General features: G+C 48.1%; 4 protein-coding genes and 2 long non-coding RNA genes across 11 annotated transcripts; 3 read left to right on the top strand and 3 right to left on the bottom strand.

Annotated features, from left to right (window-relative positions):
- Positions 1–11,959: 11,959 nt before the first annotated feature.
- Positions 11,960–15,745, bottom strand: mrpl22 (mitochondrial ribosomal protein L22). The gene is made up of 7 exons (XM_060057618.1): positions 15,629–15,745; positions 15,487–15,523; positions 14,505–14,637; positions 13,970–14,035; positions 13,796–13,873; positions 13,294–13,363; positions 11,960–12,265 (listed from the first exon to the last, which is right to left on the bottom strand). Exons 1-7 carry the CDS (start codon positions 15,651–15,653, stop codon positions 12,057–12,059), a joined length of 618 nt encoding a protein of 205 aa, XP_059913601.1. The 5' UTR covers positions 15,654–15,745; the 3' UTR covers positions 11,960–12,056.
- Positions 12,855–13,377, top strand: LOC132462058 (uncharacterized). Its single transcript, XR_009526716.1, has 3 exons — positions 12,855–12,985; positions 13,063–13,182; positions 13,261–13,377. It is a non-coding gene; the product is annotated as an uncharacterized LOC132462058 (long non-coding RNA).
- A 120-nt stretch (positions 15,746–15,865) lies between the features above and the next one.
- gemin5 (gem (nuclear organelle) associated protein 5) lies at positions 15,866–36,095 on the top strand. The gene is made up of 28 exons (XM_060057617.1): positions 15,866–16,171; positions 16,629–16,783; positions 17,046–17,227; positions 17,598–17,761; positions 17,938–18,021; positions 18,453–18,600; positions 18,751–18,910; positions 19,364–19,576; positions 20,911–20,996; positions 21,127–21,209; positions 21,398–21,534; positions 21,909–21,982; positions 22,083–22,264; positions 23,072–23,211; positions 23,503–23,674; positions 24,385–24,762; positions 24,875–24,928; positions 25,155–25,274; positions 25,673–25,768; positions 27,042–27,179; positions 29,296–29,443; positions 30,170–30,289; positions 31,344–31,878; positions 32,033–32,287; positions 33,110–33,275; positions 33,416–33,905; positions 34,448–34,535; positions 35,254–36,095. Exons 1-28 carry the CDS (start codon positions 16,030–16,032, stop codon positions 35,416–35,418), a joined length of 4,875 nt encoding a protein of 1,624 aa, XP_059913600.1. The 5' UTR covers positions 15,866–16,029; the 3' UTR covers positions 35,419–36,095.
- Positions 35,280–36,638, bottom strand: LOC132462057 (uncharacterized). Its single transcript, XR_009526715.1, has 3 exons — positions 35,854–36,638; positions 35,548–35,588; positions 35,280–35,422 (listed from the first exon to the last, which is right to left on the bottom strand). It is a non-coding gene; the product is annotated as an uncharacterized LOC132462057 (long non-coding RNA).
- A 1,174-nt stretch (positions 36,639–37,812) lies between these two features.
- LOC132462068 (dipeptidyl peptidase 3-like) lies at positions 37,813–51,201 on the top strand. Of its 6 annotated transcripts, none has more exons than XM_060057634.1 (19): positions 37,813–37,922; positions 39,308–39,466; positions 39,662–39,806; positions 40,520–40,609; positions 40,797–40,901; positions 41,258–41,332; positions 41,740–41,830; positions 42,005–42,135; positions 42,537–42,667; positions 42,902–42,960; positions 43,521–43,715; positions 44,854–44,966; positions 45,162–45,254; positions 45,358–45,420; positions 45,618–45,742; positions 46,346–46,466; positions 47,393–47,572; positions 48,048–48,210; positions 50,120–51,201. In XM_060057634.1, the coding sequence occupies exons 2-19, from the start codon at positions 39,342–39,344 to the stop codon at positions 50,263–50,265; spliced, it is 2,151 nt and encodes a 716-aa protein (XP_059913617.1). In that variant the 5' UTR covers positions 37,813–37,922; positions 39,308–39,341; the 3' UTR covers positions 50,266–51,201. The 6 variants fall into 6 exon arrangements, with proteins under 6 accessions (XP_059913617.1, XP_059913618.1, XP_059913615.1 ...); XM_060057635.1 differs by having other exon boundaries at positions 37,814–37,922; positions 40,793–40,901; XM_060057632.1 differs by having other exon boundaries at positions 37,814–37,922; positions 40,764–40,901.
- Positions 51,202–51,327: 126 nt separating this feature from the next.
- Positions 51,328–53,970, bottom strand: LOC132462071 (trace amine-associated receptor 13c-like). Its single transcript, XM_060057641.1, has one exon. The coding sequence runs from the start codon at positions 53,894–53,896 to the stop codon at positions 52,883–52,885; it is 1,014 nt and encodes a 337-aa protein (XP_059913624.1). The 5' UTR covers positions 53,897–53,970; the 3' UTR covers positions 51,328–52,882.
- Between the last annotated feature and the right edge of the window lie 16,455 nt (positions 53,971–70,425).

Below are 70,425 nucleotides of genomic sequence, written 5' to 3'. Positions count from 1 at the left end.
TCAAAAGCCATCACACATGCACACATACACACAGCATGCACAAACACACAAAGCATGCACACACACACACACACACACACACACACACACACACACACACACACACACACACACACACACACACACACACACACACACACACACACACACACACACACACACAGCATGCACACGCCGCAGGCTCACACACAGCATGCAAACACAGAAAGAGAAACGGATTTTCATCCACAACGGATACAGGAAATGAAAGCCAAAGAGCAAGGCACTAACACTGCACGGTCGGTTAGGGGTGATATTCCCACTGGTCCAGCGAGGCATTATCACTGCAGGGTTAGGGGTTATATTCCCACTGGTCGAGCAAGGCAGTAACAGTGCAGGGTTGGGCGTTTGACTCCAGTTATCTGATTAGTGCGGGAGGTGAAGAGACTCCCTTTCCATTCACCGCCCCTTCAACACAGTTAGTTGACGTTGTGTTCCAAAGCACTGGCGCAGCTAATTAGTGCGAAGCTAAGTTAACACAGAAGTCAAGGACGAGCCAACTAGAGGAGGAGGAAGAGGAGTAGGAGGAAGAGCTCCGCAGTACAGATAGAAATATCAAGATACTTTAGAAAGCGCTGGTCATGGAAACAGTTAAGTGAAGACATCAACTCTGATGTTCTCTCTCCCCCTCCCTCCCTCTCTCCCTCCCCTCTCTCTTTCTCTTCATGTATGGTCTATCTCTCATGTTTTCTAATCGTATTAATTTTCTTCAGCCTTAGACCAGCCTAATTACTGCTCACACACACACACACGCACACGCACACGCACACGCACACACACACACACAGTAGGGGAGATTAGACAGTTGTACAAAGAGAGAGAGCAGAAGTTTTTCTACCTTTGAAAAGTGTTGATTTCAAACTTTTTGATTGACAGGCAAAATGGATTCCCCAAACGAATCAGCGAAGAGATGCCCCAAGTCATCTCTGCCAGAGATGAGTTGGCTCCTACAGAGGCGGGCCGCTCAACTGGAACACATCTTCTCACAGCGCATTTCACTCACTTAAAGCTGACCGCTGGCTTGGCCATTTGTAATGTTTAACACTAAAATGATAGCTCTTAAAGCGTACAGATACCGGTTGCTAAGGAGCGGGCAGGGGTTTGACAGTACAGAGAAAGGTCAATAAGGAGAAGGCAGGGGTTAGACAGTATATAGACAGGTCATTAAGGAGCAGGTAGGGGTTAGACAGTACAGAGACAGGTCATTAAGGAGCAGGTAGGGGTTAGACAGTACAGAGACAGGTCATTAAGGAGCAGGTAGGGGTTAGACAGTACAGAGACAGGTGAGGGAGGGAACAGTAATCAACACAGGAGGGAAACACAGGGAAACACACACACCCTGACAGTACCCCCCCCTTAAGGGTCGACTCCCAGGCGACCCATGACAAGCAAAAAAAAACAAAGAAAGTCAAACCCAAAACGGGTGGGTGGAGGGGCGCCAGGAGGGGGGAATCAAAAAAAAATAAATGGACTGGGGCAGAGCCGAGGGACGTCAGGCGGGCGGCCAGAAAACTGCCCCAGGGCATGGCAGGGAGCCTCAGGCGGACGGCCTGGGGGGCAAGCAGAGGCAGAGTGAAGGCGGAACCCTTCAGGAGGCCGGCGGCAAGGACGATGAGGGCTCAGTCCCTCAGGAGGCCTGCAGTGGCAAAGAACCCCCTCAGAAGGCCGGCAGCGGTGAAGGCGGAACCCTTCAGGAGGCCGGCGAAGGCGAGGTAGAGGGCGGGTCCCCTCAGGAGGCAGGCCAGGTAGAGGGCGGGTCCCCTCAGGAGGAAGGCCAGGTAGAGGGCGGGTCCCCACTGGAAGGCAAGGTAGAGGGCGGGTACCCACAGGAGGAAGGCCAGGTAGAGGGCGGGTCCCCTCAGGAGGCAGGCCAGGTAGAGGGCGGGTACCCTCAGGAGGAAGGCCAGGTAGAGGGCGGACCCCCTCAGGAGGAAGGCCAGGTAGAGGGCGGGTCCCCTCAGGAGGAAGGCCAGGTAGAGGGCGGACCCCCTCAGGAGGAAGGCCAGGTAGAGGGCGGGTCCCCTCAGGAGGAAGGCCTTGAAGGGGAACCCCCCTCGGGAAGGAGTGGAGGAGGGCCCCCACCGGCAGGAGCGGAGGGCGTGCCTCCCCTGGACGGTCTGGAGGGCGGGCCACCTCCGGCAGGAGCAGAGGCTGGTAGCTAGGGACCGGGGGCAGAGGCTGGTAGCTAGGGACCGGGGGCAGAGGCTGGTAGCTAGGGACCGGGGGCAGAGGCTGGTAGCTAGGGACCGGGGGCAGAGGCTGGTAGCTAGGGACCGGGGGCAGAGGCTGGTAGCTAGGGACCGGGGGCAGAGGCCGGTAGCTGGGGGCCGGGGACAGAGGCTGGTAGCTAGGGACCGGGGGCAGAGGCCGGTAGCTGGGGATCAGAGGCTGAGAGCAGGAGCGTGGAGGCTTAGGCCGGTCACCAAAGTCCGGTGGCAGTGGCATGTAGCTCTCCGGCCAAAAGGTTGTGGGGTTGAGCAGCTCGACTGCCCACTCGGGTAAGGCGTCCTCCAACTCTGGCCTTGACGCAACAGCCTTGCACATACGCCCCAACACAGCCTCCTGCTCCTTCCTGCTAGGAATGTTCTCCCAGCCATCCATAGACAGGATTATCGTCACCAACAAATCCTCCAACTCACGGAAAAACAGAGCGTCCACTGGGTCCAAACGGGGTGCTGTCATTCTGTTAAGGGTTGAGGGTGCGGGTGCAGGTAGGACCCAGATGCAGACGGGTAAAGGAAACGGCACTTTATTTCTGCCAAAAGGCTAAGGCAAGGAGCAAGGAGTAAGGGAACACAGGTAGCCACAGAGAGCACGCAGGACCAACAAACTATAATGACAGCACCAGGAACAAAGGAAAGACAAGGGCTTAAATAACAAACACAACGAGGAACAGCTGAGACACATTAGGGGAGGGAACAGTAATCAACACAGGAGGGAAACACAGGGAAACACACACACCCTGACAGGTAGGGGTTAGACAGTACAGAGACAGGTCATTAAGGAGCAGGTAGGGGTTAGACAGTACAGAGACAGGTCATTAAGGAGCAGGTAGGGGTTAGACAGTACAGAGACAGGTCATTAAGGAGCAGGTAGGGGTTAGACAGTACAGAGACAGGTCATTAAGGAGCAGGTAGGGGTTAGACAGTACAGAGACAGGTCATTAAGGTGCAGGTAGGGGTTAGACAGTACAGAGACAGGTCATTAAGGAGCAGGTAGGGGTTAGACAGTACAGAGACGGGTCATTAAGGTGCAGGTAGGGGTTAGACAGTACAGAGACGGGTCATTAAGGAGCAGGTAGGGGTTAGACAGTACAGAGACAGGTCATTAAGGAGCAGGTAGGGGTTAGACAGTACAGAGACAGGTCATTGAGGAGCAGGTAGGGGTTAGACAGTACAGAGACAGGTCATTAAGGAGCAGGTAGGGGTTAGACAGTACAGAGACAGGTCATTAAGGAGCAGGTAGGGGTTAGACAGTACAGAGACAGGTCATGAAGGAGCAGGTAGGGGTTAGACAGTACAGAGACAGGTCATTAAGGAGCAGGTAGGGGTTAGACAGTACAGAGACAGGTCGTTAAGGAGCAGGTAGGGGTTAGACAGTACAGAGACAGGTCATTAAGGATCAGGTGGGGGTTAGACAGTAGAGACAGGTCATTAAGGAGCAGTTAGGGGTTAGACAGTACAGAGACAGGTCATTAAGGATCAGGTAGGGGTTAGACAGTACAGAGACAGGTCATTAAGGATCAGGTAGGGGTTAGACAGTACAGAGACAGGTCATTAAGGAGCAGGTAGGGGTTAGACAGTACAGAGACAGGTCATTAAGGAGCAGGTAGGGGTTAGACAGTACAGAGACAGGTCATTAAGGATCAGGTAGGGGTTAGACAGTACAGAGACAGGTCATTAAGGATCAGGTAGGGGTTAGACAGTACAGAGACAGGTCATTAAGGAGCAGGTAGGGGTTAGACAGTACAGAGACAGGTCATTAAGGATCAGGTAGGGGTTAGACAGTACAGAGACAGGTCATTAAGGATCAGGTGGGGGTTAGACAGTACAGAGACAGGTCATTAAGGAGCAGGTAGGGGTTAGACAGTACAGAGACAGGTCATTAAGGATCAGGTGGGGGTTAGACAGTACAGAGACAGGTCATTAAGGAGCAGGTAGGGGTTAGACAGTACAGAGACAGGTCATTAAGGATCAGGTGGGGGTTAGACAGTACAGAGACAGGTCATTAAGGAGCAGGTAGGGGTTAGACAGTACAGAGACAGGTCATTAAGGATCAGGTGGGGGTTGGACAGTACAGAGACAGGTCATTAAGGAGCAGGTAGGGGTTAGACAGTACAGAGACAGGTCATTAAGGAGCAGGTAGGGGTTAGACAGTACAGAGACAGGTCATTAAGGATCAGGTGGGGGTTGGACAGTACAGAGACAGGTCATTAAGGAGCAGGTAGGGGTTAGACAGTACAGAGACAGGTCATTAAGGAGCAGGTAGGGGTTAGACAGTACAGAGACAGGTCATTAAGGATCAGGTGGGGGTTGGACAGTACAGAGACAGGTCATTAAGGAGCAGGTAGGGGTTAGACAGTACAGAGACAGGTCATTAAGGAGCAGGTAGGGGTTAGACAGTACAGTGACAGGTCATTAAGGTGCAGGTAGGGGTTAGACAGTACAGAGACAGGTTATTAAGGAGCAGGTAGGGGTTAGACAGTACAGAGACGGGTCATTAAGGTGCAGGTAGGGGTTAGACAGTACAGAGACGGGTCATTAAGGAGCAGGTAGGGGTTAGACAGTACAGAGACAGGTCATTAAGGTGCAGGTAGGGGTTAGACAGTACAGAGACGGGTCATTAAGGAGCAGGTAGGGGTTAGACAGTACAGAGACAGGTCATTAAGGAGCAGGTAGGGGTTAGACAGTACAGAGACAGGTCATTGAGGAGCAGGTAGGGGTTAGACAGTACAGAGACAGGTCATTAAGGAGCAGGTAGGGGTTAGACAGTACAGAGACAGGTCATTAAGGAGCAGGTAGGGGTTAGACAGTACAGAGACAGGTCATGAAGGAGCAGGTAGGGGTTAGACAGTACAGAGACAGGTCATTAAGGAGCAGGTAGGGGTTAGACAGTACAGAGACAGGTCGTTAAGGAGCAGGTAGGGGTTAGACAGTACAGAGACAGGTCATTAAGGATCAGGTGGGGGTTAGACAGTAGAGACAGGTCATTAAGGAGCAGTTAGGGGTTAGACAGTACAGAGACAGGTCATTAAGGATCAGGTAGGGGTTAGACAGTACAGAGACAGGTCATTAAGGATCAGGTAGGGGTTAGACAGTACAGAGACAGGTCATTAAGGAGCAGGTAGGGGTTAGACAGTACAGAGACAGGTCATTAAGGAGCAGGTAGGGGTTAGACAGTACAGAGACAGGTCATTAAGGATCAGGTAGGGGTTAGACAGTACAGAGACAGGTCATTAAGGATCAGGTAGGGGTTAGACAGTACAGAGACAGGTCATTAAGGAGCAGGTAGGGGTTAGACAGTACAGAGACAGGTCATTACGGATCAGGTAAGGGTTAGACAGTACAGAGACAGGTCATTAAGGATCAGGTGGGGGTTAGACAGTACAGAGACAGGTCATTAAGGAGCAGGTAGGGGTTAGACAGTACAGAGACAGGTCATTAAGGATCAGGTGGGGGTTAGACAGTACAGAGACAGGTCATTAAGGAGCAGGTAGGGGTTAGACAGTACAGAGACAGGTCATTAAGGATCAGGTGGGGGTTGGACAGTACAGAGACAGGTCATTAAGGAGCAGGTAGGGGTTAGACAGTACAGAGACAGGTCATTAAGGAGCAGGTAGGGGTTAGACAGTACAGAGACAGGTCATTAAGGATCAGGTGGGGGTTGGACAGTACAGAGACAGGTCATTAAGGAGCAGGTAGGGGTTAGACAGTACAGAGACAGGTCATTAAGGAGCAGGTAGGGGTTAGACAGTACAGAGACAGGTCATTAAGGATCAGGTGGGGGTTGGACAGTACAGAGACAGGTCATTAAGGAGCAGGTAGGGGTTAGACAGTACAGAGACAGGTCATTAAGGAGCAGGTAGGGGTTAGACAGTACAGAGACAGGTCATTAAGGAGCAGGTAGGGGTTAGACAGTACAGAGACAGGTCGTTAAGGATCAGGTGGGGGTTAGTACCGGTCTTTAAGGAGCTGGGATGGACAGCGGAGACGGAGGCCAGTGCAATATGCTTCAGAGCCCTGCGGTGTAATGCGGTGCTCTGTCATTCTCTAGCCAAACAGTGCTATTGGTTTCATGTTGATCTCTCGTTGCGTCAGCGGAGCAGAGAGTGAGAAGAGAGACGTGGAATGATAATTCCACGTTCGTTGGAGCTCACGGCTCCAGTGGGACTCGGATGGAATGGGAATCTTGTTGTTCTTTGATGATTACATGTACATACGGGCTCACGACTCCAAAGGGAGTCCGATGGAATGACATGCAAACAGCCGAATCAATATCTACAGATCGCTTCTGGTATTCCCAATACAACCCCACCGTTTGCTACTGTTTCTACTGGGAACTGCCCAGTAAAACAAGATTCTATAGCTGGGCCTACTGGGACCTGCCCAGTAAAACAAGATTCTCCAACTGGGTCTACTGGGAACTGCCCAGTAAAACAAGATTCTGCTACTGGTTATACTGGGAGCTGCCCAGTACAACCACAGTCTGCTACTGGTTATACTGGGAGCTGCCCAGTACAACCACCGTCTGCTACTGGTTATACTGGGAGCTGCCCAGTACAACCACAGTCTGCTACTGGTTATACTGGGAGATGCCCAGCACAACCACCATCTGCTACTGGTTATACTGGGAGCTGCCCAGTACAACCACAGTCTGCTACTGGTTATACTGGGAGATGCCCAGCACAACCACCATCTGCTACTGGTTATACTGGGAGCTGCCCAGTACAACCACAGTCTGCTACTGGTTATACTGGGAGATGCCCAGCACAACCACCATCTGCTACTGGTTATACTGGGAGCTGCCCAGTACAACCACCGTCTGCTTCTGGTTATACTGGGAGCTGCCCAGCACAACAAGATCCTACAACTGGTTCTACTTGGAGCTGCCCAATACAACCAGTCTGCTACTCGATATAGTAGCAGAGCCTTCCATTACAACAACAGTGTGTTCAATGAAAGGGCAGATGGTTGTAGACCTGGTTAGGTTTCTGATCTGCCCCCAGCTTGAGGTTCACATTAAGGTATCATTTATTCAGAGGTTGATCTCAAACCGAGTACGGTTCACCGTGGACAAATGCAGGCCTGTTACCCCAAAATTGCAGATCAATATATAATGTGAGAGGGAATCTATGTGTTTGTATGTTTATGAGTGTGAGTGTGAGTGTGAGTGTGAGCGAGTGTGTGTGTGTGTGTGTGTGTGTGTGTGTGTGTGTGTGTGTGTGTGTGTGTGTGTGTGTGTGTGTGTGTGTGTGTGTGTGTGCGTGCGTGCGTGCGTGCGTGCGTGCGTGCGTGCGTGCGTGCGTGCGCGTGCGTGCGTGCGTGCGTGTGTGTGAGTGTGTGCCTGTCTGACGCAGAGGCGGACCTGACTGATGGTGGGGGTTAGGATCGACCCGTTGCCCACTGTACATCTCTCTCTGGTTCAGGGCCTTCCTCGTCCGCACCGAGGTTCCTCCGCTCGGAATGGTTTTCTTTTGTCCTGACGGAGAGCGATGTCTGGAAGAAGAGAGGCCGAGGACGGAACGCAGGCCGAGAGCGAGGAGGAGGAGGAGGGGGAGGGAGGAGGAGGAGGGGGAGGAGGAGGAGGAGGGGGAGGAGGAGGAGGGGGAGGGAGGAGGAGGAGGGGGAGGAGGAGGAGGAGGAGGAGGAGGGGGAGGGGGAGGGAGGAGGAGGAGGGGGAGGGAGGAGGAGGAGGGGGAGGGAAGGTGTATGAGCATTGTACTGTGAATGGCAATGAAGAGAAGAAGGCTTCTCCGGGGACTGGACGCGGCGCCGTCACGTCGGCGGGACGGCAGACGTGACGTAGAGTGGCCTCCACACCACCCGAAGACGCCCAGAGATGAGGAGAAGTCTGCTGGAGAGATATGAAAACAGCTTGTGATGGAAGGGCCCGAAGGCCGCTGGAAACAAACACCGAGAAGAAACAGCTGCTCCCCCCCCCCCCTGAGACGGGAGACCACAGCCCTGGACTGACTGACTGACTGACTGACTGACTGACTGACTGACTGACTGACTGAGTAGCTCCCTGGCTGACTGACTGACTGACAAGCACACTCCTTGAAAAATAAGGAGTGTGCTTTAGTTGGATAAACAACACACACACATACACAAACACACACACACGCACACACACACACAAACACACACACACACAACATAACAACCCACCAAAATTATTCTCACACACACATAAACACACACACATAGTACTTTAGTATCACAGAGTAGTGCTACAGTAATAGAGTAGCAGTACTACTACGGTATTACATAGTACAGCAATACAGAGTAGTAGTACCATAGTATTGTAGAGTAGTAGTATTACAGTATTATAGAGCAGTACAGTACCACAGAGTGGTAGTACTACAATATTATAGAGTAGTTTTAAAGTTCATTAAGAAGCTTATGAATATTTCCTAAATGATTAGTCCATGGTCATAGAGCTCCATTAGTGATTAGTGATGTAAGAACTTGGTTTTCAATCTAAAGGGCGCTTTCTGTTTCCAGATTGCTTCATGGTGATGCATGATGGGACATTTTAATCAGCAGGTCCTCAGATACAAAGCAACCGTCGGATCCACTCATTCGCTACGCATCGCGTCCGTGTTCCTGCGAGCGGATTTAATGACGGCTACGCCAGCCCGGAAGGTTCTGTGTCTGAAGAACCCCCATGTTCTCTCTCAGGAACCGGGGAGCGGCTGGTCTGTCTGTCTCTCTGTCTCTCTGTCTCTCTCTCTGTCTCTCTCTCTGTCTGTCTGTCTGTCTGTCTGTCTGTCTGTCTGTCTCTCTCTCTGTCTCTCTGTCTGTCTGTCTGTCTGTCTGTCTGTCTGTCTGTCTGTCTGTCTGTCTGTCTGTCTGTCTGTCTGTCTGTCTGTCTGTCTGTGCGTGTGTGTGTGCGTGTGTGCGTGTGTGTGTGTGTGTGTGTGTGTGCGTGTGTGTGCGTGTGTGTCTGTCAGGATACTGAGATAAAGCAATTATTTAATAAGAGAGATATGAAGCCCCTCAACGGCTTTTCATCCTCATCAACATCCAGAGGGGAGAGGGAAGTTGGAAGGAAACAAGGAGTGAAATTAACAATGTTCAGGAATAATCAGACAATGTCGTATTTGTAGGGAGATATTCCTAGTGCTAGATATTTCTGCTTGTAGTATTTTACTCCAAGAAAGTAAAGAGACAGGTCACTAAGGACCAGGTAGGGGTTAGACAGTGCAGAGACAGGTCATGAAGGAGCAGTTAGGGGTTAGACAGTACAGAGGCAGATTATTAAGGAGCAGGTAGGGGTTAGACGGTACAGAGACAGGTCATTAAGGAGCAGGTATGGGTTAGACAGTACAGAGACAGGTCATTAAGGAGCAGGTAGGGGTTAGACAGTACAGAGACAGGTCATCAAGGAGCAGGTAGGGGTTAGACAGTACAGAGACAGGTCATTAAGGAGCAGGTAGGGGTTAGACAGTACAGAGGCAGATTATTAAGGAGCAGGTAGGGGTTAGACGGTACAGAGACAGGTCATTAAGGAGCAGGTAGGGGTTAGACAGTACAGAGACAGGTCATTAAGGAGCAGGTAGGGGTTAGACAGTACAGAGACAGGTCATTAAGGAGCAGGTAGGGGTTAGACAGTACAGAGACAGGTCATGAAGGAGCAGGTGTTAGACACTACAGAGACAGGTCATTAAGGAGCAGGTAGGGGTTAGACAGTACAGACAAAGGTCAGAGTTTCCGACATTTTGAGAAGGATTGTCTAACTTGTGTTGGTGTTCTACAGGTCTGCAGTCTGCCTCACACCATTTGAAGAACAGCCGGGCAGAACAAAGAAACTATTTTATGTTTCAGCTACTTAAGGATTTGACTTCCAAATCCCCTTTTAATATTTCCATTTCCCCAAACAATCTTTATAAATAGTGTTTAAAACCACAGACAAGCCGCTGGTTAACTATTTTTAATCCCTTCTCCGAATGCACTGCGTCTCACTCTGCAAGTGGGTCACAGTGGAGACGCGTTGTGGAGCAAAATCCTCTGCGTTCAAGTCTTCTGATGTCTGCCCCTTCTCGGAGAGAACTGTACTTCAGGAGGGTTCCTCAATCAATCATTCTGCTATCAGAGCTCTTAACTTACGACGGAACATCTCCTGTCAAACCCTCTGGAGTCACGGAGCGTCATCTGACTAAGCGTGAGTGACAGGCGCTCCGCGTGAACCAAAAGGGACGAGAGCGACCAGCCTCGCTGCTGTCCTCAAGCCTTCAAGCGGAGGAACGCTCTAAACAAACTCCCGCTCACTTCTACAAACCAATTACTAAATAATTAATGAGAAAACACACCTGAGCCACACACGCCAGAGCGGGGACAGTGAAAAATGTAGCAATCAGAAGAATGAAGCAAAAGCCATGCAGTCCAATTACCGCTGAAGCGTTGCTGTGCAGAGCAGAGATGCAGGACAGCTGATTGTTATCCATATATTAGAGATCAGCTGGGAGCACACCGCGCGCACGCGCGCACACACACACACACACACACACACACACACACACACACACACACACACACACACACACACACACACACACACACACACACACACACACACCACACACACACACACACACACACACACACACACACACACACACACACACACACACACCTCGAAGTGCAGAAGACCCGTTGAGGCCAGAGAAGTAAACTAAATGGACCACAACCTGAACGAACAAGGACTACTAAGACTTGTAAAAGACAAACATGGGATTACATCGACTCCTGCTGTCGTTGTTATTATGAAGCTCAGCGTGAAGTATTCTCCCTACCAATACCAAACCACTTACAAATCAATAGAGATGATTGACAGAGAGAGAGAGAGAGAGAGAGAGAGAGAGAGAGAGAGAGAGAGAGAGAGAGAGAGAGAGAGAGAGAGAGAGAGAGACAGTCAGAGAAAGAGAGAGAGAGACAGAGAGACAGAACTGTTACATGAGAGGAGAAGCATAAAAGAGTGCAGCAACTCATCTGGGTGTGAATTCAAAGACATGCTCGACGCCTAATACAGGCCAGCCCTCATACTGTATGAAGGGTTTAACGCGACCACCTCAGATGACTTAATGAGAGATGGTGTTCTGGCTAAAGTCAAACCCTGTTTAATTCACACATGGTGCCACAGCGCCACCTGGTGCCTCAGACTCGAGACAAACACTGTGGGACAACTTCGCTCGATACATTTGTTTGACAAAAGTTGTGCGTTTTACCTCTTGGACATTATTTTGTTTTAGTGATTTTCTTTACGTTTTTAATGGATTCTTGCCGATGAAAAAATGCCGTAAAGCAGCTCACATCAGCAGGAGGCTTTTAACTTGGAAACGCTCTCGAAAGTAAGGCGCAGGCCGGAACGCTGACAGCTGAAGGGTTGAAACGGATCACCCACAACTAGCGGCCAATTAAAAGCTTTCACCAATTAAGATATGAGGACACCGTTTGTTACCACACTTGTTAACTTTTCTAACTATTCATTTAAAACGACATGAAGAAGATTGAAGAGAAGATAAGAGGATATGGAGAAGGATGCACAGGAAGACAGAGGCTATACGATAAAGGAGAGACATAGGGGGAGAGGGAGATGAGGAGGGAGAGAGAAAGAGGCAGGTGGGTGGAGAGGATGGGGGGGGGGGGAGATGGCAAGACAGATAGGAGGACTCATAATAAAAGAAGGAACCAGACTCATCCACGGTCATCATTTATGTATTGTTTTTATGTACAAATCAAAGCTACAAACACACGATCAGGAGGGGTAGTGTTGGGGTTGGGGGTGGGGTTGGGGGTCTACAGGCTGTGTCGGACGGTGCGGCTGCGGAGGCCGAGCAGGTACTCCTGGGCCTGGTCCAGCCCGGTGCGGGGCTCCACCGCGGGCGGGGGGCCCTCCACCAGCTTCACGAAGTAGTGGCAGTACACCTTGTCCATGATGCCGAACATGCCCCGCCCGTGGTACCGGATCCTCTTCAGGTACTTGCCCTTCCCGGAGTGGGACTCCGCTGGGGGGGGGGGGGGGGGGGGTCAAAGGTCACAACGTGGAGAAGCAATAACCACGCCCATTTATTCTGTTTTTGACTGAATGTTGATTTAATTTTTCCCAGTGAAAACAACATGTTGTGTTTAGATCAATAAACAAAATGCTATATTTAGTTAAAAAAACAACATGCTGCATTTTACATGAATTAACATGAGACTTGGATACATTTAGTTTAATTTCCCTAACCCATGTTCACCAACCCCTATACCTAACCCATGTTTACCAACCCCTATACCTAACCCATGTTTGCTAACCCTTATACCTAACCCATGAGTTCTCACTGATTATATTTATGATGATGGTGACGGTGTAGTAGAGCTGCTCGATTAGGGGAAAAATCATAATCCCGATTATTTTGGTCAATATTGAAATCACGATTATTCCAACGATTATTTTTGAGTTTGAAAAACTTGTAACTGAGAACTATGAAATTTCGCCTTAAAAAAATAACAATGGTCAAAAAGAAAATGTTCCAATCTAAAATAATATACATATATGTATCCAGTTGTTCTGCCCTTTCTATAAAAAAATATTTTTAAAAATAAATAAAATAAAATCCCAAAACTCGATTATTTAAATTTTTGGATCGTTTGACGCTAAAATCGATATTGCGATCAAAATTCGATTAATCGCCCAGCCCTACGGTGTGGTCACAGGCTGTGGGTTAAAGCCTGACTTATAGGTGTAGTCAGGTTGTGGCCTTGAAGCCTGACGTGTAGGTGTAGTCAAAGGTTGTGGTGTTAAAGCCTGATGGTGTAGGTGTCGTCACAGGTTGTGGTGTTGAGGCCTGATGGTGTAGGTGTAGTCACAGGTTGTGGTGTTGAGGCCTGATGGTGTAGGTGTAGTCACAGGTTGTGGTGTTGAGGCCTGATGGTGTAGGTGTAGTCACAGGTTGTGGTGTTAAAGCTGATGGTGCAGGTGTAGTCACAGGTTGTGGTGTTAAAGCTGATGGTGTAGGGGTATCCACAGGCTGTGGTGTTTAAGGCTCACCGATGTACAGGTTGGACTTGTATTCCACGTTATGGTTCTTAACAGCCATGTCCTGAGCTTCTAGAAGCACCTAGAGATGAAGACAGGAAGTAGATCAGAAAACATAGGAAGTAGTAATGCCCCAGTCAGCGTCCACCAGTAGAATACTGTGGTTTTACTGTGCAGCTTCCACTAGAACCAGTAGAAGACTGTGGTTGTACTGGGCCGATCCTCGTAGAATCAGCAGAAGAATGTCATTGTACTGGGCAGCTGTTAACAATACAGACTATTTAAACAATGTCAACTTTATTTACTTTATAAACTATTATACTATACTACTATAGACTACTAACGTGTAGACTCCGCCTCTTTCGCTATCTTGAAGCTAGCGTCTAGACTCCGCCTCCTTAACTATCTTGAAGCTAGCGTCTAGACTCCGCCTCCTTCACTATCTTGATGCTAGTGTTTAGACTCCGCCTCCTTCCCTATCTTGACGCTAGCGTCTAGACTCCGCCTCCTTCACCTCTTTCACTATCTTGGCTCCTTTCTTATCGTTGAACTCCAGCTGGGTGATGGCCTGGTCAATGCTCAGGCCTCTGATCTGTTCAAAGGGTCAGAGGTTAAAGGTCAGTCAGCCATAGATCATCAGTTGTGTGTAGAGCCCCCCCCATCTACTGAGAACACTGTGGCCTCTCACCATCTTAGCGAGGTACCACATCTTATCTTTGCTGTACTTGATCTGTCTTCTACAGTGGTGGACCTCCTGTAGAGCGGGAGGACAACAGATGAATAGACGGACAGACAGACAAATTCAAACCACGGATAAGATTCACACGACCGACAGACAGATAAACATGACAGACAAGAACTTTCTGTTTCCTTTAATGACTGCACTGCCCTCGGCCCAGAATAACTTCCTGTTTCTCTGATAACATGCATCGATTGACCTCCAGATGAAGTGATAAATGACTCCCTGATCAGATGAATAAACGGATATTGATCTGTATTATAAATGACCAAACCGAGGAATGAACTGATATTGATCTGTATTTATAAATGACTCTAAACAGGTGAATGTACTGATATTGATCCGTATTTATAATTGACCGAACAGATTAATGTTCTGATATTGATCTGGATTGATAAAATCCCCCCCCCCCCCCTTTGACCCATCTACATGACGAGCGCACGGCAGCAGGACGGGGTCCCAGCCGCCTGACCCCGTGACTCACGGCTGCTCTGCGAGGCTCCCCCGGGAGCTGAGGGGGGTACAGCTGCAGGTTCCTCCTCTCCCAGTTCTTGTTGACCTCCAGAGCGGCGCTGGTGTGGAGGCCGGCCGGGGGTCTGCCGGAGAGGGCCGTCCCCCTAACAGAGGGACAGAGCAGGGGGGGGGGGCTGAGCTCACGGCTCCTCCTCTGGTCGGACCATCACATTGGATGTTGACGTCGGAGCTGCATCTCTCAGATGGAACGATTACGTCGGGGCTAATGTGCTTTATTCTGCTTGAATTATTTACCAACCGTGCGCTGGATATTATGTAATCTAGAGCGTCATTGGTTTTATATCGACTGAATCGGCTGAAATCAAACACCATTAAACGCCTGCTGCAGTGCAGTGAGCATATTGTTTCTGCGTTGTCAAAGAAACATGTGGTCAACATCTGTCAAGTGGACCTTTGTTGAAAATAAAAAATAGAAGGCCCACCCTTAGAACTTCATTGTCCAATCAGGATTAAGTATTTCACAAAACTTAGGTAGAATCACTTCTATATACAAGCACATGATAGACCTTCTACTGCGTCTGACTCAAAGAGCTTCTCTGTCCAGCTAGTCATACGTCGTACGTGCCCGGTGTTGATTGCATGCTCTATTCTCAACCTCATTTTACGGTACTTTTATATATAATATGTACATTAAATGTAGACCAAAGGATGAATGGTAAATGGACTGCATTAATGCAGCACTTTTCTAACCAGTGGCCACTCAAAGCGCTTTGCAATGCTGCCTAACATTCACACATCCTTACACACATTCACACATCCTTACACACATTCACACATCAACGGCGAAGTCAGCCATGCAAGGAGAACGTTAGCAGTCAGGTTTCTTGCTCAGGGACACCTGAAGGAGTTCTACGTCTGTCTGCTCCAAAGAAATAGAGGAAACATGAAGCTGTGGTGTGTCCTCTGTCTCCCTGCTGTCTCCAGCCTCTTACCTCACATGACGAGTCAGACTCCGCAGGAAAGAAAGCCCTGAGAGAAGACACGCGAAAACACATTCAACAGCAAGTAGTGATATAATGTCAGTGTTGTTTAATAAGATATATAGTTAATAATAATAAGGAAACAGATGCTCACCGCGACCTGTGCAGGCAGTCGCCATGTTGAAACAGTTTACGACAATAGGTCGATCAGGTTTACGTTAATAGACTGCGAAATCATTAGAAAGTTAAGTTGACCGTGGTTAATCGTTGTATTCATTTTAAAAGTCTAAGTCTTCAATTAAACGCCATCTTAAATGTAAATATAGCACTTAAATGTTTGTTCGGGGGGGATATTTTAATTTGGACCCTTGTAGGGATCCGTAGTCCGTCAACCGGTATTTACGACAGCTCGTTGACAACACGGTAGACGCCGTGATTACGAACAAGCATGGATGCTACAGTAGGAGTGTGTTAACCTGGCCTGTGTGTTTTCACTTGGGTTGACATCTCTGGATTTCATCGATTTATATAAAAAGCATTCACTTTCAAGGCATCATGCATGAAAGAGTGATTCCCGCGTCTCCCAACTGGTACTGCGGCCGCTGCAGCGACACCAACCAGAGAGGCGTGATGGGCTTCGGAGCCCGGAACACAGTCTATCTGCTGGACGTGTCTGCAGAGTCCTGCTCGGTCCTGGGTGAGTAGATGGTGCAACACTCTGATCCACAGTCCTTAAAAGTCCTGGGTCAGTAGATATGTCACTCTGACCCACAGTCGTGGGTGAGTAGATGGTGCAACACTCTGATCCACAGTCCTGGATGAGTATCACTCAGATCCAGAGTTCTGGGTGAGAAGATGCATCACTCTGATCCAGAGGACTTTAATAACAACTAGGCAATTCAAATGATAGATTCATGCCACAGATGAGGAGGACTTAAAGATTCTTTGACTCCAACACCGTCCTCATGAAACAATATCTCCTTTCACCTTGGGAGATTAATATCCTACATATCTCTCCATCCCTAGATACCTCTCTATCCCTAGATCTCTATATCTATCTAGGACCTTACTGGGCCGTTTTAACAAGGTCTGACTCCAGACCAGCTCTGTATAACTGTATAGCTCTGTTGACCGCGTCCTCCGTCTCCCTGCAGGGAGTCTGTCCGGACACAAGGAGCGAGTGTCAGGCTTCTCCTTCTGTCGCCAGGCCGGTCAGGACCAGCTGTGTGCCAGCAGCTCTGACGACGGCACTGTCAAATTCTGGGACGCGGACGACAGAGTTCTGCTCAAAGAACACAGCGGGCATCAGGTGGGTACCCCCATATGCCCGACAGCAGGATGGTACCTGGTGCCAACACAACAAAGGAAGTCTAGATCTGAATCTGACGCATTTGAGCAAAGAACAGTACTATGCCTTTAATGCACCTTGTTTGCATGTAAACATAAATATGTATGTCATCGCATGTCAAACCTCCAGTCTCTTTACTAAGCTAGCAAGCATCTGTGTTGACATACTGTGTGTGTGTGTGTGTGTGTGTGTGTGTGTGTGTGCGTGTGCGTGTGTGTTGCAGGGCACCATTGTGGCGCTCCACTGGTCTCCAGCTGATAAGAACCTGGTGGTGTCCGGGGACGACAAGGGGGTGGTGGTCTGCTACTGGTTCAACACGGGTGACTGCAGCAGCTTCTTCCCCCTCCCCAAGGCCCTGTTCTCCCTCTCGTGCTCCCCCCACTCCTGGAAGCTCCTGGCCCTGGGGTGAGGAGCTCAGATGTTCTTCACATCATGTTCTGCTCACACAATCAGACCCTAGAGTGGTGGTCTAGAGAATGAGATTGAGAAGAGCTGTAGGGCGTGGTCACCCTCCTGACAGAGGCTCCTAACACAAAGCCCCCACTTTAGCCCTGATGGTTAACCTCCAGGAGACCCTGGAGGACCAAGTGAGCCACTGCATAACAAGTGTCTCCTCCTCCTCCTCCTCCTGCTCTTCCTCCTCCTGCTCTTCCTCCTCCTCCTCCTCCTGCTCTTCCTCCTCCTCCTCCTGCTCCTCCTCCTGCTCCCCCTCCTCCTCCTCCTGCTCCACCTCCTCCTCCTGCTCCTCCTCCTGCTCTTCCTCCTCCTCCTCCAGGTACAAGCAGGGGATAATCCTCCTGGTAGACGTGTCTAAGAAGGGGGAGGTGCTGCATCGGCTGCGAGGCCACGAGGATGAGATCCACTCCCTCTCCTGGTCCCCCAGCACCCCCGCCCTGGACCAGGGAGACGCCCCCCAGGACCCCCCAGGGGAGGAGGAGGGTAGGGTGCAACCAGACGCTGGTTCTGTACGGCCCGTGGGCCTTCTGCAACACAAAGGGTTCCAGGGTTCTGCTGGACCTCTAGAAACCAGAGCCTGTTGAAGCAGGACCGGGTTGGGTTCTGGGGTCAGCTGATTGGACCATATCCTCCAACACGTGATTCTGTTTCCTGTGTAGATTTCGCGAGAGGGAGCGGCGGGTATCTGGCCTCCGGGAGCCGAGACCAGACCATCCGGGTCTGGAGCACCGACACCGGGAGGGGTGAGATCCTCCGCACCCCGGCCACGCCTTTCAAATACTTACTGCTGCACTACTACACCTTTAAATACTTACTGCTGCACTACTACACCTTTAAATACTTACTGCTTCACTACTACACCTTTAAATACTTCACCACTAGTTCACTACTACACCTTTTTAAATACCTACTACTTAACTGCTACACATTTTAAATACTTACTACCTAACAACTACACATTTTAAATACTTACTGCTCAACTACTATATATTTTAAATACTTACTACTTAACTACTACACATTTTAAGTACCAACTACCTAACAACTACACCTTTTAAATACTTAGTACCTAACAACTGCACCTCTAAACACTAGGCGGGTGGGGATGGAACCCAGAACCTCACCACTAGACCCCACGAGGTAAATGACTCTTCTTCTCTGGTGGTGAATGCAGGCATCACGACGTTAAAGCTGCCCTACCTGAAGAAGAGAGGGGGCGGAGTCGGCGGTGGGGGCGGAGCCGGTGGGGGGAAAGACCGCCTCTGGCTCAGTGTTCATTGGCCGGACGACCGCCCCTCCCAGCTGCTGTCCAGCTGTTTCAGGTGACCAGGAACATCTGCCTCTTCTCCTATAGTGACGGAGCTAACGTGCTAGTTATGCTATAAAGTTAGCCTGGTGATTACAGTATAGAGCTAACCTGCTGGTTATGCTATAGAACTAACATGTGTGTGTGTGTGTGCGCCTGTGTATAGTGGAGAGCTGGTTCTGTGGGACCTGGGTGCGAGTGGGAAACAGAAGTGGAGTGTTCTGGGCTCAGGAGATCAGAACCACAGCCGCATCGTGTTCAACATGAGCTCCGTCCGTCTGGCCAGCGGGCGCCAGCTCCTCCTCACCACCTCCATGGACCGAGAGGTACCGTAATCCAGATTAACTCATCATGTTAATCCAGTGTCACTCATGTTAATCCAGAGTCACTCATGTTAATCCAGATTAACTCATCATGTAAATCCAGATTAACTCATCATGTTACTCCTTATTAACTCATTTTGTTAATCCAGATTAACTCATGTTAATCCAGATTAACTCATGACGTTAATCCAGATTAACTCATCATGTTACTCCTTATTAACTCATCATGATACTCCTTATTAACTCATCATGTTGCTCCTTATTAACAAATTGTGTTAGTCCAGATTAACTCATGTTAATCCAGATTAACTCATGATGTTAATCCAGAATATCTCATCATGGTTATGGAGAAGTGTTCATCTATTTGGATCGGTAATCCAGATGACATGATTGAATCTATATCGATCCATTAATCCCGACTACACGGTGTTGACCTAAATCTGCCTGTTAATCCAGATTAAGTGCTGGGACCTGGCGTCCCTGGAGTGCGTGTGGACGCTGCCCACCCTGGGGGGCTCGGTGTACGCCCTCAGCTTCTCCCCGGTGGCCACGGGCCTGCTGGCCCTGGGCGGGGCCGACCAGATGATCCGGTCCTGGGACACGCTGTCCCTGCAGAACCCCTACCTCACCAAGACCTTCTGGCAGGGCATCCGCTCCAAGATCACCGCGGTACGGCTCGCCTTGGATATAGGAGATCTAGGACTAGGACTCGGTGGCGTCACTTGGGGGAAACATAAGTTTAATGCTGGGTACAGTTGTTTTGTCCACTAGGTGGAGGTTTGGCTCCATCCAGTGGTCTAAACAGACAGAATCAGTAGTACACTAATACACGCCGTCGTAGTGCCGTCCAAACTGTACCGTTTGGTTCTGTGCTGACGTGGTTCTGTGTGGTGACGTGGTTCTCTGCGGTGACGGGGTTCTATGCGGTGATGTGGTTCTATGCGGTGACGTGGTTCTATGCGGTGACGTGGTTCTCTGGTGACGTGGTTCTCTGTGGTGACGTGGTTCTCTGTGGTGACGTGGTTCTCTGTGGTGACGTGGTTCTCTGTGGTGACGTGGTTCTCTGTGGTGACGTGGTTCTCTGTGGTGACGTGGTTCTGTGTGGTGACGTGGTTCTCTGTGGTGACGTGGTGATGTGGTTCTCTGTGGTGACGTGGTTCTCTGCGGTGTCGTAGTTCTCTGTGGTGACGTGGTTCTCTGTGGTGACGTGGTTCTCTGTGGTGACGTGGTTCTCTGTGGTGACGTGGTTCTCTGGTGACGTGGTTCTCTGGTGACGTGGTTCTCTCTGGTGACGTGGTTCTGTGTGGTGACGTGGTTCTGTGTGGTGATGTGGTTCTCTGCGGTGACGTGGTTCTCTCTGGTGACGTGGTTCTGTGTGGTGACGTGGTTCTGTGTGGTGACGTGGTTCTGTGCGGTGACGTGGTTCTCTGTGGTGACGTGGTTCTCTGCGGTGATGTGGTTCTCTGCGGTGACGTGGTTCTCTGTGGTGACGTGGTTCTCTGTGGTGACGTGGTTCTGTGTGGTGACGTGGTTCTGTGTGGTGACGTGGTTCTGTGTGGTGACGTGGTTCTGTGTGGTGACGTGGTTCTGTGTGGTGACGTGGTTCTGTGTGGTGACGTGGTTCTCTGCGGTGACGTGGTTCTCTGTGGTGACGTGGTTCTCTGTGGTGACGTGGTTCTCTGCGGTGATGTGGTTCTCTGCGGTGACGTGGTTCTCTCTGGTGACGTGGTTCTGTGTGGTGACGTGGTTCTGTGTGGTGACGTGGTTCTGTGTGGTGACGTGGTTCTCTGTGGTGACGTGGTTCTGTGTGGTGACGTGGTTCTCTCTGGTGACGTGGTTCTCTCTGGTGACGTGGTTCTGTGTGGTGACGTGGTTCTGTGTGGTGACGTGGTTCTGTGTGGTGACGTGGTTCTGTGTGGTGACGTGGTTCTGTGTGGTGACGTGGTTCTGTGCGGTGACGTGGTTCTCTGTGGTGACGTGGTTCTGTGTTGTGTTCTGCCCAGCTGGTCTGGCACCCCAGCCGGGAGGGCTCGCTGGCGTTCGGGACGGACGACGGGAAAGTGGGAATCTACGACGCTTTCTCCAACAAGTGAGAGGAACCAGTTAACCCCGACTAAAGGACCCCTTAGGGAGTAGAGTACCTCTCTCAGATTGAACGAGGTCGTCGTGATCCCCTTCAGCTGACCGTCCTCCTCTTCCTCCTCTTCCTCCTCCTGCAGGCCTCCTCAAATCTCCTCCTCCTACCACCATAAGACCATCTACAGGCTGGCCTGGGGCCCCCCCCTGCCCCCCCTCTCCTTTGGTGAGAGACACACACACACACACACACACACACACACACACACACACACACACACACACACACACACACACACACACACACACACACACACACACACACACACACACACACACACACACACACACACACACACACACACACCTCTACAGAGATACTAAGGGGGGTGGTGTTCTCTGTTCTCCCTGCAGGGGGTGCTGGTGAGCGCCCGTCCTGCAGCCTCTACAGCTGTGGGGGGGAGGGCGCCATCCTGCAGCACGACCCCCGCAACCTGGCCTCAGACGCCTGCAACATCAACAAGCTCATCAGAGACACCAACGGCATCAAGGTACCGTAGCCTAGCGCCGACTAGCCTATGACAGCCTGGGGTAGCTTAGCACGGCGCTAGCAGAGCACCGAGTAGCCTAGCCTAGCACAAAGTAGCCTAGCACCGCAAAGAACTAGCAGAGGACCGTGTAGCCTAGCATTGCACAGAACTAGCAGAGCACCGTGTAGCCTAGCCTAGCACCGTCACCTAGTAGCCTAGCACCGGACAGAAGTAGCAGAGCACTGTGTAGCCTAGCACTGCACAGAACTAGCAGAACACACCTTGTAGCCTAGCCTAGCAGAGAGAATTAGCCGGACTTGAACGAAAGTGTAACCCATGGCAACCGTCTTAACTCCCCCCCCCCCCCCCCCCCCCCCCCCCCCCCCCCCCCCCAGCACAAGCTGTCCCCTCACTCGGACTTCAGCTGGAAACCCGACGGAACCGTGGTCGCCGTCGGCAACGAGGACGGGTCAGTTACCTATTCCGCAATGAGCAGCCCACTACGAGTGTGTGTTGCCGTGCCGTACCCATGACCTCGTGCGCTGACCTCGTGCCCCCCCCCCCCCCAGGTCTGTGGACGTGTACGCGGCCCCCGCCCTGAAGCAGCTGTGCAGCGTGCAGCAGCACAATAAGATCATCAACACGCTGCAGTGGTACCACCCCCTGGCGCCGCAGCCCGAGCTGCAGTACCTGCTGGCGTCCGGCTCCAGCAGCGCCAAGGTCTACGTGCACGACCTGCGCTCCGCGTGCGGTAGGAAGGAACACGTGACCGCTAGCCTCAGGTTGAATCAGAGGGCACGGTGTTTACATGAGGAGCTCTAAGACACATGTTTACATGAGGAGCTCTAAGACACATGTTTACATGAGGAGCTCTAAGACACATGTTTACATGTAAAGCTCTCGAACACATGTTAACATGCCAAGCTCAGAAAAACATGGTGTTTACATGTGAAGCTCTAAAACACGTGTTTACATGTGGAGCTCTAAAACACATGGTGTACATGTCAAGCTCTAAAGCACATGTTGTTTACATGTGAAGCTCTAAAATGCATGTTTATATGTAAAGCTCTAAAACACATGTTTACATGTATAGGTCTAAAACCCTATGTTTACATGTAAAGCTCTAAAACACATGGTGTTTACATGTGAAGCTCAAAAGCACATGTTTACATGTGAAGCTCTAAAACGCATTGTTTACATGTGAAGCTATAAAACACATGTTTACATCTGACGCTCTAAAACACATTGTTTACATGTGAATCTCTAAAACGCATTGTTTACATGTGAATCTCTAAAACGCATTGTTTACATGTGAATCTCTAAAACGCATTGTTTACATGTGAAGCTCTAAAACGCATTGTTTACATGTGAAGCTCTAAAACGCATTGTTTACTTGTGACGCTCTAAAAGCGTATAAACAAGCGGTTGTAATCAGCAGTATCTGACCCACAGTGCAGCTGTTGTCGGGGTTTGTTTACTTGTGAGACGCGGGAGCATCAGGAGTTAGCTTAGCTTGGCTGACCTTATCCCCCCCTGTTGGACCCCATGTTGTCTCCAGAGGCGCCGGCGGACCCCCCTGCTGTGATCTCGGAGGCCTTCCGCACCCTGGGGGCCCACACGGGCAAGATCACCGGCCTCTCCTGGAGCCCCCACCACCCGGCACGCCTGGCCACCGTCAGCTACGACCACACCGCGCAGGTCAGGGGTCACACAGACAGGTCGAAGGTCAGGGGTCACACAGACAAGGTCGAAGGTCAGGGGTCACACAGATAAGGTCGAAGGTCAGGGGTCATACAGATAAGGTTGAGGTCAGGGGGCACACAGAGCAGGTTGAAGGTCAGGGGTCACACAGAGCAGGTTAAAGGGCAAGGGTCATGTGTGAAATTAGCAAATGGATCCAGGTTTACATCTGAATTAGCATAGATATTTTTGTTGAGATTTCTCCAGATTTTGCTACATATTCCACATTGTGTGTGTCTGTTTGTGCAGGTCTGGGATGTGCTGAAGGGGGAGGGGCTAGTGAACTATCGTGGTCATGGTAACCGGGTCATGTGTGTGGAGTGGTCCCCCGTGGACCCAGACGTGGTCTGGACCGGAGCGGATGACTTCACCGTTCACGAGTGGAAGCCGTCCAAACAGGAGTTCACAGCGCCCCCCAAAGGTGAGGAGCAGGACTACAGCCTGGTCCTAGTAGGACTACAGCCTGGGCCCATAGGACTGCATTACCCAGTAGGACTACAGCCTGGTCCCAGTAGGACTACAGCCTGGTCCCAGTAGGACTACAGCCTGGGCCCATAGGACTGCATTACCCAGTAGGACTACAGCCTGGTCCCAGTAGGACTACAGCCTGGTCCCAGTAGGACTACAGCCTGGTCCCATAGGACTGCATTACCCAGTAGGACTACAGCCTGGTCCCAGTAGGACTACAGCCTGGGCCCATAGGACTGCATTACCCAGTAGGACTACAGCCTGGTCCAATAGGACTGTAGCCTGGCAAGCCAGGCCCACATCAAGATGTTGGGTCTGGGAACACTCCATTGGCATGGCTCAATCCAAGGGGAGGGATAAACGGTGGTCTTCCATATTCCTTCTGCACGCAATAGGATAGCGCTACAATCAATCATGTACCAGGGACCAAACAGATTTTACACTGAACCAACGCAACTCAGTCGACGTTATGTTAAGCCCGCCCACGAACTCTATATACGATGTGATTGGCCTGACCAGTTTTCTCCAGCTCGCAAGACTCTAGCTTGTTCCCAATAGGAGAGGAGAGACTGGTCCCAGTAGGACTACCAGTACCGTGTAGGACTACAGTACAGCCTGATCTGAAAGTGTCAACCCTGTTTACCTTAACTTCCTCTTCCTCAGGCAAGAAGCCGGTGGGACTGAGGGAGAAGAACAAGCAGAAGAAGATCAACATGGCCGCCGGCGGGCAGCGAGAGGGAGAGTCGCCGCCTGTTGGAGAGAGAGAAGCTAGTGAGGGAGGGACTAGGAGTGTTGATGGAGAGAGGGAGACCAAGGCCGTGAACGGAGAGACGGAGACTAAGGCAGTGACTGGAGAGAGAGGGTGGCGGGAGAGAGACCCTAAGAGAGTCAACGGCGAGAGAGAGACTGTCGGTGTTAATAGAGAGAGAGAGACTAAGGCAGTGAATGGAGAGAGAGGGTGGAGGGAGAGGGACACGAGGAGTGTCAACGGGGAGCGAGACGAGGACGAACAGAATGGAACCAACGGCTCGTTGTCAACAGGTAACACACGCACGCACGCGCACACACAGGACACTGGTGTTAGCCATGCTACTGTGTGCCATGTTAGCTGCTATTGTTAGCATGCTAAGGTGGTCTTGTGGTGTGTTTCCAGCAGGTGGAGGGATGAAGAAGCCCCCTGCACCCTTGAGGACCAAGGAGAAGCCAGGTGTGTCTCTTACATGCTACTATATTCTCTTACAGTGCTATGATATTATTGCATCATCTGGTTAAATATATTCAACACCAAGTTCCCAACTTCCTCAAAGACGGCGAATGTGTTGACCCTTTTGAAACGTTGTATTTAATACATGACACTTATTACATGATATGACGTATAGGAGAAGTCTCAAACGTGTGTGTGTGTGTGTGTGTGTGTGTGTGTCTGTGCGTAGAGTTGATGAAGAGGAAGAAGGCTCGCTCCATGCTTCCTCTCAGCACTGCCATGGACCACCGCTCCAAAGAGGACCTGCTGGAGGACTGCGTTACCCTGGCAACCATCACACACAGCCCAGGTGAGCCTGTTACCCCGGCAACCGCCACACACAGCCCAGGTGAGCCTGTTACCCCGGCAACCGCCACACACAGCCCAGGTGAGCCTGTTACCCTGGCAACCGTCACACACGGCCCAAGTGAGCCTGTTACCCTGGCAACCGTCACATACAGAGCATGCACGTCTGGGTTACCATAGCAACCGTCAGTCAACCCAGTTGATGCCATCATGACAGGTGGCCTAGATGGACGACCGTTGGTGTGTTAGTTAATATTGAGTGTGTGTATGATTGTGTGAAGCCCTTTTGAAACAAACTCATTATAGCGGTGGAGGGGCGCGGCCAGAGCCCCACCTCCAGCTAATTGGTCTCTTATTCCGATTTAGAAGGTTCATGTGTGCGGTTGTGTGTTGTGTCGTCAGCGCCCCCTGCAGGCTGTGTCCCGGGCAAGGGACCCCACCTCCAGCTGGGGCTGTTCTCAGACCGGCCCGCCCTCCACAGCATGTTCCAGGAGGAAGGTGAGCTCGACACTGGCGGCTAACATCAGTACCGCTCACACTAACAGCAGCAACAAAACCACTGGCGGCTAACATCAGTACCGCTCACACTAACAGCAGCAACAAAACCACTGGCGGCTAACATCAGTACCGCTCACACTAGTAGCAACAAAACCACTGGCGGCTAACATCAGTACCGCTCACACCAACGGTAGCAACAAAACCACTGGCGGCTAACATCAGTACCGCTCACACTAGTAGCAACAAAACCACTGGCGGCTAACATCAGTACCGCTCACACCAACAGTAGCAACAAAACCACTAGCGGCTAACATCAGTACCGCTCACACTAGTAGCAACAAAACCACTGGCGGCTAACATCAGTACCGCTCACACCAACAGTAGCAACAAAACCACTAGCGGCTAACATCAGTACCGCTCACACCAACAGCAGCAACAAAACCACTGGCGGCTAACATCAGTACCGCTCACACTAGTAGCAACAAAACCACTGGCGGCTAACATCAGTACCGCTCACACCAACAGCAGCAACAAAACCACTGGCGGCTAACATCAGTACCGCTCACACTAGTAGCAACAAAACCACTGGCGGCTAACATCAGTACCGCTCACACTAGTAGCAACAAAACCACTGGCGGCTAACATCAGTACCGCTCACACTAGTAGCAACAAAACCACTGGCGGCTAACATCAGTACCGCTCACACCAACAGTAGCAACAAAACCACTGGCGGCTAACATCAGTACCGCTCACACTAATAGTAGCAACAAAACCACTGGCGGCTAACATCAGTACAGCTCACACTAATAGTAGCAACAAAACCACTGGCGGCTAACATCAGTACCGCTCACACTAATAGCAATAAAACCACTAGCGGCTAACATCAGTACCGCTCACACTAGTAGCAACAAAACCACTAGCGGCTAACATCAGTACCGCTCACACCAACAGTAGCAACAAAACCACTAGCGGCTAGCATCAGTACCGCTCACACTAATAGCAATAAAACCACTAGCGGCTAACATCAGTACCGCACAGTATCATTGAGAACACTAGTGGCTAGGACACCTAGCATTGCTAAGGAACGGTGTTGCTAGCAGGAGGAGAAAGATACTGTGTGTGTGTGTGTGTGTGTGTGTGTGTGTGTGTGTGTGTGTGTGTGTGTGTGTGTGTGTGTGTGTGTGTGTGTGTGTGTGTGTGTGTGTGTGTGTGTGTGTGTGTGTGTGTGTGTGTGTGTGTGTGTGTGTGTGTGTGTGTGCGCGCGTGCGCACAGAGGAAGCCCACCTGGCTGCAGGTCACCCTGACTCGGTGGTGTACCTGCGGCTGTGGAGCGGAGACGTGGAGGGAGCCCTGAGGACGGCCACCGAGAGGGGAGAGCTCAACGACCACCTGCTCGCTATCGCCCCCACAGGTGAGACCCGGAACTACACCTGGAGCCGTGATACAGGCCAGACTGTAGCTGTGATGAAGGACAGACTGTGATGAAGGACAGACTGTAGCTGTGATAAAGGACAGACTGTGATAAAGGACAGACTGTGATGAAGGACAGACTGTAGCTGTGATGAAGGACAGACTGTAGCTGTGATAGAGGACAGACTGAAGCTGACAGACTGTATTAAGGTGTTACCTGTGAGGGTGGTGTATTAAGGTGTTACCTGTGAGGGTGGTGTATTAAGGTGTTACCTGTGAGGGTGGTGTATTAAGGTGTTACCTGTGAGGGTGGTGTATGAAGGTGTTACCTGTGAGGGTGGTGTATGAAGGTGTGTTACCTGTGAGGGTGGTGTATTAAGGTGTTACCTGTGAGGGTGGTGTATTAAGGTGTTACCTGTGAGGGTGGTGTATTAAGGTGTTACCTGTGAGGGTGGTGTATTAAGGTGTTACCTGTGAGGGTGGTGTATTAAGGTGTGTTACCTGTGAGGGTGGTGTATTAAGGTGTTACCTGTGAGGGTGGTGTATTAAGGTGTTACCTGTGAGGGTGGTGTATGAAGGTGTGTTACCTGTGAGGGTGGTGTATGAAGGTGTGTTACCTGTGAGGGTGGTGTATGAAGGTGTGTTACCTGTGAGGGTGGTGTATGAAGGTGTTACCTGTGAGGGTGGTGTATGAAGGTGTTACCTGTGAGGGTGGTGTATGAAGGTGTTACCTGTGAGGGTGGTGTATTAAGGTGTGTTACCTGTGAGGGTGGTGTATTAAGGTGTGTTACCTGTGAGGGTGGTGTATTAAGGTGTGTTACCTGTGAGGGTGGTGTATAAAGGTGTGTTACCTGTGAGGGTGGTGTATAAAGGTGTGTTACCTGTGAGGGTGGTGTATAAAGGTGTGTTACCTGTGAGGGTGGTGTATAAAGGTGTGTTACCTGTGAGGGTGGTGTATTAAGGTGTGTTACCTGTGAGGGTGGTGTATTAAGGTGTGTTACCTGTGAGGGTGGTGTATTAAGGTGTGTTACCTGTGAGGGTGGTGTATTAAGGTGTGTTACCTGTGAGGGTGGTGTATTAAGGTGTGTTACCTGTGAGGGTGGTGTATTAAGGTGTGTTACCTGTGAGGGTGGTGTATTAAGGTGTGTTACCTGTGAGGGTGGTGTATTAAGGTGTGTTACCTGTGAGGGTGGTGTATTAAGGTGTGTTACCTGTGAGGGTGGTGTATGAAGGTGTTACCTGTGAGGGTGGTGTATGAAGGTGTGTTACCTGTGAGGGTGGTGTATTAAGGTGTGTTACCTGTGAGGGTGGTGTATTAAGGTGTGTTACCTGTGAGGGTGGTGTATTAAGGTGTGTTACCTGTGAGGGTGGTGTATTAAGGTGTGTTACCTGTGAGGGTGGTGTATTGAGGTGCGTTACCTGTGAGGGTGGTGTATTGAGGTGCGTTACCTGTGAGGGTGGTGTATTGAGGTGCGTTACCTGTGAGGGTGGTGTATTGAGGTGCGTTACCTGTGAGGGTGGTGTATTGAGGTGCGTTACCAGTGAGGGTGGTGTATGAAGGTGCGTTACCTGTGAGGGTGGTGTATGAAGGTGCGTTACCTGTGAGGGTGGTGTATGAAGGTGCGTTACCTGTGAGGGTGGTGTATGAAGGTGCGTTACCTGTGAGGGTGGTGTATGAAGGTGCGTTACCTGTGAGGGTGGTGTATGAAGGTGCGTTACCTGTGAGGGTGGTGTATTAAGGTGCGTTACCTGTGAGGGTGGTGTATTAAGGTGCGTTACCTGTGAGGGTGGTGTATTAAGGTGCGTTACCTGTGAGGGTGGTGTATGAAGGTGCGTTACCTGTGAGGGTGGTGTATTAAGGTGCGTTACCTGTGAGGGTGGTGTATTAAGGTGCGTTACCTGTGAGGGTGGTGTATTAAGGTGCGTTACCTGTGAGGGTGGTGTATAAAGGTGCGTTACCTGTGAGGGTGGTGTATTAAGGTGCGTTACCTGTGAGGGTGGTGTATGAAGGTGCGTTACCTGTGAGGGTGGTGTATTAAGGTGCGTTACCTGTGAGGGTGGTGTATTAAGGTGCGTTACCTGTGAGGGTGGTGTATAAAGGTGTGTTACCTGTGCAGGTGGCTACAAGGTGTGGGTCCGGACGGTGCAGGACTATGTGAAGCAGCTCTGTCTGCAGGATCAGCATTTGAAAGCCGCCTCCTTCCTGCTGTCAATCAACAAGCTGTACGAAGCGATAGAGCTGCTGCACTCACACAAGATGTACAGGTGAGGCTGGAATGGATAGATTATCTCTACGTGTATAATGTATATATTATCTTTTTTTTTAAAGGAAAAATTTTTTTGAACTTCAATATAAAAAACAATATTTAACAAATATTAAAAACAGGTGAAGTAGAACAAGTAGATGAACAATATTTAACAAATATTAAAAACAGGTGAGGTAGAACAAGTAAAAAAAAATAAAATCTGCAAAAATCAGCCGCGTATCGGCCGATACGATACACGTAAAAACCGCGAATTTCGGCTGATGATATCGGCCGACCGATATATCGGTCGATCCCTACTCTAGAGGTGTGTGTAATGTATATCACTGTATGTGTATAATGTATATATTATCTCTAGAGGTGTGTGTAATGTATATCACTGTATGTGTATAATGTATATATTATCTCTAGAGATGTGTGTGTAATCTATATAATATCTCTGTAGAGAAGTATGTGTATAATGTATGTATTATCTCTAGAGGTGTGTGTGTGTGTGTGTGGAATGTATACATTATCTCTCTAGAGAAGTATGTGTATAATTTATATATTATCTCCAGAGGTGTGTCTAATGTATATATTATCTTTGTGTGTGTAACGTATACATTATCTCTAGAGGTGTGTGTAATGTATATATTATCTCTAGAGGTGTGTGTAATTATCTCTAGAGGTGTGTATAATGTATATATTATCTCTAGAGGTGTGTGTAACGTATACATTATCCCTGTAGAGAAGCTATAGCTCTGGCCCGGGCCAGACTGCCGGACCAGGACATGGTTCTGAAGGGGCTCTACGTGTCCTGGGCCGCAGCCCTGGAGAAAGATGGACACCTGTCGGCCGCTGCCAAGTGGTACACACTCCTATACATATACTGCTTTATATACTAATACATATACCATACCTCCTGCCGCTGCCCTTAGTGGTACATACTACTATAGATATACTGCTTTATATACTAATACATATACCATACCTCCTGCCGCTGCCAAGTGGTACACACTCCTATACATATACTGCTTTATATACTAATACATATACCATACCTCCTGCCGCTGCCCTTAGTGGTACATACTACTATAGATATACTGCTTTATATACTAATACATATACCATACCTCCTGCCGCTGCCCTTAGTGGTACATACTACTATAGATATTCTGCTTTATATACTAATACATATACCATACCTCCTGCCGCTGCCAAGTGGTACACACTCCTATAGATATACTGCTTTATATACTAATAAACCTTCAGCTGCTGCCAAGTGGTACACACACTCTTATAGATGCACTGAATTATATACTAATACATATACCGGTCAGCTGCTGTCGAATAGTACATGCACTCTTGTATAGATATACTGCTTTATATATATATATATATATGATCTCATACCTTCTGCTGCTGCCAAGTGGTTCACACACTACTATATAGATATACTGCTTTGTATACTTATACATTAGGGCTTTGACTCCGAACTTCGTTATTCGAATATAATTTGAATATCAAAAAATCAATCAAAATTCGAACGAATATTAGGCAGCCCTTAATATTGGAACCTGTTATGGGCCAAGAGGGAGAGACGTCACGCAGTCTATTCATAATATTGTAATGACCACGGTAGAGGCAGTGAATGAAGTATTGATTAGACACGACTTATTAGAAACCTAATAAACCGTTGGAACACGCAAGACCGGTAAGTCTTACTGAAGTATAAGCAAAATATTATTAATAAATATTTGAATATTAATAAACAAACGAACTTCGAATATGATTTTTGGGCAAAAGTTAAAGCCCTAATATAGATATACTGCTTTGTGTACTTATACATACACTGATGGATGATCAAGTTGTGTACAGATGGATGTGGTCCAATCAGGTGTCTCTGTCTTCTGACCCACCAGTTACGTGGCTGCGGGGGCGGGCTTCGACGCGGCCAAGGTGGTGTCTAAGAAGAGCGACGCCCCCTCGCTGCGGGCCGCCGCGACGATAGCCCGCCTAGCGGGGGAGAGCCAGCTAGCTCACACCATAGCGCTACGCTGTGCTAAGGGACTAGCCGCTAGCCTGGACTGGGTGGGGGCACAGCAAGTACTCAAAGCCCAGGAAGTATCCAGTTCCAAGGGAGTACTCCATACTAATGGAGTAGCCAGTACCCAGGAAGTACCCAGTACCCAGGAAGTACCCAGTACCGAGGGATTACCCCATACCATTGGAGTACCCAGTACCCAGGAAGTACCCAGTACCCAAGAAGTACCCAGTACCCAAGAAGTCACCAGTACCGAGCTGGTACCCAGTACACAGGAAGTACCCAGTACCGAGGGGGTACCCAGTACCCAAGAAGTCACCAGTACCGAGGGGGTACCCAGTACACAGGATGTACCCAGTACCGAGGGGGTACCCAGTACACAGGAAGTACCCACTACCCAAGATGGCATGCTGGTGGGTACACATTTGACTTCTAGTCATATTGTATTATACAGATCATATAATCTCTTATCATCGTATGTATTCTAAATGCCATGGTGTACCTGCTGATCGTGCATGTGTGTGTGTGTATAAATGTGTGTGTTTATGTGTGTGTTGTGGTGTGCAGGTCCACAGGTTGTGTTTCTGCGTGGCTGAGATCCTCAGTGCTGCCTTAACGGAGTGCGAGGCCGTCTCGTCCCACCCCTGGGCCAGACCCGGTCCTCCCCGGGGGGGGTCCGGCCCCGAGCCCCCCCAGGACCGGGTGCGTGCGGTGTGGCAGCAGGAGTTCGGGGTAGCAGGAGGTTCTGGGGTCACGACCCTCCTGAAGGATCTCGCCTCTGTTGAGAAGAGTCAACTGAGCAGCAGCAGCCCCGCACACCAGGTCTGTCTACTACATGTCTGTCTGTCTACTACATGTCTGTCTGTCTACTACATGTCTGTCTACTACATATCTGTCTGTCTACTACATGTCTGTCTGTCTGTCTTCTACATGGCTGTCTGTCTACTACATGTCTGTCTGTCTGTCTTCTACATGGCTGTCTGTCTACTACATGTCTGTCTGTCTACTACATGTCTGTCTGTCTACTACATGTCTGTCTGTCTGTCTTCTACATGGCTGTCTGTCTACTACATGTCTGTCTGTCTACTACATGTCTGTCTGTCTACTACATGTCTGTCTGTCTACTACATGTCTGTCTGTCTACTACATGTCTGTCTGTCTACTTCATGTCTGTCTGTCTACTACATGTCGGTCTGAGTCTGTCTCTCAGTGTGGTGATCTCCTCCATCATTAGGTGGTGCCTCATGTCTCTCTCTGTCTCTTGATGTCCTCCTCCTCCTCCATCATTAGGTGGTGCCTCATGTCTCTCTCTGTCTCTTGATGTCCTCCTCCTCCTTCATCATTAGGTGGTGCCTCATGTCTCTCTCTGTCTCTTGATGTCCTCCTCCATCATTAGGTGGTGCCTCATGTCTCTCTGTCTCTTGATGTCCTCCTCCTCCTTCATCATTAGGTGGTGCCTCATGTCTCTCTGTGTCTCTTGATGTCCTCCTCCTTCATCATTAGGTGGTGCCTCATGTCTCTCAGTGTGTTTCTTAACTTCCTCCTCCTCCATCATCAGGTGTTGTGTCTGTGTGTCTCTTGACCTCCTCCTCCGTCACTAGGTGGTGTGTCTGTGTGTCTCTTGACCTCCTCCTCCGTCACTAGGTGGTGTCCCACGTCGCAGTGTGTCTGTCCACGGCCGTGCTGCTCTGGCTGAGGGGCGTTGACGATGACGAGCTGATGAAGGCGGTCTGGGAGGCGGTGGAGGCTCCGCGGGGGGTCGGCCACGACAGCATGTCCGCCATGCTCTGCTCCCTGATCTTCCCCGATGGTGGGTTCCTTTCCTCCTCCTCCTCCTCCTCCTCCTCCTCCTCCTCCTCCTCCTCCTCCTCCTCCTCCTCCTCCTCCTCCTCCTTCGATGACATCAGACTCTTTAAGAAGTTTAACGTTTTGAATCTTAAATCTCCTCAGGTGACGTCAGCGTGTTTTCCCGGAGGTTCCAGAAGGTTCTGGTTCCCGTGGCGACGGAGGCGTCGGCGGCCCTCACCAGCCTGCAGGCCTTCCTCAACTACCGCTTCCTGTTCGACCTCTGGTGGAGCCACGCCCCCTCAGCCACCTCAGCCAATCAGGAGCTGCCTAATGTGGCCGTGGCCGTGGCCGGGGAGGCGGTTACCGGGGTGACGGTAACTGAGACGGCGGTTACCGAGGCGACGGTTACCGAGGCGACGGCGCTGAGCAGGCGTGCGGCGGTGCTGCTGTCGGAGCCCCACGCGGCGTACCAGGCCACCCAGCGGGACGTGGCCCGCGTCCAGGAGCGGCTGACCGGCCTAGTGCTCCACCACGCCCGGGCCCACCAGCAGGGGAGCCAGGGCCAGGACCAGGACCAGAGCCAGAGCCAGGACCAGGACCAGGGCCAGGGCCAGAGCATGGACCAGAGCCAGGACCAGAGCCAGGACCAGGGGTACGCTGGGGACTAGAACCAGGCTTTAGAGCTAGAGGGGTGACGTGTATCTGGGAGTGTTACTGGTTCTAAACCCAGTATCTATGGTTCTAACAGTGGGATGGTTACTGGTTCTAAACCCAGTATCTATGGTTCTAACAGTGGGATGGTTACTGGTTCTAAACCCAGTATCTATGGTTCTAACAGAGGGATGGTTACTGGTTCTAAACCCAGTATCTATGGTTCTAACAGTGGGATGGTTACTGGTTCTAAACCCAGTATCTATGGTTCTAACAGTGGGATGGTTACTGGTTCTAAACCCAGTATCTATGGTTCTAACAGTGGGATGGTTACTGGTTCTAAACCCAGTATCTATGGTTCTAACAGAGGGATGGTTACTGGTTCTAAACCCAGTATCTATTCTAACAGAGGGATGGTTACTGGTTCTAAACCCAGTATCTATGGTTCTTACAGTGGGATGGTTACTGGTTCTAAACCCAGTATCTATTCTAACAGAGGGAGTGTAACTGGTTCTAACCCCAGTATCTAAACTGTGTCTCTAGGCCGGAGGAGCCGGAGACCCTGATGAGTCTGTCGGCCCAGATGACCCTCTACCAGAAAGACCTGGCTCTGCTGCCCGACACCATCAAGGTCTGACCCCTCACAACTTGACCTAACTCTGAATAATGCTCCAAAGGAAGGACTTTACCAACGATATACTGTATATCATCCTGTTACTAGCTCAACTCGTCACAAACCACCAACTTTAACTAGCTCGATTCATTACAAACTAAGATACTGCAGTACAACTGGGGGTCGGCTTAGCTCGGCTTAGCTCAGGAGGTAGAGCAGTTGCCTTGTAACCGAAAGGTTGCTAGTTCGATCCCCAGCCCCTCCTAGCTGAGTGTTGATGAGTCCCTGAGCAAGACACTTAACCCCAACTGCTCCTGACGAGCTGGCTGTCGCCTTGCATGGTAGACTCTGCCGTCGGTGTGTCAATGTGTTTATTAACCGATGTAGGTCGCTCTGGATAAAAGCGTCTGCTAAATAATAATAATAATATATTTAATTTGTAGAGAATATATTTAATTTAATATGTTTAATTTGTAGAGTCGCTTTGGATAAAAGTGTCTGCTAAATAATAATAATAATTATAATAATAGCCCTTAACATTCAGAAATCTCAAAGTGCTACTGAGTTTAAGAGAGAGAAAAAAATAAAAAGGGGTTGTTAAAACATATAATACATTAACAGGAAAATAAAATTAGCAAAAGGCTTTTTTTGTAATTGTAGTTCAACGTGACCTAGCGTCGCCCTAGCCTCTCCCCTCGTAGGACGGTGCTGATCGGCGCCCCCTCTGTCCCCCCAGACGTACAGCCACCCCGACGTGGTGGAGTGCAGCCTGGTGGTGCTCCACCTGGCCCGGGGCTCCACCCTGGTGACGGAGGCCCTGCAGACGACCGCCAGGGACCTGCTGCGCCGCTACGCCAGCAGTCCCGACACCCAGAGGGCCGCCCGGGCCTTCCTCGTCTGAGGACCTCTGGGAGGACACCCAGGGGGTTCCTCACCTGAGGACCTCTGAGAGGACACCCAGAGGGCGGCCCGGGCCTTCCTCGCCTGAGGACTTCTGGGAGGACACCCATGGGGTTCCTCACCTGAGGACCTCTGGGAGGACACCCAGAGGGCGGCCCGGGCCTTCCTCGCCTGAGGACTTCTGGGAGGACACCCAGGGGGTTTCTTATCTGAGGACCTCTGGGAGGACACCCAGGGGGTTTCTTATCTGAGGACCTCTGGGAGGACACCCAGGGGGTTTCTTATCTGAGGACCTCTGGGAGGACGCCTAGGGGTTTCTTACTTGAGGACCTCTGGGAGGACGCCCAGGGGTTTTCTTATCTGAGGACCTCTGGGAGGACGCCTAGGAGGTTTCTTACCTGAGGACCTCTGGGAGGACACCCATGGGGTTCCTCACCTGAGGACCTCTGGGAGGACACCCAGAGGGCGGCCCGCACGTTCTTCACCTGAGGACCTCTGGGAGGACACCTAGGGGGCTTCTTACCTGAGGACCTCTGGGAGGACACTCCGTCTCCCCTGTTTAGTTGGTTTCGTTTGAGACTGTACGACAACGTTGCGCTTTGTTTACTTTGTGGAAACTCCCAATAGCAGCATTTATACTGTATCACTTTCGGTTTAATAAAATATTTCTGTACTCGATGCTCCCGTCTTTATCTACGGGTTCACTGCTCGACTCCAAAACAAGGCATGGATTCTCCGACCGGACTGGAGCCGTGGCTGCCTGTTGCTGCAGTAACCATGGAGATGGTTGCTATGAGCAGATAACCTCACAATACTGCATTATACACTCTGACCTCACAATACTAACCTCACAATACTGCATTATATACTCTGACCTCACAATACTACAATATATACTTTAACCTCACAATACTGCATTATATACTCTGACCTCACGATACTTTAACCTCACAATACTGCATTATACACTCTGACCTCACAATACTACAATATATACTTTACCCTTACAATACTGCATGATATACTCTGACCTCACAATACTAACCTCACAATACTGCATTATATACTCTGACCTCACAATACTACAATATATACTTTAACCTCACAATACTGCATAATATACTGACCTCACAATACTACAATATATACTTTAACCTCACAATACTGCATTATATACTCTGACCTCACAATACTGCATTATACACTCTGACCTCACAATACTACAATATATACTTTAACCTCACAATACTGTATTATACACTCTGACCTCACAATACTACAATGCATACTTTATCCTCACAATACTGCATACTCTGACCTCACAATACTATAATATATACTTTAACCACACAATACTGCATAATATACTGACCTCACAATGCTACAATGTATACTTTAACCACACAATACTACTGTGAAGGTCGAGCTCCTCCAGCCTCACCACTAGCTCCTCCTCTCCACCACTATACCACACCTTTGCAAACCGAACCGAACCGTACCGCACCCTGCAGTGGAAACGCGGCATAATGATGCATACTGTGGCGACTCCTACGGGGGTCGCGCCGGGGATTCTGGGGATCCGAGATGCCAGTTGGGGAAAAGGGGTTTTATTTCCTTTATGTGTTGGGGTTAACGGGTTTGGGGTGTGTGCTCGGTAGAATTTAGTTGTGTGTTGTTGAGTGTTTACTTGTTGTGTGTAGTGTAGTGTTACTGCCACCGTTACTGAGAATTACATGTCTGTTGGTTGTGTGTGCGGTGCGCTGTGTTTTGTGTGTCCTGTTGAATAACGGCAGTGTCATGCCAAATTTGTACCGGCTGCCAAATTTGTACCGGGCGCGTCATCCATACGTAATCCATTCCAAACCTGCCTGGCAACAGATGATCGCGTCGTCCGTTGCCTGGCAACGGACGATCGCGTCAAATGACGTGAAAGGTTCACGAACATTCGCGAACCTTCAAGCTCGTTCATTCGCACTTGTCCGTTATCTGTATTGTGCTATTTCGTCCTTGACCTGCTTTAAACACTCAGTTTACTTGCTAAATTTGATTAAACAATTAAATACAACACAAATATAAAGTAAAAACAAGTGTTATCCAGCGATATTTAGGCCTGCATACATATTGGAAACATATAAAGATAAACATGTCGGTAGGTCTATAGGCTAATCCATGTGCATTGCATGTTATATCATATTTAACATTATAAGGAGGTATAAGAAGAAGATGTAATTTATTGAGCCCGTGGAGAAATGCACAATTCCGCATGAACATCCGACAGTGTAGCGTTTAGGTACCGACTCCAGCTCTTGCGCACTTGCCTTGTTCATCTACTCTCCAGGGGTGGCAGGAAAGCAGAGCATTTCCTAGAAATGGTGTGACTTCAAATAATGATATACCCCCCCCCCTCCTTGGTGTGGCCCACCCAGATCAGCTTTAAAAAGCGCCGTAGAGGACGGAGCTCTCATCCTGATCCTGCTCTCAGGAGACGCAGCCAGCACACCCAAGGTAGGACAGTACGTTCTTTGATCAGTTATACCTCATACAATAAAGTTGTTGCAGTTGGTACTGATTTTGTGCACCCGTTTTGAACGTTAGCACGGTATTTAAAGTGTGGTATTTAAAGGGGACCTATTATGCTTTTTCGACTTTTATGACCTATAAACGTTGTTATAATGATTGATAGTCATGTTTAACAATACTAAACTGTCAAATAATGACGTACATGCATTTCGACGTGTTCCCTGCTGACAGTATGGGGTGGCTGTGCAGAGCGCTAAACACTCGGGACAACGTTTGCGATTCACTTGTTCACATTTCCGGGAAATCATCTACGTAGAGGCACTCATGCCGCGCCCCCATATGCCTGGTCAAATCTGCCCGCGCGCGCGCTTCAAGGAAGCTAACCAATCACAACGGAGTTGGGTTGGCAGCAGGGGGGTGAGGGGGCGGAGAAGGACGAAACCGAGCGTTGACAGAGAATGCTGAAAGCGCCCAGATGAGAGGAAGAGTTTCCCGAAAAAATTTTGTGTATGGTTAAACATGACTATCAATCATTATAACTCATTTAGGATCATGAAAGTTGGTCCAAGGTGAGCGTATGAGGGTGACTGGACTTGTTGCTCGAGCTTGTGAGGCGCTCTGTGATTGGTCGAAAGGAGGGTCGTGCGTTGAATGAACACAGAGAGCGTGAGGTTGCATTTTGACGTGACGGCTGTGTGAGTGATTCAGGTAGTAATGCATGTTGTTTAAATGTTGTTTATAATGACTTCTGCACCCCGGGAAGCTAATATCAGAATATGTTCACGTTTACACAGAGGCTGTTTTTTGTAGGAATATCATCGATCGACTGAGCTTTCCCCGTTAGGAGCCCAGATACTGGGCATGAGCTAGCATTGCTGAGTTGAACGTTTACTTAAAATATAAAAGTAAGGGGCTGGACACAACAGTGTGGTCGGAAACGAATTGAAATGCTTCACTTTACTCGTGGTGAAATGAGCCGTTGGCCTGCATCTTATTGCTAATTTGTTATTGAGCCTAATTCTAGCTAGCTCTTCTCCTTCTCAGTTGATGGATGGTCGGTGTACCAATAGTGAAGTTGTCATGAGGACAAATCATATACACAAATAGTTATTTTGTAATGATCAGCACATAATCACCACAGGTCAAATACTTCTCCCAGATCGAGTTATGCACTTTTATTGGATGCAAATGAGCATTCTTTCTTACCCAAAGCCTGGTCCAGGCTGGTCTCCTATCTGTCTGTTATTCTTTCACTTTCGGTTTAACCTTGTTCCTTGTTCTAAATCCTAAGCTGCACTTCTCCTTCTTCTAAATCTTCACCATTTGTCTATGAGTTGTTAAATACTTTCCAATATATTTTCTATTTGCAGGTTTTCTTCGCCAGTATTAAATTCCAGTTTGAACATGGTGGACTCCCAGTATTACCTCCCTAATGACATCGGTGTCTCTGCGCTGGACTGCAGAGAGGCGTTCAGCCTGCTGTCACCGCGGGAACAGATGTACTCCCACTACCTCTCCCGGGCAGCCTGGTACGTCGACGTGAAAACAAGCATTACGTTGAATTGTTCATGAACGACGTTCCCAAGTCCAGACTTCTGAGTAAAAGTAAAACCCATTGATAGTATGTAGGAGAAAATACTTTCCATACTTTGTCCCTAGTTAAATGAGATGTACGGCTTATGGTAGCTCTTCATTGACCTCTATATCTAACTCTGTATCTGTAGGTATGGTAGCCTGGCGGTTCTGCTGCAGACCTCCCCAGAGTCTGCAAACATCTTCGTGCTGCTTCAAAAGATCTTCCGTAAACAACCAGCTGCTGAACTGGAGCCAGTCGCCATGGCAGCTGGGCTTACCAGTGAGGAGTACCAGGTGCATCATCACTCTCCTTCACACACTCTCCCTTCCTCTTCCTCCCTTTCCTGGTCGCTCCAACCTCATCCTATCCTGAAAACCAAACAAGTCTGCGAGCTCATGTTTTATTTTCTCTGGCATATGCATCTGGCCAGATTTCCAACTGACCAAACACAACCGTATCTTATAAGTGGCAGTATTTTCATAAACAAACAAGATGGTAGCTGCTGATCTTTTCTCTAATTGGTTGTAGGCCTATCAGATTGAGCCAGAGGTATTTTGGTCTGCAACCTTAAACAAAATCAAAAGATCCCTGAAGTACTAGGAATATTGTACTGTCTGTGTGTCTGCTTGTCTGTCTGGGAACTGATCCCTTGTTTTATTTATTTTATTCCCCTTTTTTCCTCAACGTTGCAGTCCACGTGCTGTGTTTGTTCTCCATGTTTTATTCCATGTGTTATTCCTCCCTTCCCATCTAAAGGACCACAATGGAAACAAGCCTTTGGGCTTTATTGTGTTTTTTAACACCTCTGTTAATTGTTGTTCAATAAAATGTTCAAACAACCGTTGATAAAGCCCCTTGGAAATCAAGAGGTTTCAGACTAATGCATTTACAAATTGGTCTGGCGATGTCAGGATATCCCCATCCCACCTCCTTCCCTCGGCGTCTATGTCCACTCAAAGTTTCCCAACATGAAGAGTAACTGTGTTCTCTAATGTGTCTGTAATAGGCCTTCCTGGTATATGCAGCCGGTCTTTATGCAAACATGGGAAACTACAAATCTTTCGGAGACACCAAGTTCATCCCGAACCTACCAAAGGTGAGAGTGCTTCTCCTTTGAAAACGAACCTCCGTGCTAAAACTTGTGTTTTTCAAACGAGAAGGTCCTTTCGTTGAGGAGATGAGTTCAGATACCAACGGTTAAAGTCCTAAACCTGCTAATCTGGAGTGTGTTTCTGTGTCGGCCCCCCCAGGACAAGCTGAAAGCCCTGGTTTTCGCCAGCCAGTCGTTCACGGAGCAGCCCAGCGAGATGGAGGCCCTGTGGGACAGCTGCTCCTCCGCCCTCTTCTCCCTGGAGGACAAACAGAAACAGCTGGGGCTGGGCAGCAAGGTGGGGCCCCGGGAGAGGCCTTAAAAAAAAAAAATGAAATAAAATAAATATTTGATGCAAACTATAATTACGTTTTGGTACAGCACCTCTTCATTCTATACAAGGATGAGCGAATTTTCTCGTTTTAAATGAAAACAACCTACCTATCATTCGCTCCCGCTGGAAAAAAATAAATAAAAAAAAATAAATAAATTCCCTACCTACCCATGACCTCAACTGACAACCAACAGGAACCAAACTTTTTTTTTTTTTAGGCCCGAGGGGCCCAAGAAGTGCTCTACATGTAGAAGGGGACTTGTAGAAATGACTGACATGGTGCTGGACATTGTGTAACCTTTCCTGTCGTGCATCCACAGGGCATCACCACCTACTTCTCAGGGAACTGTGGTCTGGAGGACGCTGAGCTGGCCCAGAAGTTCCTCGACTCCCAGGTGAGCTGCTGGCTGCCTTTCCGAGCCTTCTGCTCTTCAAAGCCGGATCACTTTCAAATCAGTCACTTTCACATGCCATGATTATCATGATGACGCTCACCCAGTTCCTTCATACAGTATAAATCATGCCAGATTTCCGAATCTGACATTGAATCGCAACAAATTAATGAGCAAGTTAATGAGCGGTTTATTGCATGGGGCAGTGTTCTTTGAGCATGCTCCACCTTGAAAGGCAACCACCTTGTTTGCAGACTGGGGTCATGTTAAACGTGTGTGTGTGTGTGTGTGTGTGTGTGTGTGTGTGTGTGTGTGTGTGTGTGTGTGTGTGTGTGTGTGTGTGTGTGTGTGTGTGTGTGTGTGTGTGTGTGTGTGTGTGTGTGTGTGTGTGTGTGTGTGTGCGCCCATAGAACCTGTCTGCCTACAACACACGCCTGTTCAAAACGGAGAAGGGGGGGAAGATGAGCTACGAGGTGCGCCTGGCGTCGGCAGTGACGTCAGGTACTGTGTGTGTGTGTTAAATGTATAAGGGTTGCATAAGGGTCAACAGCGTTTGTTTTGAATCTTTGATCAATCCCAGTATGGCTACCATACTTGCGTTGTTGAGGCACACGGGTTGGGGTCATTCGTTGTGCGGATTGCCTGAAACAAGGTGTTGACTGTTTGGCCGTGCAGACTGCGCCGTCGACGGAGAGGGGGAGACGCGCTGCGGCAGCTTCAGCTTTGAAGACAAAGAGTTCACAGTGAAGAGGGGGGACTACGCCCAGATCATGGAGAGAGTCAGCCACTACCTCGAAAAGGCCCAGGTGAGGGGGCGGCTGTTTGTGTGAGCATAGTTAGGGTCAGGGTTGGGGGGGGGGGGGGGGTGCGTATTGATCCCAGATTAGCACGATTCCCAGAGCAAACTCTGCATACATTTATTTGTGTAATTTGCAAATGTGTCTTAGGTTTACATTTTTGTAGATGTTAAATGAAAAATAGTATTCCTAAAGGGGTGCAGTTTATAGTGACAACATATTTGGAACAAAGTGCATGGTCATTTGGTCACTTTAGCGCTGTAAAAAATTCCTCAAGTTATTGTTTCAAGAACATGACGTACACGGGCAAAGAACCGGACACAGGCTCTGTCAAAGTCCAACGAAATGTCCTTCCTCAACTCGGAACATTTCTGCCCTCCATCTCCTCATGAACCCTGCCCAATGGACAGGCCCATGCTGCCAGTGAGAACCAGGAGAAGATGCTGGAGGGGTACCGGCGAAGCTTCACCTTCGGCTCCATCGACGCACACAAGGAGGGCTCGCGCTTCTGGATCAAAGACAAGGGGCCAACCGTTGAGAGGTACATGCATCTGAATCACAAGATCTCTTAACTGAATCATCACATTTTTTCCACATCCTGGACCATTTCCCTCGAGGAATAGGCTCATGGAATGTTGAACATCTGCCCCTTTTTAGTACCAACCTACTGAAGCAGTGCTATTATGGCATGTTCTTTGTTGTGGTTAAGACATCGATTCCAGTGAAACTAACCTGGTGTTATATTGACCTTATGTTTCCCTCCTCCTCCTCTCAGTTACATAGGTTTCATAGAGAGCTACAGGGACCCCTATGGCTCCAGGGGAGAGTTTGAAGGTAAGCTCCCTTTTTAATGCGGTAATTAATAGCTGGTTATTAAAAAATATTATCAATTTAGCGGGTCCTTCTCCACCCGAGACCAACACACACTGTAGCCAGGGTGTCCGCGCATCCTTAAAAGTCTTAAAAAGTCTTAAATTCATGTTTCTAAATGTAAGGCCTTGAAAAGTCTTAAATTCGTTCCAAATGTTATATGCTGGTCTTAAATACTGTAACTCAAGGTCTTAAATTTGTCGGGGCATTATTTTTCTCGTTGGACTTTTCAGGAAGGACGTATAGAGAGGGTTCTTTCTTGCTAGCTGCATATACAAATGATTATCTGCGTGCTTGCTTATTAGTCTGCGACAATGTGTAGGTGAATGAGTCTCATTGTGTGACACGCACGCTATGCTTGGGTTATAATACAGCAGGATCCCCCCCACCATTGCGTGTTTTAGGTCTTAAATTTCATTCAAGTTGGTATTAAAAAGTCTTTTGACTTGCTGGAATCTGCAGATACCCTGGTGGTTGAGCTTGTCTTCCCAGCTAGCCGTTGACCCGTGTCCTTGTCCGCCCAGGCTTCGTGGCAGTGGTGAACAAGGCCATGAGCGAGCGCTTCGCCGAGCTGGTGAGCTCGGCCGAGGTGCTGCTGCCCGAGCTGCCGTGGCCCCGGGACTTTGAGAAGGACACCTTCCTCAAGCCGGACTTCACCTCGCTGGACGTGCTCACCTTCGCCAGCAGCGGCGTCCCCGCCGGCATCAACATCCCCAACTGTACGTATCCAGCGCCGCCGCCGACCCACGGGATCGACGCGCGTTGCAAAACCATATATACGTGACCAGCACTGACCCACGGGATCTAGAAGTGGTACATAAACAACTGTACGCAGTAGGGTTGCCGTGGTATATGGTGTTACCGGTGTTGAGGCCAACACCGATTGCACCGATTATTATTATTTATTTTTTTCAGTAATAAAAAACAAATTCAGTAAAAATGAATAATATAATTAAGAAAATTAAAATGTGTAGAATAGGCCACAGTTCTGCTCTGTGCGGAAGAGAATTGGCGCGCCGAGAATTGGCGCGCTTCCTTACAAGAGCGGTAACCATAGCAATGGCGGTAAACAAACCCCGCGAAGCCCAATCCCTACGTGAGCTCCCCGCGTTACGGCCATCCGGAGGCGCACAGAGCTTTTGGCCGTGATATTATGATAGATAAAATTATATTATACTATTATATATAGAACGTTATAAGACGCCGAGAATTGGCGCGCTGCCAGCCGCTGTCACCGGGTGTGAGAGGAGAGTTGACGGAGAAGATGGCGGTTGACCTAGTTTCAAAGTTAATACCGTTTATACTCGGTAATACCGGTGTTGACGCGAGCGTATTACTCGGTGTGAAAATGTCCACACCGCGGCAACCCTTGTACGCAGACAACACGGAATCTAGAAGCGTTACATGACCGTGACATCACAGAGGGATGGATCAACTACACAACGACCCAATATCTTGGGAATTCTTTCTATCAAAGTATATTAGTCTCAAGGTCAGATAATAAACTCGGTCTTGGGTTGCAGGGTTTTCCCCCTTCGCCTCCCCGCTTTTTTGTGTAGTTTGTACTTCCTGAAACGCTAATATGTAAATAGAATCTAGCCATTAATTTGCTTGAAGGAATCAAAGGAAATGTATGGACTGAGATTGCAATGGATTTCATGCAACATTTTTATCTGATGTTAAAGAACACCTTGTTGACCCTCAATAATAATAATAATAATAGTATTTCAGTTGTCCATCACTTTCCGTTAAATGGACTGAAAACAATAGCATGTTTTTCACGCCACCATGTCCGCAGACACACTGGGATAGCTGTTAACTGTGTGTTAACCGTTGGTTGGTGTTGTGTGCTTGTAGATGATGACATCAGACAGTCGGAGGGCTTCAAGAACGTTTCGCTAGGCAACGTTCTGGCTGTAGCCTATGCTACTCAGAAAGAGAAGCTTACCTTCCTGGAGGAGGACGACAAGGTTGGCAAGCAGCACGTGCACTTTCTCCACACCACTTTCAGCAACGTGCACTCCCGAGAATGTGACCCAACCCTTTGTTTGTGTGTGTGTGTGTGTGTGTGTGTGTGTGTGTGTGTGTGTGTGTGTGTGTGTGTGTGTGTGTGTGTGTGTGTGTGTGTGTGTGTGTGTGTGTGTGTGTGTGTGTGTGTGTTGCAGGATGCTTATGTTAAGTGGATGTTGCCGTCCTTCGAGATGCAGGTTGGGCTTCATGAGCTGCTGGGTCACGGCAGTGGCAAGCTGTTTGTTCAGGTCAGTCCCGTCGACTCTATATAGAGCCAGCAAACAGTAGGAGCTCACCTACGTTAGCCTCACAGGCTTCAACCTCAGACTAAACGGATGTGCTTCTCGACAGGACGATCAGGGCAAATTCAACTTCGACCAGAACACTTTGATCAACCCAGTGACCGGAGAGAAGGTGAGCGTATGCACTGAGCAGGTGCCAAGTGACCAACGATATTAAGCTGTTTCTGACATTCACCTGTGTGTGTGTGTGTGTGTGTGTGTGTGTGTGTGTGTGTGTGTGTGTGTGTGTGTGTGTGTGTGTGTGTGTGTGTGTGTGTGTGTGTGTGTGTGTGTGTGTGTGTGTGTGTGTGTGTGTGTGTGTGTCTACAGGTGACCAGTTGGTACCGCGGCAACGAGACGTGGGACAGCAGGTTCTCCACCATCGCCTCGTCCTATGAGGAGTGCCGTGCCGAGTGCGTTGGGCTCTACCTCTGCCTCAACAAGCTCGCCCTCAGGTACTGCAGGGACACCGAGCTCTCCTGACAGCTGGAGCCTCTGGGGCTGCTCCACACATAAACCCTTTGAGAGATGCTTTATGGCGGCACACACTAACAGTTATACTTTTTATACAGTTAAAGTTATACCTGATGTTCATAACAAACCTCATCCTTTTCCATTATGTTTTTCCCCCGCAAGTAATAATAATAATAATACATTACATTTAGAGGCGCCTTTCAAGACACCCAAGGTCACCTTACAGAGCATATAGTCATCATAAATCGTTTAAAAAACAAGACATTGTGGAAAAAAATAATAATAATAAAAAATAATAATAATAAAAAAAAAAAAAGGAGAAAAAAAAAGTAAATATAATAAATTAAACTTTTTTTTTTTTTTTTTTTTTTAATTGGTAAGTACACCTTACTCAAAGAACTACATAACCACTTGCAGAACATTTAGCTTTTACTTTGTTGCTTTAATGCCTAGTCCCGTTCTGTTAGTTAGAATATACTTTGAATCAGTTTCATGCAGTTTACACGGCTTGTGTTCTGTATCTGTCTAACGTACAGTGGGCCATGCTGATGTGTAACCGTGTCTCCTTGGTTTGTGTGTGTCAGTATCTTCGGCCACGAGGGCCAGGACGCCGAGGACGTGGTGTACATCAACTGGCTGTACATGGTGCGCGCCGGCCTGCTGGGCCTGGAGTTCTACACCCCGGAGAGCAGCAGCTGGAGACAGGTAGGGGACGGGCGTCACCTCCTCTATCGTCATGAGGATCAGCTGATGTTTACGCATGCATACAGCGTATACTAGGGACCAACGACATTGGAAAAAATCGTTGAGCGATATTTTCTCCTCTGAGATATGTATCACGATATATATATATATATATATATATATATATATATATATATATATATATATATATATATATATATATATATATTAGGGCTGTCAAGCGATTCATATATTTAATCACGATTAATCGCATTAATGCCAGTTAACTCACGATTAATCGTGATTAATCATATTTTTTTTTCTATGCTAAATATCCCTTGAATTCTTTGTCCCATTAATTGTTCTCATTTTAATGCTCTTATCAACATGGAGAAGTGCATCGGCTTGCCTTGTGCAAATGTTTTTTTATTGATAACAACATTGGCATATACTGATCAAAACAGGACGGTACAAAAAAAAAGCCTATAGTGCAATTAAACGATGAACATACAAAGATATGCCTTGAACATAGCAGTCAGGCTACTGCTTCTTTGTTTTGAGCCCAAAAAAATAAATAAAATAAATAATAATAATTAGCGTTAATCGCGCGATAAAAAAATTAACGTTGTTAAAATTTAACTGACAGCTCTAATATATATATATATATATATATATATATATATATAAAATAAGTCATCATGGGGTTCTGCTGCTTCTTGTATACACTGGGTGTATAAGCACAGCCCAGCTCTCCCATACTCTACTCCTCAGTGTGTCATATTGATGGGATAAAGACATGTAATCGTTTTTTTTACCATGCGACTGTTTAGAGTCGGACGGTTTGGTCTTTTTACGGTCAGCTTTCCGGCCGGTCCAATCAGAACTCTGTGGTCGACCATACATGACTGTAGCCGCGTCCTCAAACCCCTCCGATGGGGGGTCCTCAGGCCCACATGCAGGCCAGCTTCGTGATCCTGCGGGTGCTGCTGGAGGCCGGGGAGGGCCTGGTGCGCCTGGAGGAGGTGGCGGGCGCCGACGGACGGCCCGACGCCAGGATCGCCCTGGACCGCACCAAGATCCGCACCGTGGGCAAGAGCGCCATCCAGAGGTTCCTCTGCAAACTGCAGGTACGAGGCCCCGCCCCCCCCCCCACCCATGAACCATTGGCTTTAGGACCAAAAATTGATTTATGCTAATGTCATGCCGTTAAACGTTGGAGACTTGCTGATTGAATATGCAGAACGGGTACTTTAAATTTTTATTAAAGTGTCATTTTTATTTATTTATTTATTTACTTTATTATTGTGCAGAACATTGTATTTTACACATTTTTCTATTTTGACCTGACTGAAACGTTTTATTTTCGTTATTGTGTGTTTTCTCTCCAGAAGTGGGCTCACTTGGGGCATTACAGCAAGCGAACCGCAACATAACTTAATTTACAATATCGGGGGGCTGTAATGGTGTGTGTGTGTGTGTGTGTGTGTGTGTGTGTGTGTGTGTGTGTGTGTGTGTGTGTGTGTGTGTGTGTGTGTGTGTGTGTGTGTGTGTGTGTGTGTGTGTGTGTGTGTGTGTGTGTGTGTGTGTGCGCGCGCGCGTCAGGTGCTGAAGGCGACGGCGGACGTGGCGGGGGGGCGGGCCCTCTACGCCGGCTACTCCGCCGTGACGGACAGCGGGCCGCACGACTTCCTGCGTCTGCGGGACACGGTGCTGCTGAGGAAGGAGGATCGCAAGATGTTGGTCCAGGCCAACACCAGGGTCCAAGGTACGCTGCCCCGGCCTGGGGAGGGGCGGTGGACTGATGCACGGGGTATCACAGCCTGAGAGGATCCACTGAGGACCACCCCCACACTCCAAACACACGGACAGTGAGCTCATACGGCAGGGGGGGGGGGGGGGGGGGGGGCAGTAATCAACCATCATGCGTCTTGAGTTTAAGGTTGTATCAGCGACGCTGGGCGACGTCACTTCTGTTGGTGTTGGACGCAGATCCCAAACAAACGGAGCCAGCTCGTCCCTCTCTTCCATGGTTCATGCGCCGAATAAAAACGCAGCGCAAAACCCCACAACACCCTAACCCTTGTCGGTGTTTGGTTGGAATGCTATTTATTTTGGCTTGGGAGTGGTTGGTAGTACCATTTGTTTATGTGTACGATCTCGTGGCACAGGCTGCCTACAGCTTGCCTAGAATCGCTGATGCAACCTTTTAAACCAACAGGTGCACCTCCACCTACGCTAACTCAGAACATCCCATTCGGACAATCCCAGAGATTACCTAGGGTCTGCGACAACGATCAAGAGTTTGACCCTAAAAGTAAAGGGATGCACAATCGTTTCAAAGAACGTGATTACTCCTCCAAAGTTCTTGACACGGCTCTGATGAGGGCCAGCTCTATTGACCGTAATTCTCTGCTCTATAGTAAGCCATTAACTGCTAAAAAGGACAGGGTTTTCTTTTCCACATGCTATAGCACTGACGCATACACTATACATAATATAATTAAAAATAATTGGAACCTCCTTCAATGACTCGTTAAATGATGACTCGTTAAATGATGTTTCTAAAGAGCCCCCTGTCTTCTCCTTTAGAATAACACCTCCTTTGGGTGATAGACTGGTGCATAGTCATCTACCAGCAAGAAAACCGACCACATGGCTACCTAAAGTGCCTAACTTACACCCAGTCACACTACATTCACTACTAAACATTTCATAAATTGTAAGACTACATATGCTATTTATCTTTTGGAATGCTCTCTGTGCGATGCTTTTTATGTTGGGCGTACTAAACGACGGCCGCAAGAACTCCTCGCTGAGCATAGGAATGCCCCAATAATAGGAAACTGATTATGCTATGACAAGACACTTCAGAGAAGCACATAATGAAAACGGCATACTGTTTACCGCTATAGGGATTCATCATGTGCCCCTTACTTCTAGGAGGTAAGGGGCCCAAAAAACACCAAACCAAAAAGTAAGTCGCTGGATCTATTTACTAGATGCTATGGCATTCCCAGGATTGAATGATTCTATTGAAATGGTGGTCTGCCTTTGGACTTAATGAGCTGTTTGTGACTGTTTAAATTATTTTGATTGAAACGCTATGATTGTTATTCAACACTGGATCCATTCTATGTTTGTCATGGATATGTATGTATTTTGTGATCATATTACATGATTTAGGCTGCATTATGAGTCATTTGTTGACTCCGCCTACTCCAGCTGGAGCGAGTTTACTAATAGCTATGACTTGATATACCTGCCGTTACACCTTGATTAATATTCATGCCCTGATGAAGGCCTACAATGGCCGAAACAGTTTGGCAACTTTTTAAGAATTCTATTATGAATCAGCCTATTTATTAAAGCTTTTTAACTTTTAAGAAAAGTGCCTTGGTCAGCTTATCATTTTAGAAACTATGTTTTTGTATACCATAGAGCACCTACGCACTAACTGATTCACTTAATCACAACTACGCCGTAGCCCTCCAACCTGTCTACCTCAGAGAGAGGGGGGGCTCGCAGTCTCTCTTATGGAGTCTCTTAAAGCATGTACGTGCACGTTATTAACGAGGGGGCTTCCTGGCTGCTGGAACGGTGGGACTAGGCACCGTTTCCCGTTGGTTCATTGCGAGTCGGTTTGGATGACGACCACGACGCTGTTGTTTTCCCAGGCGAGGCCGTGGAGCTGGTGGAGTACGAGGGCAGTGCGGTGGGTCTGATCCACTCCTTCACCGAGCGCTTCCAGGAAGATGCAGAGCAGCTGGAGGCAGACCTCCTGGAGCTCAGCCAGAGGGACTCCCCCTGCTGGTGCCATTAGCGACTGCGCTCCAGACACTTCCTTCTAAAGGGCATAATCAGTGGTGTAGTCTACGTGATACGCAGCCGGTATACGCCGTATGTATACCCAATAGGAACGCACCAGGATTTGCATATACCCGCTTAAAAATGTGCACAGATACGTATCAATCGTCTTGTGACAGATCTTTCACTTCTGTGTTTATTTTTCGCAAATACCGGTTGGGTATAACTGCAATTAAATACTTTAAGCAGGGGAAGTTATCTCCTACATTGATTCCCCCTGCGCACTCGCGCTCTGCCCTGTCTCTGTTACGAAGCGCGAAGCTGCCCCTGCATCTTTGCACGTTAGTTGGCGGGCCCCTCCTTCTCGCGTGTGTGTGCGTGCGTGTGCATGCGTGTGGGTGTGCGTGTCCAGTCCTCCCATATTATTGTGTTAACCACATAACAAGTAGTCAACAGAAGACAATGTTTTAATCCCACTTTATATCTCCTTGTTACTTTTAGATGAGAACCCCTGGCCAGCCTTTCAGACTTGGTGTCAGGCTAGGGAATTTAAAAACGGGCATCCCTGGTTAGAGTGGAGGGAATCATACAGTTGGTATACAGAATTGAAATTCATAATGTTAATCACTATGCAAATGAGAGTATAGCTAATTCATGGTCATTTTTAAGGTGCAGTAATTTCACACTTTTACACAATTCAATGACTGTATGGTATGTTAGATAACAACAGTAAGAGCTCAAATTAATAGAGCAATTTAAAGAGTGAAACATTAGTCTCCTGTCATCTCCTTCTCATGCACTGGTTAGCCATGATTGTAAATAGTTCATTAAATTATTTTGAGTAGATTTTGTCCTTGTTTAGCATGTGCTATTGCTACTATAGATATACAAAGGAAAACTGGTCATTTTTGTGTTTTATTTGTTCATACTGTTATTAAAACTGATAAACCTACTCAGCTTTCCATGATTGTTGCTAATCGTTGTACTCTTAAATCAGCGGGTTGTAGACCCCTGCGTTGGTGAGTGTGGTGCGACACCCCATAAGCGCCACACACGTACACGTACCGGTGGGACGGGATTGTACGAGGCTGGGAGGGAATCATCACAGTATACCCACTACAACAAAATAGACTACACCACTGTATATATATTTCATATATATATATATATATATATAAATTCCATACATTTTGCTCAGACCACGTTAATCACCGCTTGCGGTTATATTTTTATTTATTTTATTACTATTTCATTTTTCTATTACTAATTCCGTGCCGTCCAAACACAATATTCTGATTTCAAATTGTAGAATGTAAACGTATTTCAAGTTTATTGAACATATACATTCAATATTAAGCTTTAATGATGCAAACTTCACTTCACGCACTGTTATTCCACCCCATTATACTGCCGAAGGCAGTCAGAAATAAATATACACATCTGCCTATCATATTCCTTATGCCCTATCGCCTATACAACCATTAAATAATATCTCTCAGTGCATGCTACAATATGGTATACTTATACCATGCAGAATCACACAAAACTCAATCTTACATTTTAATTTGTTATTAATACAATACACAAGAGTAAAAAAATTCATTGCATTCAAGAAACAATATCTGTCAGCAAAGAAGAGCAGACAGTCAGAGATACATACACAAAAGTAATTGAAGAGAAATAACAAAAAGAAAAAGAAAAGATAACAACCAGAATAAGAGAGCTAGCAATTGGCATCAGATGGAAAATGGCCGTTTTAAACACGTGTTTAAGTTGTGATTTGAAATGGGGGAGAATGAGTGGATGTTTCTGAGTTGGTGTGGAAATGAATTCCAGAGACGGGGACCAGAGCGGCTGAACGCTCTGCGCCCCGTGGTGGTGAGACAGGCAGAGGGGACAGACAGGTATGTAGAGGACGAGGAAGAGGCAGGATGATTAAGATCTTCATGCCTCTACATTCCTGAAATAATATCTGTCAGCGTATTCCTAGAATAGGGTGGCCTCGGAGTCTGGCCGATACTTATACAACGCTCACCACACAAGATATTATGTATTAAAACAGCCGAATGTAAAACGCTTTCAACTAAATTAAACACAAACATTCAATCTTACATTTTAATTGGTAATTAATAGAATGTACAAAAGTAAAACCAATACAAATCTAACAATTGATGATACTTTAAAACATATGCACCTCTGATTATAATAATTATAATGCCTCAGAATGCCGCTATAATGAGAAATAAAAAAAACAGACATGTCCCCTTATTCTTAGTTTGTCAGCAGGAGTGGGAGAGGGCTGGGCTGACCCAAATCCACCACTACATCTTGGATCCAGGAGATGGAGCCACATGAGACGATCATCCACGCCGGCAATGGAGTCTGCTGAACCGTCTACGTACTGGGGTCGGTCGGTTCAAATCTTCAATGAAGAAGTGGGGCCTGGCAGACACTAGCGCTGCATGCGAGTGTGGTTGCCCCTGAACAGACTGTCGAGCATATTATGACCACCTGCCCCCTACACAGACCACCCTCGGAAAGCCGGCCTCTTTGACGCGGGACCAGAGACAAGGGCATGGCTACAAGACACTGAGTTGGACCTCTGATGTGACACGAAAGAAGAAGGAGTTTTGTCAGTGCAGTACGCTGGCCCGGCTGGAGTTTGGCTTCAGTATCTGCAGGGTGACGATCATTCTGATCGTCCTCCGGAACCACGGGTAGAACAAGGCGTACAGCAGCGGGTTCAGGCAGGAGTTTAAATACAACAACCAGACGCCCCAGGACCAGGCGGCAAAGTTCTCTGACGCGTCCTGACCCATGAACCCGAGGGAGGGAAAGTAGCACAGGAGGAACACCACCACCACCACGCCCAGCCTCAGCGCCGCCTTCAACTCCGACCGCCGAGCCGCCGCCGCCGCCGTCCCCCCCGCCGCCGCCGCCCGCGACGACCTCATCTTCCGCGTCTGGGACAGAGCGGCGCCGAAGACCTGCAGGTACAACGCCACCACGGTGGATATGGGCGCCAGGAAGGTGACCAGCAGCTCCACCCAGCCGGTCGGCCCGTCCACCAACACCACGCACTCCCCCCGGCACGACCTCCGTCGGCGCGGCTCTCGACCTACGTTCACGACCACGAGGCTGCCGTTGTAGACGACGGCGCACGACCAACAGAGGCCCACGGCGAGCTGCACCCGGCCCATGGTCACCTCGCTGGCGTAGCGTAGCGGCTGGCAGACGGCCAGGTAGCGGTCCAGCGAGATGAGCAGGATGCTGGCCACCGACGCCGAGGTCAGCACGTAGCTCAGCGTGTAGTAGACGTAGCAGAGCCAGGGACCCAGGAGCCAGCAGGAGCTGATGTAGTACTGCGCCTCCAGGGGCATCACCACCAGGCCGATGAGCAGGTCGGAGCCGGCCAGGGACAGCAGCACCTGGTTGGTGGGCGTGTGCAGCTGGCGGAAGTGGGCGATGGAGACGATGAGCAGCAGGTTGAGCAGCACGGTGAGGAGCGCCAGGGAGAAGGTCAGGGTGTAGAGGAGGCTGGCGGTGAAGCGGGGCTGGAGGCTCAGCCGGCAGGAGGTGTTGAGCAGCAGGGGGTAGCAGAGGTCCGGCCCCGACCCGGCCAGCGGGCTCCTCAGTAGGGGAGACATGGCGGAGGACAGGGTGTCGAGGTGCAGGAGGTGGAGCGAGGGAGCAGAGGCCGGCTGAGGACCAGGGGTGAAGACCTGGCGCCGTCTGTGGCTCAATCCCTCCTCGGTACAACGGTTATACCCCTCCCTCTCTCTCTCTCTCTCTCTCTCTCTCTCTCTCTCTCTCTCTCTCTCTCTCTCTCCTTCCCTCTCTCTCTCTCTCTCTCTCTCTCTCTCTCTCTCTCTCTCTCTCTCTCTCTCTCTCTCTCTCTCTCTCTCTCTCTCCTTCCCTCTCTCTCTCTCTCTCTCTCTCTCTCTCTCTCTCTCTCAGTGCGCTGAATTTTGACCTCCAGAGAACCAGCCGGAGAACCAGCCGGAGCAATGTAATACACAGACACTTAATGGCTGTTTATGTACAGAGAACCAGTCAGCGCACAGTAATACACACACTCAGAAAACCAGCCAGAGCACATTAATACACAAACACTAAACGGCTGTTTATATTCAGAGAACCAGCCAGAACACATTAATACACAGACACTGAGAGAACAAGCCAGAGCACAGTTATATAGACATTCAGAGAACCAGTCAGAGCACAGTTATACACAGACACTCAGAGAACCAGTCAGAGCACAGTAATACACAGACACTCAGAAAACCAGCCAGAGCACATTAATACACAGACACTAAACGGCTGTTTATATTCAGAGAACCAGCCAGAACACATTAATACACAGACGCTCAGAGAACAAGCCAGAGCAGTTATATAGACATTCAGAGAACCAGTCAGAGCACAGTTATACACAGACACTCAGAGAACCAGTCAGAGCACAGTAATACACAGACACTCAGAAAACCAGCCAGAGCACATTAATACACAGACACTAAACGGCTGTTTATATTCAGAGAACCAGCCAGAACACATTAATACACAGACGCTCAGAGAACCAGCCAGAGCACAGTTTAACAGACACTCAGAGAACCAGTCAGAGCACAGTAGTACACAGACACTCAGAGAACCAGTCAGAGCACAGTAATACACAGACACTCAGAAAACCAACCAGAGCACATTAATACACAGACACTAAACGGCTGTTTATATTCAGAGAACCAGCCAGAACACATTAATACACAGACGCTCAGAGAACCAGCCATTGCACAGTTTAACAAACACTCAGAGAACCAGTCAGAGCACAGTAGTACACAGACACCGATACGTTTAAGAGCATACCTGTAATCAGGGTCATTAGCGACACAGCATTTTTTTTTTACTAAGCACACTTCCTTCCTTGTTCTTTCTTATGCAATTATGGGGCCGGCAAATACTTACCTAGTATGTGGTTGGATAATACATGGCCTAACCACACAAAATCACACATCAACAGACACACTGAAAAAAAACTAAAACTTTGTCAAAATCATGTTGTTTCAGACAATTTTCTACTTTCATTGAGGGGTGTATATCTTTATTCCCATGAAGACCTATTGAAGACACATTTGGAAAGACAATGTAAACAGCACATTCAGAATAGCTATGCTCGTCGTTTCTGCCTGAACTAAGAGGTCAGACGTGAAAAGGTTGTTTTACAGAGTTGATGCTTGCTGTCTACAAGCCATGGCCATTTAAGAAAATGTGTTCCTGGTTCTGGGACTCGTGGCAAGAGATAGCATGCTACAACTAGCATAGCTATGTACCGTCTAGGTGAAGGATCTCAAACTGGTTGTCCGGGTAAAACAACCCTCCTTTGTCCATTTGAACTGACCAATGAGCTATGCTGGGACCCATTCAGATACAATTCTTTATTCAGCCACACTTAACTAATATGTTTGCTCCCTTATGAATTAATATTTTTGTTTATACATCAGGCCATACTGCCAAACTGGGCCTCATTTGAGTTGAACATCAGGTCAGGATTTGGCTTCATCAGGAATGGCTCTCAGAATAACGCACACACACGAACGGACTCAGGAATAGACCTGGGTCACGTGAGAACCTCCTCACAGGAATCCATTGGCTCCTTGTTAGGAACCTCCTCATAGGAATCCACTGGCTCCTTGTTAGGAACCTTCTCATAGGAATCCACTGGCTCCTTGTTCTTCTGTAAGCGGTGTGGGCCACAGAGGTGTCTGTACTACGTATAGGTGTCACAAAACACACTTCACACAACACATGATGTAACCTTTACCGTATTATCTCCTCATTGAGGTTAATGTTAAAGTTACCTACATCCAACTTTGACAATGAACTACTGAGAAGGCAATTCTCACATACGAACACACATTCTTGTCTGTTCGTATGGGAGAATCGTATGTGTGTGTTTTTTTTCACAATAAAGTAATGCAATAAAATTAAAGGCAAGGCAAGGCAACTTTATTTATATAGCACTTTTCATACACAAGGAGAACTCAAAGTGCTTCACATATAAACATTGTCATACAATTAAATAAAATAAGTAAAAGAAAAACATATGCAAAAAATAGAAAGTTAAAAAGGCATTTTGGTATTAAAATAGAAAATAAAGGCAAAGTTAAAAAAGCTTTTGAACTTTTCTTTTTAAGCTTTTTAAAGATGAAAATGAATGTAGAAAGTCCAGTGCAGGAGAGGGACAGAAATCCCAGATGTCTTATAAGACTCTCTCCCCTTAAAACCACAGGTTCTGTTTAAAACGAGAAATAACGAGAGAACTAGTCACTGTTCTCATATTATGAATATTTCTATAAATTCATTTGCTGAAACTAACCTAGGTTTAGACATTTTATCGGATAACTCAAACTTCATTCAACACCCAGAAATAAAGAACACAAAGTCTCTGTGAGTCTCTGAGCTATCTTGGGGCCTCTAAGGATTCTGTATTTTGATTAGGAAATTTCCTTTCCTAACGAGAGAACCCGGTAATACTTTGAGGAAAGTTTGCTTGAATTCTAAAAATGCTTAGGAAAGGTGCCTTGATGCAACCTTTATCCTACCTTTAGCATAGGTTACTCCACTCTGATCATCTGTGTCTCCATTTTGATGAATGAAGTGGAAAATCCATCTAACCCTTACCTCTTGGATGTCGTTGACATGACGGTAGTCAGGGCCGGCACTGTACAGCTGGGGGCTGTACACGGTCATTTTGGGGCCCTGCTTTGCGGCTGATAGAGTAGTTTTGCCACAGAGAACATGCAACTATATGCATTCATAACCCTTACGGTTTTTATCCGTACCTCTTTGAACATAATTAGCCGCAATTATTTTACTACTTATTAAGTATACTAACTGAAACAGTCAAAGTAAAGCTTACACACTTACCCACACTTCTACTTTTACTTTACTGTCTTAATGTTGTAAATATAGAAAATGTTCTTAAACTTTTCTGTTGTTTGTTGTCCCTTTTGCATAATCGACCATTGCTAAACATATTTGACCGATGTCAAGGAGAGTGAATTTTAAGCCTCTGATTCACGTCTTTGGTATCACTCTGCAAGTGGTCCAGTAATTTATCAACCCCAGCATATTCGGTTGTTTAGCGACGTCAACGTCTTTGGCAAACAATGTCTCTGCAGATCAACACTATGGATGGTAACAAATAAATTGTAAAAAGACACGATATGTGAAGTCATATTTTTTCGTTTTGAGGATTTCGGGAATAAAATGTTACCGATAATGACCAGCGTTCTATACATTTTCTATACGTTCTATACATTTTCTTACTTATTAGTTTTTGCAACAACAAAGAGGTCAAACAGGTACTTTGCTTGCTTTCTACGTAAAGATAAAGGCATTCCCTTTGCGTCACATGAGATTCTCCTCAAAGGATTCCTTTGGCTCCTTGCTGTTGTTCTTTGTTGGCCACAGAGGAGTCTGTACTACTTAGAGGTGTTACAAAAACACACTTCACATAAACACATGATGCACCTATTACCTCCTCATTAAGGTTCAGGTAAGCTTAAAAAAAAAGAAAGGAAAAGAGATCGCAAATAACAAACCCTAGAGAAGGAAATACATCCTTTGTTTATTTATTTGCCCAATGAAAGAATAAGATAAAAGTACTTTAAAAGAAAGAGCTTTGCCTCTTCATCGGTCCACACGTATCTATTAATCACATTGGCCATCGGTTCCATGGACGTATTTAAAGGATACATTCAGTATTTCCCACACATTGACGAGACTATGGCCCACCACCGAAAAAAAGACAAACTCAACATATCGTGTTACTTTGTTTGGGTTAAACCAATTAAGGGCAGCTGTGGCTGGTTCAGACTACATGATTTCAGCCGGATTTTGCCCCGATTCGTTCGTCGCAGACAAACTTGTGAGTCGTAGGCCCCTACACGATTTTGAAAAGTCGGCGGCGAGACGAGGTCTTGTAATGTGACATGCTTGCAATATGATTTTTTTTCGCTGACAACAGGGGACATTTCATAGTGGTTGGCCATTTAAGCGTGCCGACAGGCTTTTGTCGGGACGCGGAACACGCAACTCAAAAATCGGGGCTGTCCCCGCAAAACCGGGAGGTCTGATCACCCTAATACTGATCGGGCGATTGCGGGTATCAATTGTTGGAAAAAAACATTGCTTCAGGTGGATAATGATATTAGGCAACGGGTGCGGATGACATTACAACTCATCCGCGCATCTCTACTAACTAGACTTCACTGCACTTCGCAGAGGACCGCCATCATAATGCCTAGTATAGGAACTCGGGATCCATTGATATTTACACTTTTTTGCTGCGTTGTTGCTGCGTGTATCGTGAACGATAAATAGTAAAGATTCTAGAACATTGCACCCTCGAATCTTGTAGTGTGGCTTCCGACGAGACAAAGCCCGATTTCCTGGCTCTGTGATTGCATAGTGTGAAATATTAAATCTTGGAGGAATAACTCAGAATCGTGTAGTCTAAACAAGCCATCAGACAGAGTGTGTGTGTGTTTGTGTGTGTGCGTGTGTAGGGGAGGAGTTAGAGAATATTTTGCATGCACAGAATCTATCAATTTAATAGTAGGCCCCAGGAACACTCTCATCTCATCTTCGTCCGCTTATCCGGGGTCGGGTCGCGGGGGGAGCAGCTCAAGCAGGGGGCCCCAGACTTACCTTTCCTGGGCCACATTGACCAGCTCTGACGGGGGGATCCCGAGGCGTTCCCAGGCCAGTGTTGAGATATAATCTCTCCACCTAGTCCTGGGTCTTCCCCGAGGTCTCCTCCCCACTGGACGTGCCTGAAACACCTCCCAAGGGAGGCGCCCAGTGGGCATCCTTGCCAGATGCCCGAACCACCTCAGCTGACTCCTTTCTAATTAAAGGAGCAGCGGCTCTAATCCGAGTTCCTCACGGATGGCTGAATTTCTCACCCTATCCCTAAGGGAGACGCCAGCCACCCTTCTGAGAAAACTCATCTCGGCCGCTTGTACCCGCGATCTCGTCCTTTCGGCCATCACCCAACCCTCATGACCATAGGGGAGGATAGGACCGAAGATCGACCGGTAGATCGAGAGCTTTGCCTTGCGACTCAGCTCTCTTTTCGTAACAACGGTGCGGTAAACCGAACGCAATACCGGCCCCGCTGCTCAGATTCTCCGGCCAATCTCACGCTCCATAGTACCCTCACTCGCGAACAAGACCCTGAGGTACTTGAACTCCTTCACTTGGGCTAAGGACTAATTTCCTACCCGTAGTAAGCAATCCACCGGTTTCCTGGAACTACGCACCGGACGTAGTTCCACGTCCGGGGCGAAAACCGCATTGTTCCTCTTCAAGCTGAGGTTCAACGATCGGCCAAACCCTCCTTTCCAGCACCTTGGAGTAGACTTTACCAGGGAGGCTGAGAAGTGTGATACCCCGGTAATTGGCACACACTCTCTGGTCCCCCTTTTTGAACAGGGGAACAACCACCCCGATTTGCCACTCCTTTGGCACTGTACCCCGGTGATTTTCAACCTTTTTTGAGCCGCGGCACACTTTTTACATTTACAAAATCCTGGGGCACACCACCAACCAAAATGACACAAAATGTTCCCCGCAATCTATCAATCTTTACAAATATTTAAACTTGGCGCGACATTCGCGTGATGACAGCCAATCGGCGTTCAACAGCGTGGCCACTGAGTGACATGTGTAACGTAACAGCCAATCAGCGTTCAACCGGCCAACTCAGTGCAGTGCAGTCCGGGGTGAACTGCAGCATGGAGGAGAAAGTGATTGTTGACGTTTGCGACTCCCGGAGCTCTTTATATAATAGTATATAATGGTATATAATTGTATAATAATATCACGGCCAAAAGATCTGTGCGCCTCCGGATGGCTGTAGCGCGGGGAGCTCTCGTAGGGATTGGGCTTCTCGGGGTTTGTTTTCCGGTGTATGAATAGACTGCGTCAGGTTCTCCGACGTCTCTTCCTCTTCCACAAAAGGTAAAGACATGCAATGGTAGTTATCTCGGCCGGAATTTGCCAGTAATGGTGGAAAAGGTAACATACCGGGGAACATAGAACCCTTTTTTTGAAAAAGGGTCCTATGTTCCCTAGTCTCATACAAAGAGGGGAATATAGGACCCGGGGAACATAGGACCCGGGGAACATAGACACGCTCCCATTAGCCGCACCGTTTTATGAGCCGCAGAATCGAAAAATGGGAAAAAAGGCGCGGCTTAAGTCCGAAAATTACGGTACATTATCTGCGACACTTTATTACAGCAAAGACACCCGACAATGGTTAATTAGGTGATATTAGAAAATTTCCCACGGCACACCTGACGATCTCTCTGGTTGAAAATCACTGCTGTACCCGACTCCCATGTGATGTTGAATAGGCGTGTCAACCATGACAGCCCCTCAACACCCAGAGCCTTTAGCATTTCTGGCTGGATCTCATCAATCCCTGGGGCTTTGCCATTGCGGAGATGTTTGACTACCTCAGTGACCTCCACCAGGGAAATTGACGACGAAACACCATCAACCTCGAGCTCTGCCTCCAACATAGAGGGCGTGTTATTCGGATTCAGGAGTTCCTCAAAGTGTTCCTTCCAACGTCCGACAACCTCCTCAGTTGAGGTCAACAGAGTCCCATCCTTACTGTACAAAGCTTGGATAGTTCCCTGTTTCCCCCTCCTGAGGTGCCGGATAGTCTTCCAGAAACACTTTGGTGCCGACCGAAAGTCCTTCTCCATGGCCTCTCCGAACTTCTTCCACACCCGCTGCTTAGCCTCCGACACGGCAGCAGCTGCAGCCCTTCGAGCCTGTCGGTACCCTGCAACCGACTCAGGAGTCCTCCAGGATATCATATCCCGGAAGGACTCCTTCTTCAAACGGACGGCTTCCCTGACCACCGGTGTCCACCACGGTGTCCGAGGGTTACCGCCCCTTGAGGAGCCTAAGACCCTGAGGCCACAGCTAGCCACCGCAGCTTCAGCAATGGAGGCTTTGAACACCGCCAGTGCCGCTGCTAGCTATTTTGGGGCCCTAAGCATAACTCCTTTATGCCTAATTTCCCCCATTACCTGATCCATCTCACCACCAGATGGTGGTGAGATGGATCAGGTGTCCAAAACATGCGGCCTCAGATCAGATGACACGATCACGAAATCGATCATCGATCTTCGGCCTAGGGTACTCTGGTACCAGGTACACTTATGAGCACCCTTATGTTCGAACATGGTGTTCGTTATGGATAATCCATGATTAGCACAGAAGTCCAATAACAAACGGCCGCTGGGGTTTAGATCAGGGAGGCCGTTCCTCCCCACCACGCCTCTCCAGGTGTCTCCATCGTTGCCCACGTTGGCATTGAAGTCTCCCAGCAGAACTATGGAGTCCCCTACTGGAGCCCCATACAGGACTCCATTCAGGGTCTCCAAGAAGGCAGAGTACTCTGAACTGCTGTTTGGTGCATACGCACAAACAACAGTCAGAGTTTTCCCCCCTACAACCCTTAGGCGCAGGGAGGCGACCCTCTCGTCTACCGGGGTAAACTCCAACACCGCGGCGCTCAGCCGGGGAGAGAGAGAGACGGACGGACTGTGGTGTCTCAAATGTTCTGGGTTGATTCCCAACACGCCCTACCAGCAGGCGTCCTTGAGCCTAGTACCACCTGTTATTGAACGACACTGTGGATCACAGTCGGCGTACGTGACGGCTGGTCCAACCTGCTGACCACTGATTGGTCAACGAACAACAGGTGTGCAGCCTCCCCCAGCCCCAGAGTCCAATCAGACTCAGGCCAGGTGAGGCTGCTGAGACCAGGGGCCTCATAGGAAAAGACAGCGCTGTTTAAAATGAATTCATCTCCACTCTTCCTAACCGACGTCGTTGCGACACGGCGGGTATTGCCGACCTCCGGCGTCTACAATTTTCCGACGATGGACTACAACGAGCGCTCTTTGATCCATGCGTTCTTGTCGTATTGATCTCAATCAGGTTACCGCCAACAGTGAGAATCACTTAACTAAAATATTTTAGGACACTTGAATTCCAATTCACATGAAATTAACTGCCCCCAGTAGTCTTTCTTAAATGAGTAGTTGGCATTTTCTTTTCTTATGGTGTATTTTATGTGCTTACTAACCAGCAATAAATGAATTCATTTATGTTCAAATAATTATGTTTCTAGAATTGGTATCCATTATTATCAATTGTATTTTCTTCTCTTCTATTCTTCTGCCTTACTGCGTCTCTCATGCGTCTTTGCGTAGAGTCTGTAAACTCTGTCGGTGGCATGTTGCTTTAAATATTGCATGTTGCTTTAAATAATCTCCTTGGGAAAGGAAATTTCCTAAGGAGATGACCCGGAAGTGCTTGGAGGAAAGGTGGTTCGAATTCTAAAAGAGCTTATGGTGCATTTGAGTATTCACTGCAAACCGAATCGGACCTCGGATCTGACGCCACGCTCACCCTTCAAGCGTTTTATTATTTACCGGGGTGGTTGGAGGAAAACATGGACGCCACCCGGAAAGCTGTTGTCGCGGTAGTACCAGGAGTACCATGCGCTCCAAAATAGGTAGGCTATAGGCCATAGGCAGAGATACGGACGCAGTAAAGTATTGCAGTAATACGAGTGATTGAAATTGCCATTTAAACCACCAAAGGGGCCCAAGCACAATGAAAACAGTTCATGCTTCAAGTCACAATGGGCGCAGCCATCTTGAATTCTGTCTCGGAATTTTGCTCGGTCACCACTGAGTTCAACCGAGATGGCGAGTTCGCCGTCCGAGAAAAAGGGGCGTTTTCGTGCGTGTCGCTAGGCAACGTCCTCGGACCTCCGAGACGGATGGATAATAAAACGCAGCATTTAGGAAAGGAACCTGGATGCTTCCTTTAACCCTCCTATATTTAAAGTAACATGCCACCGACGAAGTTTACCGACTCTACGCGAAGACGCATGAGAGACAAGGTAAAGCAAAAGAGTAGAAGAAAATAAAATACAATTGATAATGATGGATACAAATTCCAGAAACATATTGTTTGAATCAAAGTGAAATCATTTATTCAACTGGCCTAAAATATTTTTGTTGGCCAAGTCCGACATAAGTGATTCTCACTGTTGGCGAAAACCTGAATGAAATCAATATGACAAGAACGCATGGATCAAAAGAGCTCTGTTGTAAACCAGACATCTCCAAACGGCGGACCGCGGTCCGGGTCCGGATCAAGTGACGGTCCTATCCGGAACCACAATTATTTTTTATTTATTTTTTATTTCACTATACAAAGCATGATTATGTTAATAAAGACATTTGTCACTGAAATACAAATTGAAAGGCAGAATAGTCCGTAGTACAGCATAAAAACAGCAAAAAGTAATGATCTTCACAGAGCGAAGATCATGCACTCACAGAACTCCCCCCCTCCCTCTGTCTGTAACGGCATGTGCGTAAAAGCGTCACTCAAAAAATAGCAAATCAAATGGTTTGTTTAACGGAAGAGCGATTTGGAATGAAAAAATGGCTTGCTCGAAAATTAGGAAGGTTGACCACGAAAACAGACATTTTAAAGATGAATGGACTGACCAATACATATTCATTCTCCCGCAAGGCAGTACTAAACCTTTGTTGTGTGTTTTATTTGTTGAAACCGTGGCGTGTGTTTTGGAGGCTTTAATCACTGGCATCAGCCTCTGAAGACCCTCCTCTGAAGCAGAGTATTTCTTCAGGTCAAATATGTCCAGCTCCTCTTCTGATGTCAGTAGGATGAAGACCAGAGCTGACCACTCCTGATGTCAGGTACTGTTGGATCTCCTTCACTAGAGAATGGTCGTTCAGCTCATTTAGACAGTGGAACAGATTGATGCTTCTCTCTGGAGAGAGATCTCCATTTAACTTCTCTTTGATGTAAGACTCTGGCTGAATCCGAATACTTAGTACGTACTATTTCTGTTCAGTGTCTACTACTTGACCGTATTACACTTGACTGTGTAGTACGGTCTACAGCTATGCGTAGAACGCCTCCGAACGCTTCCGAACACCGCCGAAACTCCACCGGATGTTTGGAGATGACGTATCTCCCCTCAGATGCCGACAAAATTACCTTGATAAGTTACCTGTTTTCAGTCTTGTCATCGTTGCTATTAAATTAAAAATGTCTCTTTTTACTTAATTACTTACTTTACTTTTTTACTCTTTTTAATGTCTCTTTTTTTCGCCGCTTTCTACGACGTCTTTCTGGTGGTGTCGGGTCAGCCATCTCTTCTTCGTTCGTTACCAGACTCCGGTTGCATTGTGGGATAGCGCAGTGAACTCTGTCGTTTACTGTGGCGGTAGTAGGCATTCAGAAACGTTTTCCATACCAAACAATCCGTACTGAGCATTCGGACGAGCTATATTTGTGGCGTACAACAAAATGCATACTATATAGCAGTCAAGTATGAGTATTCGGATTCAGCCACTGTTTTCTCATGGGTCAGTAATGTACTTCCTCTCTTTCCCAGGAGACCTCGTAGGACAATCTAATTGGTCTCCAGAGAGAGGCCCAGGAGGAAGTGGAGGAACAAGTCCAGGTGTCCGTTGTCACTCCGTAAGGCCTTGTCCACAGCACTCTGGTAGAGTAGGAGAAGTTTATCTTCCCCAGAGTTGGGTTGATCTTCTGAGAGCATATTGACGCCAGTATGAAGGAAGGACAAAAAGACATACAGGGCATGCTCAGATGGACAAAGCAGAACGGCCTGTCCTGTACAGCCCACACTCCTCTTTCAAGATCTGAGTGAACACTCCTGAGTACACTGAGGCTGCTTTGATATTGTAACATCCAACAATGTAACACCCTGCCATGTCTGCCTCGTTGAAGATCAGGTTGCCTCTCTCCAGCTGATTAAAAGCCAGTTCCCCCAGAGAACCAATGATCTCCCTGCTCTCTGAACTCCAGCGTGGATCTGTTTAAACTCTCCTATGATACTTCCTGTCCCCCTGTATGGACTGAAGCCTCAGGAAGTGGCTGTACATCTGAGTCACGGTCTTAGGCATCATTTTTCCGTGCACTAGGTGTTCTCAGCTCTATCCTGTGCGGGGTGGGGGGGGGGGTCAAGGGGTGTGTGGTGGGATATGTGGGGGCAATGGAGGGTGGGTTGGGTGGGGGGAGGTTGGTTGGTAGGGGTGGGTCTGTATAACCAAATATAAGTATTGAGGGGATGTAACTTTGATTTTGAGGAAATTCTGATGAAACTCTGACATTGATGAATTTCTAAAATTGCTCTTTTATTGTTGTTTTGATGACTTCCTGGTACCTTGTTGTTAAAGTACTTTTAACTCATCTTTTCATTTGGCAAATAAATAAACAAAGAGTATATTTTCTTCTCTAGGGTTTGTTATTTGCGATCTCTCTTGACTAACTTATTCAACCTTAACTGAACCTTAATGAGGTAATAATAGGGTAAAGGTTACATCATGTTTTGTGTGAAGTGTGTTTTTGTGACACCTTCAAGTAGTACAGACACCTCTGTGGCCCACACCGCTTACAGAACAACAGCAAGGAGCCAAAGGAATCCTTTGCTGGAGAATCTCTAGGGGAATTCCTTTATCTTTACGTAGACAGCAAGCAAAATACCTGTTTGACTTCTATGTTGGTGCAGAAAATAATAAGTAAGGGATAATGTATAGAAAGCCAGTAACATCTTATTCCCAAAATCCCCAAAACGAAAAAAATTACTTCACACAGTGTGGCTTTTTACAATTTATTTGTTACCATTAGTAGTGTTGATCAGCAGAGAAATAGTCCAGCAAAAATGTTTGACGTACGATACAAGAGATATCACTTGCGGAGTGACACAAAAGAGGGCAAAAAAATGTACTTTCCTTGACAGCGGTCAAATATACGGTCAATTATCTAATATAATTCACCACCGGAAGTTGTGTAAGGCCCATGCAAGTGAACAGAGCGTTCCAAAGCATTGAGAAGACCTGTGTTATAAGCAAAAATATTTGACAGCTGAACATGGGGAAGGCCCATTCAAGTGAATGGAGCATTCTACAGCAAGACCTGGGTAATAAACATAGTTATTCTAAATTTGCTGTTGGCTTCGTCTTTCCAAGTGTTTCTTCGATAGCTCTTCATGGGAATAAAGATATACAGCCCTAAATGACATAGCCTGAAACAATGCGATTGTGATGAAGTTGTAGGCCCTTTCCACTTCATTCAACAAAATGGAGATACAGATGGTCAGGATGTGTGTTGGTAAGCTAAGGGAGTTTGTTAAACCATGAGTGATGAGGCCATGTTCATATTTAATTAGTGAATATCTAGAGTTGTATCGTATTTGACATTTATTATGGGGTAGGTTCCAAGATAGCTTAGTAACTCACAGAGACTGTGGGTTCTTTATTTCTGGGTGTTGAATGACGTTTGAGTTGTCCAATAAAATGTCTAAACCTAGGTTTGTTTGAGTCAATACAATTAAAGAAATATTCATTTGATTTGATGTATTCAAATCAGAAAAGAAATATTCATAATATCAGAACACTGGTTTTTCCTTTCCCTTTTAAAACAGAACCTGTGGTTTTGAGCGGAGGGAGTCTAATAAGACATCTGGGGTTTCTGTCCCTCTCCTGCACTTGACTTTCTACATTCATTTTCATATTTTAGTTGATGTTATGTCCTTTGATTGTGCAAAAAGTGAATTATAATGTATTGCCTTCTCAGTAGTTCATAGTCATTGTTGATTCAAGGTTAACTTTGACGCAAACTCGCTCTATAACTTTTCATCACTTCATTCTTAATGAGGAGATCATGTGGCGTGTTTAGCGTGTTTTTGTGACACCTCTACAGACTCCTCTGTGGCCCACACCGCTTACAACAGGGAGCCAGTGAATTCCTATGAGGAGGCTTCCATGAGACCCAAGTGTATTCCTGAGTCCGTTCGTGTGTGTGTGTTATTCTGAGGGCCTTTCCTGATGAAGCCAAAACCTGAACTGATGTTCAACTCAAATGAGGCCCAGTTTGGCAGCATGGCCTGATGTATAAACAATAACATTAAATCAAAAGTCAACAAACATCTTAGTTAAGTGTGGCTGATTAAAGAACTATATCTGAGTGTGTCCCAGCTCAGCTCATTGGTCGGTTCAGATGGACTAAGGAGCATTGTGTTATCCGGACAACCAGTTTGAGATCCGTCAACTAGATGCTACATAGCTATGCTAGCTGTAGCATTCAGGGTCATCCCTATGTTCCCCTTTTTTTTTTTAAAGAAGTCCTATGTTCCCCGTTTTTCCCAAAAAGGGTCCTATGTTCCCCTGTAGCAATACATACCGGGGAGCATAGGACCCTTTTTCTGGAAAGGGTTCCTATGTTCCCCGCAATCCATCAATCTTTAAAAATATTTAAACTTTGATGCGACATTCGTGTGATGACAGCCAATCAGCGTTCAACAGCGGTGCCACTGACGCCTCGTGCCCACTGCCTCCGTTCGTTGGGCAGCGACGGATCCGTCATCCAATCAGATCACGTATGCAAATGTAAGCACTGTGGCACTACTCGGGCTCTTACAACCCTGGAAACCTCCCCCATCCGTCAGCCACGCCTTCTGACGTCCTTTGGTGCAGTGGGCACGAGGCGTAGTGACATGTGTAACGTAACAGCCAATCAGCGTTCAACCAGCCAACTCAGTGCAGTGCAGTCCGGAGTGAACTGCAGCATGGAGGAGAAATTGATTGTTGCCGTTTGCGACTCCCGGAGCTCTATATATAATAGTATAGAATATAATATAATTGTATAGATAATATCACGGCCAAAAGCTCTGTGCGCCTCCGGATGGCCGTAGCGCGGGGAGCTCTCGTAGGGATTGGGCTTCTCGGGGTTTGTTTACCGGCGTTGCAATGGTTTCCGGTCTATTAGGGTTTATTAGGTAGGCCTATCTAATAAATCTCTGTCCAATCAATAGTTCACTCACTGCCTCTTCCGTGGTCATTACAATATTATGAATAGACTGCGTCGGGTTCTCCGACGTCTCTCCCTCTTCCACAAAAGGTAAAGACATGCAATGGTGGTTATCTCGGCCGGAATTTGGCAGTAATTGTGGAATAAGTAACAGACCGGGGGAACATAGGACCCTTTTTGGGAAAAGTGGGGAACATAGTGTTGTGATCTCTGGGCAGAACGAAGTGCTGCACCTCTTAAGGGATGATGTCTACGAGAAGGTGTCCATCGTGTATGCTGACCGTACAGAGCTGGAGCAGGACGCCATCAGTGTGGAGGTCTTCACCAACGCCCTGGCCGACGCCGAGTTGGTGCAAAAACTACTGGAGAGGCGGCCGCGCACCCTGTCCAGAGCATATGACATCGCACACAGCTACGAAGGGCCGCCAGAACCGTCGCACAATTCTTGCAGCCTGGCCAACGCAGCTTTGTAAATCAGAGAGCCAGGGCCACCACGGTACGTGAAAATAACAGCATGCCAGCTTGTGTGGAGCCAGTGGGGGTAGCTGTCTGGTCCGTCGCCTCACCAGAGGGGGCTCCGAGATTTAATAAGCAGTGGTGCCAGAAGAAAGACGTAAATGTGAACAATCCTATGGGGGATGTTCAGTGCCATAACCTGCTCCGGTCTCGGGCATATGCAGAGAAACTGCCCTTCACCCCGTCGACCCAGACAGCAAGCTCGGACAGTCAATAAGAACACCGCACCCGACTCAGGTATAGTGGTCACCTGTACTGCAAGTCAGGGAGATGACATGTGTGTTAAAATATTGATACATGGACTGGAAATATGTGCTCTGCTTGACTCTGGTGCTCGGAGGAATGTGTTGCCCCTCCATCTTTTCAACGCCATTCCCTCAGAGTCCAGACCCCCAATAGAGGGGGTCTGTCGCGCAGGTCCTGCAGGGCATCGGCCCCGGTGGTCTGGCAGTGCTGGGGGAGGTCAACCTACCAGTACGAGTTGGGAGCCGAGCTACCACTGTCAACTTTATTATGGCCGACACCGCAGAGAGCACAGAGGTTATCCTGGGGCACCCTTTTCCTACATCAGACAAGTGCCCAGCTGGACTATGGTCGCCGTGAGATAACCCTCTGCGGGGAGAAGGTTCCTCGTTTTAACCCAAGCCATCAGTCCCGGGTGCACATTGTCAAGAGGGGCCCGCACAACACAACAGTGTTGGAATCGGGGTGTGAGTATGTAGTCCCCGGAACGGGCGACCTCTGCCATGCTGCTGACGGAGACCTGATGCTGAGCCCAACTAAAGGTTTCATCGGAAAAAAACCCATGTTCAAGTGGCTCACCTCATCGTACAGGCGCAGCGGCCCACCGGTCATGACGTAATAATGTTGATGTGAAGTTACATGAGCTACAGGAGTATTGTGTTTTATTTTGAAAATTGACCGGATGCTCTATGGCTTTTACTTTTCACTTCCTGCCCGGCTCGACCTGCTCTGTCGAAATTGACGCGGTTTAGCAGCGGCTCGCGGCAAAAATAGAATTGGACGGAAAGATAGCGCCGCGGCGCGGCACGCCGCTCCTGGGACGCTGCTGAAACGTTCCGCGGCGCGCCCGGTGGAAATGGTCTCATTGATTAGAGTGGAAGCGATCAGCAGCGGTGACCGCGGCGCAGCCGTCCCGCGGCGCGTACGCCTCCGGTGGAATCAGGCCTTTATGAAGCACCATCTCTATAGGAGGGTTCTTATGAAGCACCATCTCTATAGGAGGGTTCTTATGAAGCACCATCTCTATAGGAGGGTTCTTATGAAGCACCATCTCTATAGGAAGGTTCTTCTTATGAAGCACCATCTCTATAGGAAGGTTCTTCTTATGAAGCACCATCTCTATAGGAAGGTTCTTCTTATGAAGGACCATCTCAATAGGAAGGTTCTTATGAAGCACCATCTCAATAGGAAGGTTCTTATGAAGCACCATCTCTATAGGAGGGTTCTTCTTATGAAGCACCATCTCTATAGGAGGGTTCTTCTTATGAAGCACCATCTCTATAGGAGGGTTCTTCTTATGAAGCACCATCTCTATAGGAAGGTTCTTCTTATGAAGGACCATCTCTATAGGAAGGTTCTTATGAAGCACCATCTCTATAGGAAGGTTCTTCTTATGAAGCACCATCTCTATAGGAAGGTTCTTCTTATGAAGGACCATCTCTATAGGAGGGTTCTT

Source organism: Gadus macrocephalus, chromosome 7, assembly GCF_031168955.1.
Source record: "Gadus macrocephalus chromosome 7, ASM3116895v1".
Classification (NCBI taxonomy): domain Eukaryota; kingdom Metazoa; phylum Chordata; class Actinopteri; order Gadiformes; family Gadidae; genus Gadus; species Gadus macrocephalus.
This window is presented reverse-complemented; position numbering and strand designations above follow the sequence as displayed.

Bases quoted from the DNA above. Each gene is read 5' to 3' on its own strand.
- mrpl22 (XM_060057618.1), bottom strand. From the start codon at position 15,653: ATGGCGACTGCCTGCACAGGTCGCG. The intron at 14,036-14,504 runs GTGAGTCACGGG...CCCGCTCTACAG, and splicing joins GGGAGCCTCGCAGAGCAGCC to GAGGTCCACCACTGTAGAAG. The intron at 13,364-13,795 runs GTGAAGGAGGCG...CTTCATCTCTAG, and splicing joins GAGCCAAGATAGTGAAAGAG to GTGCTTCTAGAAGCTCAGGA.
- gemin5 (XM_060057617.1), top strand. From the start codon at position 16,030: ATGCATGAAAGAGTGATTCCCGCGTCTCCCAACTGGTACTGCGGCCGC. The intron at 16,172-16,628 runs GTGAGTAGATGG...GTCTCCCTGCAG, and splicing joins AGAGTCCTGCTCGGTCCTGG to GGAGTCTGTCCGGACACAAG. The intron at 29,444-30,169 runs GTGAGGCTGGAA...TTATCCCTGTAG, and splicing joins CACTCACACAAGATGTACAG to AGAAGCTATAGCTCTGGCCC.
- LOC132462068 (XM_060057632.1), top strand. From the start codon at position 39,342: ATGGTGGACTCCCAGTATTACCTCCCTAATGACATCGGTGTCTCTGCG. The intron at 42,136-42,536 runs GTGAGGGGGCGG...CCCAATGGACAG, and splicing joins ACTACCTCGAAAAGGCCCAG to GCCCATGCTGCCAGTGAGAA. The intron at 43,716-44,853 runs GTACGTATCCAG...GTGTGCTTGTAG, and splicing joins CGGCATCAACATCCCCAACT to ATGATGACATCAGACAGTCG.
- LOC132462071 (XM_060057641.1), bottom strand. From the start codon at position 53,896: ATGTCTCCCCTACTGAGGAGCCCGCTGGCCGGGTCGGGGCCGGACCTC.